The sequence below is a fragment of the Gossypium arboreum genome, chromosome 1 (genome assembly GCF_025698485.1).
Source record: "Gossypium arboreum isolate Shixiya-1 chromosome 1, ASM2569848v2, whole genome shotgun sequence".
Lineage (NCBI taxonomy): Eukaryota > Viridiplantae > Streptophyta > Magnoliopsida > Malvales > Malvaceae > Gossypium > Gossypium arboreum.
In genome coordinates, this window is record NC_069070.1 from 99,610,470 (window position 1) to 99,682,558 (window position 72,089).

Consider the following 72,089-nt stretch of genomic DNA (forward strand, 5'->3'; position numbering starts at 1 on the left):
TTGTTACCTCACGTAGTCTTTCATAAGATCTTTAGATTTTATTAATCGTTTGAATTAACATAGGGATATGCAAGAGATTAGTTCAATTTAATGAGTATGTATGTGGCATAACATGTTTGCTTATTAAAATCTGTTTAATCGTTTGAATTAACATAGGGATATGTTAAGAGATGAATGGATTTGTGTAGGTGAATATGTTCATAAGTTAGCAAATTTCCGAGTTGCCGTGAAGTTATTCGTAACAAAATAAGCATGAGCTTAATAATTCTAAGTTAAAGAAATGTAATTAAATCAACACAATTATGTCATCTTGATTAAATCATATTCTGAAATCGTGCATTTGAGGTTTATTTCTTTAGTTACTTAGTTTAAAATCTTATTTTTCTTAATCATCCTTTTTAAAACAAAATATTTTTCTTCACCAAAGTGTTTTAAATTGTATTCATAAATAATCCTTTTCACAGTCCCTGTGGGTAGAATAACTCGACATTTACTTGTCACTTTATTACTTGTTGCGATTGTGTACACTTGCACATTTTCGTCATTCCAGTTCACAATTCATCGGACTGTATGAGATTACTGAGCAAGTTGGCCCTGTGGCATATCGACTATCTTTACGTCTGATTTAGAGAAAATACATAATGTCTTTCATGTGTCGATGCTTTGATGATACCGATCCGACCCTTCACATGTCATTTCCCCAACCGAGGTTGAAATTCACTCTAATATGTCATATGCTGAAGAACTGATTCGAATTTTAGCTTGTGAGAGTAAAGAGCTGAGAAATAAGAGAATCGCATTAGTGAAAGTATTATGGCATCGACACGGGGTTCAGGAAACTACATGGGAACCCGAGGATGCTATGAGAAAACATTACCCAAACCTATTCACTGGTAAGGTTTTCGGGGATGAAAATCCCTAAAGGGGTGAGTTGTAACAACCCGGTTTTAGCTAAATCAGAACAGTAGTTTCAGAACAATAAATCTAATGTCAAAAAATTATTTTCATATTATTTTCGGTATTTACAACATGTTGTTTGATATGTGTGAAAATTTCATGAGCTAATTTTATCGATTGGTTGGTTAATTTCATAAAAATGATTAAATTGCGAAAAATGCAAAAGTTGCATTATACTTGTTAAAGGTATTTAATTGCTATGATTTAATCAATCAAAGGTCCTTATAATGTTATTAGTCCATGATTAGTGTAGGTGGACAATTATGACCATCCATTATATGTTTTTATATGTTTATAACAAAGGTTATTATGATAAATTAGTAATTAAGTTATAATTTAATAAAACAAAGCCAAAATTCATTTTCATTCATCTTTTTAGCAACCGAAAATAGAAAAGAAAGAAAGGGTTTGAAGCTTTCTAAGGTTCGGCACACTCCTAGCTTGATTAAGGTACGGTTTTAACTTGATTTTTGATGATTTCTATGTTTTTGTAATCATTGCAGCTCAATCTAGCTGGGCCATACCTTTAATTTTGACATTATTAAAAATTTTAAAAATTTCCATTGTTGAACCTACGTGTTCCTTGATGTTTAATGTTGAAATATGAAAGCTTGATAACAGTTTTACATGTTTTGTTAAGTGATTTTTGATGAAAATGCATATAGGGATTAAATTGTGAAATATGCAAATTGTGTGGTTCAAATGTGAAATAAATGAAAGTTTTGGGCTACTAGGGACTATATATAATTCGGCCAAGCATGGGTTTTGTTGAATTGTGTGAATTTTTTGTATTTGCAAAATAGGGACTAAATTAATTAAATGCAAAACTTTAAGGGCTAATGTGTAAAAATACCCAAATTTGTATTTTTGGATTAATTGAATGAGTAGATGAATAAATAAGTTAATTTTGAATTTGTATAGGTCAAGAAAGAAATATTCAGATTTAGAACAGGGGAAAAGTAAGGTTATCGAGTAGTCGCCATGATCTATCAATTCTGAATACGAGGTAAGTTCGTATGTGATGATTACATTATAAATGTATGTTAAAATGCTTTAATATTGCATAAATTGTTAAAACGGGATTATGGATAATGTATGAATTGTGAAAATGACTCTATGAATGCATTTGATGATAGAAATGAAAAGTGTGAAAGCTCAGTTAAACCTTAAGAATATTTTTGGATACTATTGACATGTCAGTAAGTGATGTGTTGAGTTGGCTTCGGCCCCTGATATTAGCACTTTGGGTGTGTATTTTAACGATTTGGCTTCTAGCCATGCATATCGGATGATTTGGCTTCAGGCCATGATAATAGTTCTTTGGATATGGTTTTGTCATGTGTAATTGGTTGATTTGCATTTATTCGATGAATTAAGTTATTCACATACGAGCTTACTAAGCTATGAAGCTTACTTCGTGTTATTTTTCTATGTTTTATAATGAATCAAGGCTAGCTCAGATCTGGGTGTTGTCGAGAACATCATTGCACTATTAAACATCTAAGTTGGTACTTTTGAATTATACATTTATGGTATATGGCATGTATAGGCTAGATGTGGTATTTTGGTTGTGATTATAGCCATGAGATTTGGCTTGTAAATGATGTTAATATTGATATTTGTTTGGCTATTAGAAATGGTTGTTAATGACTTTTGTAAGATGTTTATAATGCCTTGTGAGATGGTTTGTTTTGGCATGGTTGTAACCAAGACATTATGGAAGTTAAAATGGTTATATGAATTAAGGTTAAAGATCATGTTGTTTTGGTATATATTTGAGTAAGTGAAATGGTTGTATTTGTATAGCATGAATTGTGCATGAATTAGGATTGATTTGGCTTCCTTTTGAGTATGGAAATTGTACATTTTGCCTTGTGTAGTACATTAAAGTTGGGGTGGCAAATTTGCCTTGCAAATGGCCTATTTTTGTCCACACGGGCAAAGACACGAGCATGTGTCTCAACCGTGTGTGACACACGGTCATGGTATACGGCCGTGTGTCCCTTGATGATGCTTAGAAATCAAGTTAGTGAGTTACACAGCCTAGACACACGGGCATGTGGTCGGCCGCGTGGCCAAGTCAGTATACCCTCCAGTTTTCACATGGCCTGGCACACAAGCGTGTCCTCGACTGTGTGATACAAGTCAAAATGTATGCCTTGTTTCCACACGGCCTAAGACACGAGTGTGTCTAGAGTCGTGTGAGACACACGGCCTATTCACACGTGCGTGTGGTCTCTATATGGTTGAAATTTTTCTAAGCTTCCAAAATTTTCATATGTTATCAGTTTTGTCCCGAATCACTTCTAAAGCATGTTTAAGGCCTTGTAGGCCTTATAAGGGACAATGTTTGTGATTAAATGGTATTTGAGTATGAATGCATATATATATATATGAGTTATGTATGTTAAATGATGTGTATTGATCAGTAATACCTTGTAACCCTACTCCAGCGACGGATACAGGTTAGGGGCGTTCATAGGTTCTACACACTCTTATGTAACTAGTTCTGTTTCCAAAAACTTGGGGATTTTTGTTGAGTGTACTTCTGGTGAGATTACTGTACTGATCCTGTTGGGACAGTCTGTTTGAGTAAATAATTTTCTGTTGGAAGTATAAAGGGTTGTGTTTCTGGCAGATCTGATGGAGCAACTATTTGGGGAGTTTGACTGAATTCTGGGTATGGACTGCTTAGTTGAGCACCGAGTTGTTTGGACTGCACGGCTAAGTGGGTTGTTCTGAGGACCGAGGATGATAAGGAGGTGGTTGTGATTGGTAAGTGTGGAGATTACCTGTCTAATGAAATATTCACTCTAGTGGCTGAGAAATTGTTTCGGAAAGGGTGTGAGGCGTATTTAGCCTACATCAGTGTTTCAGTTTCTGGGGACTCTTTTTTCGGGGATACTAGAACAGTGAGGGAATTACTAAAAGCTTTTCCTAAAGAGTTGCTGGGTTTACTTTCGAACCGGGAAGTTGAATTCGACATTGAGCTTCTACCAGGTATAGTTCCGATGTCCATCACTCCATTCCATATGGCGCTGAAGGAGCTTACAGAGCTTAAGGCTCATGTAACACCTCAAACCTCGACTAGACGTTATGGCCGAATCTGGCGTGTCACATCGAAGTGCTTTTCAAAATATAGTACTTATCGTTAAATATCCACTTCTAAATTAAAGACCCTTCCATTACCATTATCAAATTATCTCGTCATGTGACACCCCTAATGTGACCCTAGTCGGAGAGTGGTTTCGGGACCACGAAACCGAGTCACAAGAATAATTAGGTGTTATATTCTGTGCTTATTGTATGTGGAATTTGTATGCGTAAATATTTCGTGTCTTGATTTTTATTAATTAGGTGCAAATTTATAAGAAAGGACCCATGTGCTAGGACTTGAAAATGTGATAGGTGTATTTTTAAGTGGCATAATAATGCATGAAGTGAAATAAATGGAGTTGCATGTCAATTATCCCATTTCCTAAGGTGGATGGCCGGCCATGACAAATTATGGGCAAGGGAAAACATGTTTCCAACATGTTTGGCTAGTGAGTTATGTAGGAAGTATTATAATAAAATAAGCATAAAAATGAAAAAAAAAGAGAAAGATGAGCTTGGATGCCCTTGTTGCCGTGAGTAGAGGAAAAGAGAGGAGAAATTTTGTCCATCCATTTTCACTTCTTGGCGAAAATACTAAGGAAAAAGGGGAGGATTTTTGCTTCATGCTTGGTTTAGAAGAGATCTAGAAGGAGATTTGGCTAAATTGCATCAAGATTAAGCTCAAGAGCTTAGAGGGCCACAATTGGACAAGGGAAGGAGAAAGTGATCGAATAGCCGTAAAAGCCGCTCGACAACATCCGAGGTAAGTCCTCAAGAAGTGACCCTACTTGAATTATGTGAAATGATGTATGGATGTGTATTGATTATTGATTATGTGTGTATGAGTATTTGAATGATACCGGGCTAAGTCCCGGCGATTATGCTAGTGATCATAATTGTGTTTGTGCCTTAGTAACGAAAATGAAATATGTATGTCCAATGATTATTGATGTATGTGCATGAGAAATTGAATGATATCCGGCTAAGCCCGGAGACATTAATGCTGAAATTATATCCGGTTAAGACCAAGGCAATTGTGCTAGTGGCTACATCCGGCTAAGACCAAGGCATTCGTATGAAGTCATTCTATCCGGCTAAGACCAAGGCATTTGTGCACGTGGTTATATCCGGTTATATTCAAGAATCTTGGGCTGGAGGTGAGTGTTGGTTGCTGTAATGAATTCAATTAGTACGCTCGAAAAGCCCAAAGAATAAGGTACGTTTATATGTGCATTGGAAAGTCGACATGTTTGAGCAACATTCGCTCAATCGCCTAACAATTTCAGCTATTGAATTGATCGATACTTTGTGAAAGTATATAATGATGAAGTGTGAAGTAAGAATGACTATGTGAATGTGTATTAATGGAATGATGCATTTGGTTATGTGAATGTATTGCTTTAATTAAAGCTGATTATATTCCTTGAGGCTTACTAAGCATAAAATGCTTACCCGTTGCTTTGGCTCTCTGTTTTATAGATTTCGCCGATAGCAATCGGATTCGGGATCAATAAAGTCAAGTCATCCACACTATCAACGCCTCTATTTTGGTATAAATTTTGTTTGAACTTTGAAATGGCATGTATAGGACTACCCCTTGTTGGTTTAAAATGTGGTGATGTATATGTATACGGCCATGCTAAAATGGCTCGTAAAAGGAAGCATGAACTTAGACTATTTTTGGTTTGTATGTATATATATGGTGTCATGATGTGATTATGGATTGGAAATGGGAATGTTGGTCACATGATCAGCCATTGGTATGGTTAAAATGATCATATATGAACCTATGTATGGCAAGACTAGTTGGTTCATGGAGACTACAAAATAGGTAAGACCTACCTTAAAAACAGAAGCTGCCAGCTGCAGTGACGTGAATGTGAAAAATCACCAAAATTTGTAGGAATGGTATTAAATAGTGAATAAGCTATGTAAATGAACCTTGATGAGTCTATTTTCATATGGAAGAAACGAAATGGTCATAGGAGTTACAGGTTAAGAGATATGAAAGCTATTGTGAGACAGGGCCAGAACGGTTTCTGGGTCCCCTGTCGCAACTTTAAAAATTTACTATAAATTATCAAGAAAGAATTAGGAGTCATGCATTATATGTACAGATTCCATTTTGAGTCTAGTTTCATTAGAAACAAACGACACCAGTATTAAAGCCCTGTACAGATAGATATTCAAGTTATAGCGCGCGAAGGTCAGAGCAGTTGATCCCTGTAACATGGGCGACTTTAACTAATAAACTGTACCAATTGGCCCAACCAAAAATTCTAGAAATAAATTCATGGATGGATATATGAGTCTAAATTCAGGGAAAATTTACGAAACCAGTTTCCGAGTTTTGAAACTCGAGATATGATTTTTAAGGCGACGGTGACGCAGTTTTCCAGCCTGACTGGAAATGTCAAATTGGTGGCAAAACATGTGAACTTGGCTTGTTAACCCCTCGTGTCCGACACCGGCGATGGTCTCGGGTTCGGGGTGTTACACGTCACAAACGTTTGCCAGATTATTTGCCTTTGGTATATCAACTTATCTTAAACCGCGAAAGCATTTTGAAAACTTTGAAGTTTCAAACGCGTGTTTTGGAAAATAATAATTGTTTTAAAAACTCGCCTTTACCTAAACTAGCAGTTTTAAATAAAATATATAAACCAAAGCCCAATTAAAAATTGAAATCACAAATGAGCTTATTACAGAATTAAAAACCCAAAAGTGAAATTTAAAATTAAACAAATTCGAACGCAAGACACTGTAGTCGTGTGACCACCACCAAGTCCCTCGCAGCACCAAATCGTTTGAGGCTGAGGATTACCTGAGCAGTTAAAAAGGTAAGGGTGAGTTTACGAAAACTCAGTGTGTAATCCCCTAACAGACAACAGAAAACATAATATGCAAAGTAGTCTAGGCCGTAGCCTTATTCAGTAACAGAGCAGTCTGGGCTTTTGCGCTATACAGTAGTAGAGTGGCCTCAAGCCCAAAATAGAATCAATATAGAGCAAACAAGTATCCCAACCCAATCCAACCAACACACCACCCGTACCAGCCAACACACTATGTGGGGATTCGATCGACCCACCCAGCCAACACACCGATAATGCAGCGAAGCTGCTAATAACAGAAAATATGGCGGAGCCACTAGAATCAGAATACATGGCAAAACCACTAGTACAGAACTTCCTCCAAATCAAACCCCAACCCCATGCAATATGTTATATCATAAATATTATGTGTATGCAAAGTCATACTCAGTACAATCATATATGTAAATCATAAGCACATCAGTCATACGGAGCATAAGGGCATAATCGTCATTCTAACACACAGGAGTATTATGGTCATTTTACCTATTTTAGGGTTTCGCCTCTAAACAATTTGTCTACCTTAACTGACTTTCCCAGTGGACTTATCACAGTCATTTCACTAGCCGTATTCTCAAACTAGATACCCAACATCTCAAACACAGTGCATGCAACATATGAATGCGTAGACCCAATATCAATTTAAGCAATGTATGGCATGTTATAAATTAAAAACGTATCAGCTATAACATTAGGGGTGTCACTATCCTCTCGGCGACGAGCAGCATAAACCATAGCTGGCTGTCTCGCCTGAGTATTACTAGCACCTCTGCCCGGTGCTCTTCGACCACGTTCATTACTGTTTCCATCCCTGGCCTTACCACGGCCTCTCAGTGGCTGCTGACCACCTCTCATTGGCTGAACAAACCTCTGTTCTGCAGCTTGCATCTGAATAGGCCTCTAAGGATAATTCTTGACCTGACGATCCATGGACCCATATCTGAAGCATGCCCCAATTCGTCTCCAACACTCACCCTGGTGAAACATCCTACAATTTGCACAAGTCTGCGGTCTAACCATAGTAACAAGGACTGCTTGAACTGGCCCCTCAAATCTGGCCTTATTTACAGGCTTTCCAGAAGAACCTGAGGGCCTCTTAAATTTTCCCCTATCTTTCTCACGATTCTACCGCTCTAAGCACTTCAGATCCTCAGCAATTTTTTCTTTCTTGACCAAGGCAGCAAAGTCTCACTCCCTCTACGGAGCTATCAGCACACGCAACTCATCCCGGAGTCCAACCTCAAAATGCACATAGTGTTCATAGTCAGTTGCGACAATCCCACGGGCATATCAACTTAGGTTACATTCAGAAATTCCTTCCTTCGGGCATCCACAGAACTCATCCCAATGTATTTCCCTTGAAAGGCCGCCTTAAAGAAGTCCCATGTCAAACGGTCGGCCAGCGTACCATTTCTCACGATGAGCCACCATTGGTAGGCCTTATCTCGCAGTAAAGACACTTCTTTTTTAATTTTTGCTCCACATTGCAATCAAGGTCGTCCATTATCCGCTCAGTGGCCTCTAACCAATACTCTGCAACATTTGGGGCTACACTAGAAACACCCCTGAAAAGTTTTGCTCCATTAGCCTGAAGTCGCTCAGAAATTGACCCCCGGCCCACTGATCTTAGTACTAGCTCCAGCAACCCTCTCTAGAACATGAAGCATCGCTTGGGATAGAGCATTATCCCAGTCCTAGCGCTTCCTCAGCCTCTACTGCGACTTCGTGTACCCCTTCCACAAGTACCTCTTCTGCTCATATCATTATAGTGTATTATCTGGTTTAAGAGTCTCATGAATCAGTTCATAATTCTAGTAATTATTAACGGATATCTTATGATCAAGTAGCAGTTAAAGTTTTTTTTTGTAGAGTGGAGTCTCACTATCGTTTTCAGCCTTCTACAGTCTCAGTTAACTCAGACTCTAGGGTTTCTAGTGTAGTACCACTACCTACAGTATAACATTTCAGTCTATAATAGTAAACAGTGTCAGAGAACTTACAGTGCCACACCTTCAGTGTCAATATTTTCAAACAATCCAAATTCTTTAAAATCATCCCTCTCAAAAACCAAGGTTTAGAAAAACTTTTGAAAACCCAATTTTGAGGAAAATTTTCAAAAACCCATTCCATAGCCGAGTTTTTCAATTTGGACCTGATACCACTAAATGTAACACCCCAAACCCAGCCTAAATATTATGGTCGAATCTAGTGTGTCACATTGAAGTGCTTTTCGAAAAACAGGACTTACCGTTAAATATCCACTTTTAAATTAAAGACCCCTTCCATTATTATTATCAAATTATATCACCACAAACATTTTCCAAATTATTTTCCTTTGGTATATCAACTCATCTTAAACCGCGAAAGCATTTTGAAAACTTTGAAGTTTAAAAACGCGGGTTTTGGAAAACAGTTACTATTTTAAAAACTCGCATTTACTTAGACTAGCAGTTTTAAATAAAACATATAATCCAAAGCCCAATTAAAAATTGAAACAAAAAATGGCCTTATTACAGAATTAAAAACCCAAAAGTGAAATTTAAAATTAAACAAAGTCGAATGCAAGACACAGCAGTCGTGTGGCCACTTCCAAGTCCTTCGCAGCACCAAATCGTCTAAGGCTGAGGATTACCTGAACAGTTAAAAAGGGAAGGGTGAGTTTACGAAAACTCAGTGTTTACTCCCCTAACAAACAATAGAAAACGAAATATGCAAAACAGTCTGGGCCGTAGCCTTATTCAGTAACAGAGCAATTTGGGCCTTAGCCCTATATAGTAATAAAGTGGACTCAAGCCCAAAACAGAATCAATACGGAGCAAACAAGTATCCCAACCCAATCCAACCAACACACCAGCTGTACCAGCCAACACACCATGTGGGGATTCGATCGACCCATCCAGCCAACACACCGATAACACAACGAAGCTGCTAATAACAGAAAATGTGGTGGAGCCACTAAAATCAGAATACGTGGCAAAACCACTAGTACGGAACTTCCTCCAGATCAGACCTGAACCCCATGTAGTATGTCATATCATAAATATTATGTGTATGCAAAGTCATACTCAGTACAATCATATACGTAAATCATAAGCACGTCAGTCGTACGGAGCACACGGGCATAATCATCATTCTATCACACAGGAGTATTATGGTCATTTTGCCTATTTTAGGGTTTCGGCTCAGACCCATTTCGGCTCAATGTGGCCCATAACGGCCCAAGTCCATCGAAATGCTCGTAGTGGCCTTTACAGCCTATCACCCATGATTTGTGGGCTCGGTCTACCCCACGAACGATCACACGATCGTGAGGCCTCAAGTGCCGAAGTTTCGGCACTTCAACTTTTCGAATTTTGCTGATCTACAGCAAGGAAGGGTATGGTTACACATCTTTTTCGGCTTTTTGACAGTAATAGATTTTGGTACACAGTTACACACCTAATTACAAGCACTTGTGAAAAACCCTAGAGCACCGACCTACATTCATTCCAAGTATTCAAACAGTTTCCCTAATTATTAACACTCACAAGCACTTAATCCACGATTAAGCAATCATCACCTACCACGACCAGATGATTTATGATATATCCCTCTTAAAACGCCAGCCAAAATTAATCACTCGCACCTTGGTGATTAACTGCACTAAAGGTAGATCCTGTTAGATAGAATAAACTAAAGATATGGCTTATATCCCAAATATTACCCTATAGAACATTTGGGTGACTGGCCTATACATCAAAAACAAGGTATCAAAATTACCTTAATCGAATACTGGGAGACAGGGTTTCAAAAACTTGAGGACTCTTACACTTTTCACTCCTCGACAATACCTATAATCCAATGAACACACATCATGAGGAAGGAGTCACCATTCGACAATCACAGAACACTTAAAGATGAAGTATTCGACCTTTAGAGGGAGGCAGAAGCAACAGATTTGAGCCCATATAGCAATAATAGAGTAACAACAGAGAGAACCTATGAGTACTTATCGATTCGATAGAACCATTGCAAGCTGAAATAACAGAGAAGAATAGTAATCGGCCAAACCAAAATACAAGGTAACCCGAAAGAAGATTAAGAGAAGAACAACAACAATCGGCTTAAAGAAGAAACCCGTAACTACAGAATCCGAAACAAAAAGATGAGGAAAAGTAGAAGGTGTTTGGCTAGAAATAGAAAAGAGACACTTGAAGGGAATGAAAGAATGGAGATGGGAAGAGAAAAGAATATTCGGCTACTACTCAAAGAAGATAAAAGAAATGAGCACGTTAAAAAGAATAAGAAAAATTGGAAAACAATGCCAAAGTATGAATAATACCCGAATGGTTAAAACGCAACATGGCTACTCCAAAACAGGCTTGAACCCGAAAGGGAGAAAAACAAAAGAAGAATAGCTATTGAAACAAAAAGCCAAACCTAGACCATTTCAGCACTAAGTGCCTATGACCAAATTGGTACCCAAAGAATCCCATTTTCGGCCAACAACAACCACTTCCCCATCTCAATAATCCACTCCCCCAATCTGTCCTAGATTTCCTCCTTGATCTACTCCAACATCCCGTTCAAACTCTCTTCAAACTCCCCTTAGCTATGTTTCAGTCCAACTCCACTACCTACACAGCTCAGGACTCGAACTCAAGTCCCCCAACAAAAGCAACATGCCATATTGCCACTGGACCACACGCTCTCTTTGTGTCACCATACAAGCACTATTATTTATAAGGCCTACAAGCTAAAGCCAAGGTTCAACTAAGGGAAAAAAACTAAAATTTTTGCAAGAGCCCAGACTTGAACCCAGGCTTCTTAAAAACTTCCAAACACACCCAAATCACTTATCCAATAAAGCAAACATGATATTTACATCAAAGTTTGCAAAAACAAAAACCCTAAAATTTTGGGGCGTTACGGCTCAACTTTAAGAGCTTCTGGATAATGGTTTCATTCATCCTAGTGTGTCTCCATGGGGCACCAGTTCTATTTGTGTAGAAAAGGATGGTACAATGAGGATGTGCATCGACTACTGACATTTGAATAAACTAATTGTAAAGAAAAAGTACCCACTTCTGAGGATCGATGATCTATTTGATCCGTTCTGAGGGGCTTTAGTATTCTCGAAAATAGATCTCCGTTCTAGGTATAATTAGCTTAGAGATAAGAAAGTTAATATTCATAAAACTACATTTAGGACTCGTTATGGGCAATACGAGTTCCTAGTTATGCCCTTTGGTTTGACGAATGCTCCGGTTGCATTCATGGATCTAATGAACTGAGTTTTTTAGCCGTATCTGAATCAGTTCGTCGTAGTCTTCATTGACAATATTCTGGTGTACTCTAAGACTGGGGATGAGTATGATGAACATCTTAGAGTAGTGCTTTAGATACTTCGAGAGAAACAACTCTATGCAAAGTTGAGTAAATGTGAGTTCTGGTTGCGAGAGGTAACATTTCTGGGGCATTTGGTTTCTACTGAAGGAATCCGAGATGATCTTAGAAAGTTTGAGGCTATGCTTGATTGGAAATAGCTTAGGAACGTCTCTGAGATTCACAATGTTTTGAGTCTTGCGGGTTACTATCAAAGGTTTCTTGTGGGGTTCTCACTGAGTGCAGCTCCTCTGGCTAAGCTTCTACACAAGAATATTCCTTTCGTCTGGACTGATGCTTAACAGTCGAGCTTCGAGAAGCTCAAGTCTATTCTGACTTAGGCTCCTATTCTGATATGGCCTGAATCTGGTAAGGAGTTTGTAGTGTGTAATACAATTATAAAGTTTTATTAGTAAACCTTATGAACCCATTAATATTCAATAATATAACTTAATAATTTGATCAGACTTTAAAAAAAATAATAATCATACCTTAAAAACAAATTTTGAAACTCCTTACCAATTTAAATAGTGCTCTATAAATCCAAAATCCATACTAAGATCAAAAAATCTTTCTCACCATCTAAAGCAACGGACTCCAGTGTCCATCTTGGTGTTGAGCCTATTAGTGTATACTCAAACCCTCCATTTGGAGTAATACTCTTTTACCAACTTTAATAAGAAGTAAAAATAGTTAATTAAAATAATATCAAATTAATTTAACTTCGTTGAAAATTAATCTAGATATAAAACACTAAATAGATAAAAGCTTCCTTCAAAGGGTTGAAAATAGTAGCAAGTAATAGAGAATCTGGGAAGAAAACGCTCAATTCAAATAGCAACCAATAGTAATAAGTAGCCATTTGAAGAAACAAATGAGCCAATAGAACAAAAAAATAAGAGTAATTTTAGTGTTCAGAGGTTGAATTTTGATATTATGGATGAGGCTTAATGGTTTGCAAAGTTGCCACTGATTTAATCCACAACTAAGATAATTAAAAGAGAATTGTGCTGATAACGTTTTATAAAATAAATAGATAAAGAGTAAAGAACAAAGAGAATGAGAGAGCAAAGAGAAAGCGTAGTTTATTGATCAATAGGAATATTTACAAAGTGTATTTATAGGCATAACAAGTATAAATGAAGTAGAGATCTACTTCTAATCACTATTAGGATTTAAAGTACATTAAAACTTATCTTGACCTTGATGGATATCCATTTAAGAAGATATTCATAAAAATATGCATTTAATCATTTTATTCCTCTATCTCATCTTTATTTTGGTTTAATTATTCTATGGCCTTTAGTTTAATTTCTAACTAGGTCATTTTTCATTTCTTAATTTAAAATTTAATAGCAATTATACTTTTACTATTTAATTCCTGTACTATTTTTATCCAACAAAATAAGTAATTGAAAGTGAATTATAGTAGCACAAATCGCAATATCTTTTGACGTTCGTCTTCTCTTTTCATTTCGCTTTTTACATTCCAGTATCTTCCTTAACTACGTACGATAATACAATCATAAAATCAAAATCAGTTCATAATCAATTACGAGAATTATTAACAATCAAATATGAATGCTCTTTATTCTATTAGGTCCCTTAAAATCCTAATATCTGGAATTCCTAGAATTCACTATCTACCCGATTGAATCTAAATCTGACTTCCTCTTTATATTCTAGAGATATTAAGCTATCAAGATAACACATTTTCTTTCAAAGTTCTAATACCTTTTCTCTCTCTATACCTAGTATTCATCATGGTTCCTCATCAAAACTTTATTGATTTAACATTCTAACAAGTGATTTTCTAATATCAACCATCCTTTACCCAAATTTCCAAAAACAAAAACACCTTACTAATTCTTATTATAGGCCACAACAATTGGTTTAACATTCTTTTCTTTATTTTGTTTCATGTGATGTACGAGATAAACTCAATTAAACAATGAACAAAGTGAAGAAAATAAGAATCGAAAAGATCAAAAACAAAAATTTTACATGGAAAAACTCCTCAAAAGAGGATAAAAAACCATGAGCAAAACTCGAAGCCCCATAAGAACCCTTCGAAACAAAGAACAAAATTCTCTCAATCCAATTTTTTTTTGTGTAAAACCTAGAGTAACTAAGGCCTATTTATAGGCTGAAATCTGTAGCATATATGACTACAACAACTCTAGGTCAATTAGAGTTTAAGTGGGAAACTAAAAATAGAGTTTACCTAGGAGAAGAAAAGCCAAAATCAACTTTGGTCAAAATAAGAGGCATTCTCCCATAAATGTAACACCCTTAACCCATATCCGTCGCCGGAATAGGGTTACAAAGCAACACCTGCATTTACAATTCAAACGAAAATAATTTTCAAACATTTCAAATCATATCAATAATCATTTTAAAAGTAATCCAAATCATACATATTGTTCCCTAGACAGGCCCTCGATACTCTAAAAACATATTAGAAGTAAGTCGGGACTAAATAGGAAACTTAGAAAATTTTTCAAGAAATAAGGAAAATTTTCTAAACTACAAGGGTCACAAGGCCAAGAGACATGCCCATTTCTCAAGCTATGTGGGCATTCGAAATAGGGACATGTGTCCATGCCACAGCCCATGTCTGTGCCCGTGTAACTCACTAACTTGGGTCACTGGAACGACGGAAATGTGCAAGTGTACACTATTGCAACAAGTAATAAAATGACAAGTAAATGTCGAGTTATCATACCCACAGGGACTGTGAAAAGAATTATTTATGAGTGCAATCTAAAGCACTTTCGTGAAAAAAAATATTTTGATTTGAAGGGGTGATAAAAAACTAAAATTTTAACAAAGTAAATAAAATAAAATAAAGTTCCAATGCACGATCTCAAAAGATGATTTTAATCAAAATGACATAATTGTGTTAGATTAATTACATTTCTTAACATAGAATGATTAAACTCATGTTTATGTTCTTACGAATAAATTCACGGCAACTCGGTAATTTGCTAACTGATGAACATACTTACCTACCAAAACCCATTTATCGTTTGACTATATCTCTATGTCAATTCAACCGATTAAACAGAGTTTAATAAACAAATGTGTTAATGCACATACATACTTATGAAATTAAAATAATCTCTTGTACATATCTCTATGCTAATTCAAACGATTAATTCAATCTGATAAGCACATAAAAGATTACATGAGGTAACAATGTATTTCTACCTTGAAACAGTTTAATCACAATAATTTTACAAGTTATGCAAGGTAAATGTATCGTTAGATACCGTTACTAATTTAACCCTCAGCTACCTTAGATGATTAAACATGCACTGATTAAGTATCGTGTCAATTAATTACAATTTTAATCCGTTTAAATAATTAACTCATTAGTTACCTTACAATTGTAATGCAAGAATAACTTAGTCATGATTTTACTTAATCAAACATCTTACCGAGGCCTATAACAACACAAACACAATTTTAATGAATTAAGTAGACGAAATGCAATCAACCTAACACCAATTAAATTTAAGAAACATTATTTAAATTAAACATTTCAACATTATAAATATTCATAGACATGTTCATCATAACAACAACAAAAATTAAAAGGATAGGGAACAATAATCAAATCTAGTGTTTCTCTGTGGCTAGACTGGTTTGCTCCACTCTTCCTTCTCCGTTTGTTCTTGTTGAACTTAGGCTGCTACGAACACTTTAATGCTCTCCAAATGGTGGATGAATGAATCTTTTACAAGAGGTAAAATCAGCCAGAGGATAAAGAAAAATGGATGGGAAATGAAGAGAGAAAATTGAGAGAGAAGGGAAGAGATGAGAAAGTTGAGGTGTGTTTGAAGTGAGCAGCCAAGGGGGTATTTATAGGTTGAGAGGGCTGATAAAAATAGCCAAAATCAGCAGCCAAATACTCCCCTCATGGCTGGCCACTCATGTAGCATGTTTGAATATTTCAAACATGCTATTTTTAGGTAAGGGTAAATCTTGAAAGGCATGAAAAGTGGAGGGGTTTGAATGCAAATTGAAGGAGTCTTCAAGGGACATTTTACAAGCCAAATAACCAGCCAAAAAATATGATTGGGTTAGCATGTGGAACGGTTTTGGGCTTCCCAGTTCCTGGTTGGATCGGTTTTCTCGGTTCAGCTCAACTGGGCCATTTTTCATAATTAATTAACAATAATTTATTTAACCCAAATTAAATTGGATTAAAATTAAAATTAATTATATTATAAATTGATACACATAATTTGGACCGTCTTAGGCTGAAAAACTAACTCTCCTTGATGCTTCAAAATTACTTCTCCGTTTTGCGCTTCTAGCAGTGTTTGTCGAGCTCTTTTTCACCCTTTGTACGAATCTGTCTAAAATGATCAAAATTAATCAAAATCTATTATCAAGTTAAGTAAAATTTAACATTTTAATAATTTAAGTAGAATTTAATTATTTTATAATAATTATATATTTTTCGACAAGAATTTTAACGAAACTGCATGAATTTGAGTCAAAAAGGGCATGAAAAAGTTTGTATATTTTTGTGTTTCCACATGCCCGTGTGCCAGGCCGTGTACCCTTCATAATAACGCCACACGCCCGTGTGTCAGGCCGTGTGCTAGACTGTGTAATAGCCTGACTTGCAACTTCTTTAAAAAACTATAGAGGATACATGGTCGTGTCACCGGGCCGTGTGTCACACACAATTGAGACACACACCTGTGTCTCTACTCCTATGGACAAAAATAGGCCATTTTACAATCCATTTTTCTCACCCATTTTGGCATGTACCTACAACAAAAATTTCACATATATATAGGGTAATATAAGGCACTGAAATCATGCATATTCTAGCTAATCAATCATGGTATAAGGACATACAACTAATATGCCCTTAGGCACCTCAAATCGCAACATGTAATATGCATAATCATGTATTAAATTTGGCCAAAATATTCACTAACTTCTAAACATATTTTCATCAATACTTATTATTGAAGTTCCTTACCAAACCATATCGAATGGTGCAAATCATGCCATTCAACTACTAACATTAATATTCATAAATATCATTCACAACCAAATACCAATTTACCATTTTACTCAAACATACTAAGCACTTATAAAAAATTAGGCATCATAACTATAACTACTTATAACCAAGCTAATTCACTTAGCATACTTGAAGTATTCAATCATCATCATTTGACACCAAAAGATTTATACAATTCCTTCATATATATATATTCCAAAAAGGTCTACCTAATTAAGCACACAAGTTCAACTATTTTTACTAAAAACAAGTATAGTAAATTATTTCCCATATTTACATCCATACAAGATATTCAAGTACTATAGACCCTTTCCTAATACTTGCCACTTATACCAACATTAAGAACCAAAATGACTAACGAGATGTTGATGATAGTGTGCTAGCTTCTGAGTCGATCCAATCAAAGCAAAGATTCCAAAAGTCCTACAAGAATAAGTCAAACTAATAAGCATCAACAAGCTTAGTAAGTTCGATATAAATTTCCTTTAATAATTCTCCAAAAAATATTCAAATAAATGCAACTTCCAATACATCGGCACACAGGCTGCTAGGCACAAAACCCGAATAGTCACCGGCACAAAGCCTGCTAGGCACTTAGCCCAAATAATCACCAGCACAGATCCTGCTGGACACTTAGCCTGAATAATCACCGGCAAAAAGCTTGCTATGCACTTAGTCTGAATAATCACCGGCACAAAGTCTGCTAGGCACTTAGCCCAAATAATCACCGTATTTCTATTTCGGTACGCATAACTCAATAAAATCCATAATTCAAACAACAATGAATAGTATGGAACATTCAATAAAATTTATAGTAACTATGTAACAAACTTACCTGACTGGATCGCAGAAATTGTGAAAGTTCAAGGACTACTCTGCTAGTTTTCCTTTTCCCTAAGGATCTACGGATTCTTGATATGAAACAAAAATGAAGAAACTGACTTAGAGCTCCCTCCTATGGTGGTTTCGGACAAATTTTGAAGAAAAATACATATGAAGCTTTAAAATTTGAATTTGTTTTGTTTTAATTTCATGTAATTTACAATTTTTCCATTCTAATTACCTTATTTTATTATTTTGCATTAACATACCATCCCACTATATTAATTTAGGCATAATTATTACCTAAGTCCTTCCTTCAATACTAATTAAACCATTTCATCACCTATTTGCTTTAATTTGCAAGTTTTGCACCTTTTCAATTTAGCCCCTTTTTTTAATTAACTACCTAATCGTTAATATTTCTAAACTAAATTTTAATACGACTCTAATGACTCTATAAATATTCTAACAATAATATTTACGAATCTACACTTCAAAAATTTGTGGTCTTGAACCATTTTTTGTCTCCACTAAAAATTAGGTTGTTGTAATAAATCTCCACATTGACATGTATTTAGACCAACTCCCATGTCAAGCCCTATTACGGGCTTAATGGATTCTTTGTCAGATATTTACCAAGTCCAAGCAATGCTCGAACTTTGAAACTGGAAAGCACTTTGTCAATATGTCGACTCGATTATGTTCTATGCCAATTTTAAGAATCTGAATACCCTCTTGAATGATCTTCTCTCGAACAAAATGATAACGAATGTATATGTGCTTCATTCTCTCATGATGCATTTGATCTTTGGTGAGATATATGACCCTTTGGCCATCACAATATACAATAGTTGCCCCTTTCTCACTTACCAATTCATTGAACAACCTCCTTAACCAAATTTCCTCTTTTATTGCTTTTGTAATTGCCATGTATTCTACTTCATTAGTCGAGAAAGCCATCGTAGCTTGAAGTGTCCCTTTCTAACTAATGACACAATTCCCAAAAGCAAATAGGTAACCTATGAGAGACCTTTTTCGATCTAAGTCTCTAGGATTTTCCATGTATCGGCTAACAATATAACACCCCTAACCCATGACCGCCACGGAATAGTTAAGAGGCATTACCGGACTCAAAACCCAGATCCAAACAATCACATAACAAAAATCTTCCCAATTCAATAAAATATAGATCACTCATATCTAACACAAACTTTAAAAAATCATACAAGGTCTAATCATACATTCAAGTCTAATTCGAAAACATAAGGAAGTTTCAAAACTTAGAAAAATTTTCAACTTTTAAAAGATCACACGCCCGTGTGAACAGGACGTATGCCTCATCGGCCTTAGACACGCCCGTGTCTCTAAGCCGTGGCAAAACAGGGCATACATACTAACTTGACCACATGGCTACAAGACACACCTGTGTGCCTTGGCCGTGGTCGAGCCTGACTTGGGCCGCACAGTTAGCCACACACCTGTGTGCCTCGGCCGTGCTTAGGCCTGACTTACAATTGTAAGGTACCCCAAGGGACATACAACCGTGCAACATAGCCATGTGTCGCACACGGATGAGACACATGTTTCTTCCCGTGTGGACAAAAATAGGCCATTTGAATAACCAAATTGCCACCCCAATTTGGGTCAACCTACAAGCAAAGAAATAAGCCAATTTGTACAACCAATTCACCCAATTTTTATGCCAAAACACACATCATTCATGCAATAACATTATCAACCATTTTCATACTTATCAACCTTACTAATTAATACCAAAACATAAGATATGATCATATCAAAATGTCATTCAATCTCAAGCCATGAACTTACTATACTTGCCATCTCTTTTAACCAACAAAAGCATACAAAAATTTAACATTGTCATCACATATTATGCATCATTATCAATTATAAGTTCAAACATAAGCTAGCAAAATCACATGGCTAAGTATATATATACATCACAAAACATATCTTACAACTACTAGCCTATACATGCCATACTTCAAAACATACATTTTCAAAATACCAAAATGAGGTTCAACCATTCCTGTATTCATTCGTTTTCATTCTCACCTCTTGTTCGGATATTTTAAGACTTTCTGAAGATCACCAATGCTTTAAACATCCGCACTTAGTGCTTTAAAGATTAGTCGAAGCTATAATAATCTGCACACTTGGTGTCATCTCAATTAACCGAAGCTATTTCGGTATCCCACACTTAGTGCCTCATATAGCCGAAGCTAGTTTAAATCGCACACTTTGTGCCAAATACCATTGATTTATCATCGAATTCATCCAAACCAAATATATATACAATCTATGCATAATAAAAATAGTAAAATATACTTATAACATCATGTTTTACGTACGAACTTACCTCGTACTCGGAATTGTCAACTCGGACTGTTTACTCTACAATCTTCGACTTCCTTCGGTCTAAGTCTGAATTCCTTTTTTCTTGATCTATATGTATTCAAAATTAACCCTTTTATGCACTAAATCATTGAAAACAATCCATAGACACATATTTAGGGCATTTTGCAAACTAGCCCTCACATTTTCATATTTTGACACTTTAGTCTCTAAATCACAAAATCGTAAAATACACATAATTTGCTTATACTCATGCTTGGCTGAATTCTCCTATCTCTCATAATAGTGCATACATTTCATTTATTCACATTTTAGTCCCTAAAAATAACATTTTTACAATTTAGCCCAAAATGCTTAATTTCATCAAAAATTCAAAGACAAAACATGAAAACCCAACATCAAGCTTTCATAATTCATCAACTAACATTATAAATCTCATAGTTTCATCAATGAAACATTTTAAAATCATCATCAAAATTAGAAATTGAGGCATGGGCTTGATAGTATAGGAAGCAACGATCACAAAAATGTAGAAATTATCAAAAACCAAACAAAATCCATACCTTAATCACCAATCAAAGTGCCGAAACCCTAGAACCAAATTTTCCTTCTTCTTTTTCTAATATTCGGTTGATGAATCAAAGAAATAAAAATGAATTTGATAGTTTTTCTTTTAATTAATATGACTTTAATAACAAATTTCCTATTTTCCCTTTTTAACCAATTATAAAACCATTAAATCGATGGTTGTTTTAGTCCATTAACATTTTCAATGGACAAATAACAACATAAGGACCCTTGCTTTAGAAAGCCAACTCAGATAGCCACTTTAACATCTAGCATACAGCTTTTACACTTTACGCGATTAGGTCCTTTTTGCAAATTAATCACACATACGATTAAATTTTCAGACGAAACTTTCACACATGCTAATTCACACATCATAAACATGGAAAATAATATTAAAACATTTTTCTCACTTGAATTTATGGTCCCGAAATCACTATTCCGACTAGGCTCAAAACTGGACTGTTACAATTCTCCCCCTTAGGCATTTTCGTCCCCGAAAATCTTACCATTAAACAAGTTCGGATATTTCTGTCTCATAGAATCTTCAGGCTCCCATATGGCCTCTTCAATACCGTGTCGATGCCACATCACTTTAACTAACGGAATTTTCTTATTTCGCAGCTCTTCAACATTGCGGGCTAAAATACGGATTGGCCTTTGTTCGTAAGTCATATCAGACTGAATCTCTATCTCAGACGGATGAATCACATGTGAAGGATTGGATCTGTATCGTCGAAACATTGACACGTGAAACACATTATGAATCTTTTCTAACTCTGGTGGCAATAGTAATCTATAAGCTATCGACCTAATATGCTCAATAATCTCATATAGCCCGATGAACCTCGGACTTAGTTTGCCTTTTCTACCAAACCAAAGCACTTTCTTCCATGGAGATACCTTCAAAAACACTTTGTCGCCGATCTCAAACTCAATGTCTTTTCTTTTTAAATTCACGTAAGATTTCTGACGATTGAAAACTGCTTTCAAACTATCTCGAATCTCTTTTACTTTCTATTTAGTTTCTTTTATCAAATCAATCCCATGAATCTTATTTTCACTAAGCTCCATCTAGTATAAAGGTGTACGGAATTTGCGACCATATAAAGCTTCATAGGGTGCCATTTTAATGCTCGACTAAAAAATGTTAGTATATGCGCATTCAATTAAAGTAGATATTGTTCCCACGTACCTTCAAACTCAAGAATGCAACATCTCAACATATCTTCGAGTATCTGAATAATCCGCTCAGATTGACCATCTATTTGCGGATGGAAAGCAGTACTAAAGTGCGATTTAGTACCCAGAGCATCTTGCAATTTCTTCCAGAACCGTGATGTAAATCTTGGATCTTTGCCTAACACTATAGACAATGGCACACTATGAACCTCACAATATCTGAAATGTATAACTCAGCTAATTTATCAAGTGAGTAATCGGTTCGAATGGAAATAAAGTGAGCTAATTTCATCAATCGATCAACTACAACCCAGACAACATCTTTCTTTGTCAGAGACAGGGGTTTACCTGAAACAAAGTCCATTGTCACTCGATCTCATTTCCACTCTAGAATCGTAATCGGTTGTAACAACCCCAATGGCACCTGATGTTCCGCTTTAACTTGCTGATAGATCAAACATTTAGAAACAAATTCAGAGATATCTCTTTCATTCCGGACCACCAATAATGCTATTTCAGATCATTATACATTTTTGTACTACCCAGATGCACAGATAAACAACCACTGTGAGCTTCACTCAGAATCATCTGAATTAACTTTGGATTTCTCGGGACACAATTTTGATCTCGAAATCTCAAAAAATCATCTTTATCAACTCTGAATTTTGAATTAGACTCTACATCACACTAAGTTCGTTTAGCTAAAATCTCATTATCAATCTTCTGAGCTTCGATAATCTGCTATAAAAACAAGGGTCTTGCTTTCAATTCAGCTAAAACTGAACCATCATCAGGCAGAACCAAATGAGCATTCATCGCACGCAAAGAAAACAATGATTTTTGACTCAAAGCATCAGCAACAACATTTGCTTTTCCTAGATGATAATCAATCAGAAGTTCGTAGTCTTTTAGCAGTTATAACCATATGCTCTGCCGCAGATTCATATCTTTCTGAGTCATCAAATACTTTCAAACTCTTATGATCAGAATACCCGTGACATTTCTCACTGAACAAGTAATGGCGCCAAATCTTTAGAGTAAACACAATCGTAGCTAACTTAAGATCGTGCGTCAGATAGTTCTTTTCGTATGGCTTCAATTGTCTCGAAGCATGAGCAATGACTTTGCTTTCTTGCATCAAAACACATCCCAAACCAATCAATGAAGCATCAATGTAGATTACAAATTCTTTACCAGATTCAGGTTGAACCAATATCGAGCTTCAGTCAACAAGGTTTTCAACTGATCAAAGTTGTTCTGACACTTTTCGGACCACTCAAACTTGACATCTTTCTATAGCAATTTTTTCAACGGAGTCACAATTATCGAAAATATTTTTACGAATCTTCTATAATAACCAGCAAGTCCCAAAAACTATGGACTTCAGAGACATTCCTTGGAGGTTTCTAATCTAGAATAGCTGAAATTTTACTCGAATCAACTCGGATACCAGATGCTGATACAATATGACCCAGGAAACCAAATTCTCGTAACCAAAACTCACATTTACTAAATTTTACATACAACTGTTTATCTCGCAGAGTCTATAACACTACTCTCATATGCTCGGCATGTTTGGATTCATCACGTGAATAAATCAATATGTCGCCAATGAATACAACAACAAATTGAAATAAATACGGTCTGAAAACTCTATTCATCAAATCCATAAAGATAGCAGGTGTGTTAGTCAATCTGAAAGGCATAACTAGGAATTCATAATGGCCATACCTCGTTCTGAAAGCAGTTTTCGGAATACCTGAATCTTTCACTGAAACTGATAATAACCTGATCTCAAATTTATTTTCGAAAACACAGCAGTTCCTTTCAACTGATCAAACAAATCATCAATTCGAGGTAGAGGATACTTATTCTTGATTGTCACTTTATTCAACTGACGATAATCAATACAAATTCTCATCGTACCGTCTTTCTTTTTCACAAATAGAACCGGAGCACCCCAAGGTGAGAAACTCGATCTAGCAAACCCTCTATCGTCAACTTTTGCAATTGAGACTTTAATTCTTTTAACTCGGTTGGAGCCATTCTATATGGAGCTATTAAAATCAGAGTAGTACCAGGTACCACTTCAATGCCAAATTCTACTTCTCTAACTGGAGGTAATCCCAAAAGTTCTTCAGGAAATACATCAGGGAACTCACACACAACAGGTACTGATTCCACTTTCTTTTCTGACACTCTCGAATCAATCACATATGCAACATAAGCTTTACAACCGTTTCTCACAATACTTAAAGCTTTCATCGAAGATATAATAGTAGAAAACCACTCAAATCACTCGATTCAATTCTGACTATTTCATCATTTTTGCATCTCAAATCAATAGTTTTACTTTTACAATTCACAACAGCATCATGCAAAGTTAACCACTCTATACCCAGAATTATATCAAATTCATCAAAAGGTAACAACATTAGATTAGCCAAAAAACCAGCGTCTCAAAACATTAACGGACAATTCCTGCAGACTTTATCCACTAGAACACATTTGCCTAGGGGGTTTGAAACTCTAATTACAAATTCAGTAGACTCTACAGGCAAAGTCTTACTGTTCACTAAGGTCATGCATATATACAAATGTGTCAATCCAGGATCTATCAAAGCAATCACAAAAGTATCATAGAGAGTAAATGCACCCGTAATCACGTCTGGCGATGAAGCTTCCTTGCAAGCTTGGATAGCATAAGCTCTAGCAGGTGCACGAGCCTCAGATCTAACAGCTTTATCTTTTGTCCCTCTTTGACTACCGCTTACATTTTCCGTATTTCAGGGAGGTCTACCACGAGAAGTGTTACCACTCTGCCTCAGATTCTGAACATTATCTTTTTCAGCTAAATCTGGGCAATCTTTTATAAAATGATTTCTTGAACCACAACTATAATGTCGTCTTCCACATTGATCACACTCAGGCTTTTCATTCATTGCATTATTAACACTGGCAACAGACGTAGCTGAAGATTTGAAATTTGATTGCAATCTAGCATGATCCCTGTTCGAATGTCCCACACTAGTCTTTGAACGACTACTATCATCTCTAAACTTCTTGGATCCAGATTGAAATGATTTTCCCGATGATCTCTTTCGTATCTTTCTAGCTTCAAAACTAGCTTTTCTTTTCTCTTTCCCCAGATCTTTAGCTTTACATGCTCGTTCAACAAGCACAACAAATTCATTGATTTTTAGAATCCCGACTAACAAACAAATATCCTCGTTCAACCCATCTTCAAATCTTTTGTACATTATTGCTTCTGTAGATACACATTCACAAGCATATTGACTCAGCCTTACAAATTCCTACTCGTATTTGGTGACAAACATACAACCTTTTTTAAGCTCGAGAAACTCTTTGCACTTCTGATCAATGAATTTTTTACTAATATATTTCTTTCAAAATTCAGTTTGAAAGAAATCCCAAGTAACCCGTTCACTCAGAACCACAGATGTCAAAGTTTTCCACCAATGATACGGCGTATCTTGCAGAAGGGAAACAGCACATTTTATGTATTCTTCAAGATTTAATGATAATTCGTCAAACACTCTTATTGTGTTCTCTAACTAGAATTTGGCTTTTTCAGCATCATCCTCATTATAGGTCGGAACTCTTCAGCCCCATATTTCTAATCTTATCGACTGGTGGTCTACTTAACTGAACTGAATTCACTGGTGGCATAATAAAAGCTTGAGGAGGATTAACTAGGGGTGGATGTTGTTGTACAGCTGGATTGGTTCTAATATATTGGGTGAACCAATCATTCATCACCTAATAGAAGGCTTGTTTAGCCTCACCATCACGACTACTTGTAACCGGTCGAGAATTAGCTTGCACCGTCCCTTATGCGTGAATAGGCGCATTGCTTTCAACATCATCTACTACGGCTCTTTCGAGATCCATTTACTATATAAAAGCACATTTCAATGTCAAGATTCATCACATTATCGCAATAAATATGGCATGTCTAGCTAGACTCACAAACGCTATGGTAGTCCTAGAACCAACTAAACCATAGCTCTGATACCAATAAAATGTAACACCACTAAATTGTGACCGCCGCCGAAATAGGTTAAGCGGCATTATCGACCTCACAACTCAGATCCGAACAATCATATAACAAAAATCTTCTCAATTCAATGAAATATAGATCATTCATAGTTAACACAAACTTTAATCAATCATACAAGGTCTAAATCATACATTCAAGACTAATTCCAAAACATAAGGAAGTTTCAGAACTTAGAAAAATTTTCAACTTTTAAAAGGTCACACGTTGGTGTGAACAGGTCGTGTGCCTCACACGGCCTTAGACACGCCCGTGTGTCTAAGCCGTGGCAAAGCAGGGCATACATACTGACTTGACCAGAAGGCCACAAGACAACCAGTGTGCCTTGGCCGTGGTCGAGCCTGACTTGGGCCACACGGCTAGCCACATGCCTGTGTGCCTCGGCCATGATCGGGCCTAACTTACAATTATAGGGTACCCCAAGGGATACACGGCCGTGCAACATAGACATGTGTCGTACACGACTGAGACACACGCTCGTGTCTCTACCCATGTGGTCAAAAATAGGCCATTTGGATAGCCAAATTGCCACCTCAATTTGGGTCAACCTACAAGCAAAGAAACAAGCCAATTTGCACAACCAATTCATCCAATTTTTATGCCAAAACACACATCATTAATACTATAACATTATCAACCATTTACATACTTATCAACCTTACTAATTAATACCAAAACATAAGATATGATCATATCAAAATGTCATTCAATCTCAAGCCATGAACTTAGTATACTTACCATCTTTTTTAACCAACCAAAACATACCAAAATTTAACACTGTCATCACATATTATGTACCATTATCAACTATAAGTTCAAACATAAGCGAGCCAAATCACATGGCTAAGTATATATATATACATCACAAAACATATCTTACAACTACTAGCCTATACATGCCATACTTCAAAATATACATTTTCAAAATACCAAAATGAGGTTCGATAGTGCGGTGACAATCCTCTACGATCCTCGAGCTCATAGTAGCTTCGATATCTATAAAACAATGCAAACACACACAAAGTAAGCTTTCAAATGCTTAGTAAGCTCCTACCAAAAACATCAATAGCATATAAAATATGAAACATCAACACATAAGTACTTATAAATTCTCAACTCATCCATCAAGTCCATGCCCACACCAACCATATGTTTATACCAATTCAATAACTTTTATGCACTATACCATCTACCACATAAGTATTATACTTACCTGAACATTCCCTTATTCATTTGTTTTCATTCTCACCTCTTGTTTGAATATTTTAAGACTTTCCGAAGATCACCAATGCTTTAAACATCTGCACACTTAGTGCCATCTCAATTAACCTAAGTTATTTCAGTATCGCACACTTAGTGCCTCATATAGCCGAAGCTAGTTTAAATCGCACACTTAGTGCCAAATACCATTGATTTATCGTCGAATTCATCCAAACCAAATATATATATACAATCTACGCATAATAAAAATAATAAAATATACTTATAACATTATCTTTTACGTACGAACTTACTTCGTACTCGGAATTGTCAACTCAGACTGTTTACTCTACAATCTTCGACTTTCCTCGATCTATGACTGAATTCCTCTTTTCTTGATGTATATGTACTCACAATTAACCCTTTTATTCACTAAATCATTGAAAACAATCCATAGACACATATTTAGGGCATTTTGCAAACTAGCCCTCACATTTTCACATTTTGACACTTTAGACTTTAAGTCACAAAATTGCAAAATACACATAATTTGCTTATATTCATGCTTGGCCGAATTCTCCTATCTCTCATACTAGTCCATACATTTCAGTTATTTCAAATTTTAGTCCCTAAAAATAACATTTTTATGATTTAGCTTAACATGCTGAATTTCAACAAAACTTCAAAGACAAAACATGTAAACCCAACATCAAGCTTTCATAATTCATCAACTAACATCACAAAGCTCATAGTTTCATCAGTGGCACATTTCAAAATCATCATCAAAATTAGAAATTGAGGCATGGGTTTGATAGTATAGGAAGCAATGATCACAAAAATGTAGAAATTATCAAAAACCGAACAAAATCCATACCTTAATTACCAATCAAAGTACCGAAACCCTAGAACCAAATTTTCCTTCTTCTTTTTCTAATAGTCGGCTGATGAATCAAAGAAATAAATATGAATTTGATAGTTTTTCTTTTAATTAATATGACTTTAATAACAAATTTTCTATTTTGCCCTTTTTAACCAATTATAAAACCATTTAATAGAAGGTTGTTTTAGTCCATTAACATTTTCAATGGACAAATAACAGCATAAGGACCCTTGCTTTAGAAAGCCAACTCAAATAGGCACTTTAACATCTATTACACAGCTTTTACACTTTACGCAATTAGGTCTTTTTGCAAATTAATCACACATACGATTAAATTTTCAGACTAAACTTTCACACATGCTAATTCACACATCATAAACATGGAAAATAATATTACAACATTTTTCTCACTTAGATTTGTACTCCTAAAACCACTATTCTGACAAGGGTCAAAACTAGACTATTAGAAACAACACTAACAATATCTGAAATATCGAGAAGAGTGCATACTATTTCATACATCAAGCTTCCAAATATGGGTGAATAAGGTACTTTTGACATGTACCTTTCATCTTCTTCATTCTGTGGGGAATCTAAAATTGCATGTTTAAAGTGTGCAACTGAAAGAGTACTTACCGATTTTGCATTTTGCATCTCAAATTGCTCAAGGATCTTATTGATGTACTTATGTTGTGATAAAAACAATTTCCCGGATTGTCTATCTTTTAAAATTTCCATCCTCAAAAATTTTCTTTGCTACACCTAAATCCTTCAACTCAAACTTAAAGTTAAGCATGGTTTTAAGGTGATCAATTTCAGACAGATTCTTAGCCGCAATTAACATATCATCAACATAAAGCAACAAGTATATTAAAAAACCACCATCAAGACATTGTAGATAAACATAACTATCATATTAATTTCGAGAAAAACCAATACTCAACATGAAGGGATCAAACCTTCTATACCATTGTCGAGGAGACTGCTTCAAACCCTACAAAGACTTTTGTAAGAGACAAACATGACTTTTTTACCTTCAATTTTAAAGCCTTCTAGTTGTTGCATGTAGATGTCCTCCTTAAGGTCACCAGAAGGAAAGTAGGCTCTACATCTAACCGCTCTAAGTCAAGATTATTTGATACAAAAAAGACCAAAAGCACCTGAATGGATGTATGTTTCACAACGGGAGAGAAAACATCATGAAAATCAACTCCTTCCACTTGACTATATCCCTTTGGAACTAGTCTTGTCTTGTACCTAGAATCATTAAGACTTAAACCTTTCTTCTTTTTAAACACCCATTTGCAACCAATGATTCTTTTACCGTTGGAAGGTTTAACTAGCCTCCAATTTGTTAACTGAGATGGTGAGGGTATTTAAGGGTCATTTGGAACCCAAAAAAGATTTAAAACAACTTTAAACTTGCACGAATCATAATTTTTTGCTTGTTGTTGTGACGTCATAAAACGTTTCATCAGGACAAGACCTTTGTTTGTAACGTCATTCTGACATTAGGCATTTTCTCGTTGTGACGTCACCCATTATTTTGGTTTTTGACTTCACCTTGCTTGAGACACTATAATTTGTCGTGTCTTTAAAAGTAAAAGTCTTATTTTTTGATCAAAACATGACAGATTCATCAAAAGTAATATTTCTACTAACAATTATCTTATCGAATTTCAAACACCATAATTTAAAACCTTTTGTACCGACAGAGTATCCCAAAAAGATGCATTTAATGACCCTTGGTTCAAGCTTTCCCTGGCTAACTTTAGCATAAGCAGGACAATCAAAAATTCAAATATTTGAATAATTGGGAAGATTACCTAACCATATCTCCTCTTGAATTTCATCATTCAATGCTCGATAAGGACATCAATTTACCAAATAACTTACCAATTTTATGGGTTAAGCCCAAAATTCCTTCTCTAAACCTGCATTAGAAAGTATACATTGAGCCTTTTCCAGCCAGGTTTTGCTCATTCTTTCTACAACTCCATTTTATTGTTGAGTACCAACAATGGTTTGATGTCTTTTAATTCTTTCCCATTTGCAGAAATCATTAAACTCTAATGAACAGAAGTCAATACCATAATCTGTTTTCAATTGCTTTATGGATTGTTTTAATTTTTTCTAACAGTGCCTTCCACTGTTTAAAGATTTTGAAGACTTAGCTTTTCTGTTTTAAGAAATAAACCCAAAGTTTTCGAGACTAATCATCAATAAAAGTTAGGAAATTTTTATTACCTCCTTTTGAGATGTCATAGGAGGACCCCATAAATTGGATTTAATGTAATCTAGAGTCCCTTCTGTTTTGTGCACTACTAAATTGAAACTGACTCAGGTTTGTTACCGATAATGCAATACTCGCAGAAGCCTAGCTTACCAACTTCAGTGTCTTTGAGAAGATCTCAATTGCAAAAGACTGTAATACCTTTGTCACTTCATTTGGTTGAATCAGAATCGGTGGAGAAGACTTCTATGTACCGAAGTTTGGTAGAGAAAGAGTCACTTCGTGTCATCATGACGTCAAGTTTATTATCATCAACGTGGTGCTAATTTTGGCTTTTATTCTATAATAGTAATCGCACCAGTGACCGTTGACCCTTATAGAATGTATAGACTAGCTATTTTTTTTTGTTCTCTAATCACAACAAGAGCCCTATATGAAAAATTTAAGCCATTTGACTTAATGACTATCCTGCAATAGTTAGAATCTAAAATTCGCAATGAGATAAGATTTTTCTTTAAATCTGGAACATACTTGACATCTGACAGTTTCTGAATAATTATGTCATGCATCCTAACTTGTATTGTTCCAATTTTGGATATTTTACATAGAGAGTTATTCCCGATTTGCACAACTCTACCTTCAACTAAATGGTATATGGAGAACTGGTCCTTGTTAGGACATATGTGATAAGAGCATCTTGAACCTAAGATCTATTCGGAAGTAAAATGAAAGCTTTCGCTCGTTGACGCCAACAAGAAATCATTACCTCTGTCTTCGACTACACTAACGTCAGTAACTTTAACTTTCTGCTTATCTTTCTCGTCATTTTCAGCATCCCATTTGATTTCATTTTTAAGTTTCCAACATTCTACCTTAACATGGCTGACCTTTTTACAATAGCCACAATATTTTTCACAGATTCTAGATTTGGACCTTACTTTAGACTTATTTCGATCTATATTTCTTGTTTGTTGTCTGCCTCTTGCAACTAGAATTGAGGCTTGCCCGTCTAATTTTTTGTTTGAGCCTCACTCGTTGTCGAGTTTATCCTTACTTAGAAGATTCCCTTCACATCCTTGAATGAGAAATGATCTTTCCCATAAATCAGAGTTTCCTTAAAAGTTTAATAAGAATAGGGAAAAGAGTATAACAACAACATAGCTTGATCCTTGTCACTAATCTCTGCTTTGAGATTCTTTAAGTCATTAAGAAGGAGAACAAACTCACTAATATGAGTTCTAATGGACTCACATTCAGTCATTCTAAACTTGTAGAGATGTTGTTTTAATACTAACATGTTGGCCAGAAATTTCGTCGTATATAAGGCTTCTAAGTTCTTGTAACACATTATTCGTGATGCATAATTGAATACTAGATAGAGCATTTTCATTGAGATCTTCCCATTCTGACTGATCTATATCTACGGGCCTCTTTCCTGTAACAACCTTTTTCAGACCAATTTGAACCAGTATTATCATTATCCGAACTTGCCATAAACTAAAATTTTCAATTCTATCGAACTTCACAATATCAAACATTGATACTACCATCTTTGAAAGGGTTGACTGGGAAAATCAAACTAGCTTTGATACCAGTTTGTAGGGGATAACCCGATTAAAGAATGAACAAAGTGAAGAAAATAAGAATCGAAAAGATTGAACTCGCAAATTTTACGTGGAAAAACTTCTTAAAAGAGGATAAAAACCACACAAAAAAAGAGATTTTACTATATTAAAGGATAATACAAAATATAGATTGAATTAAAAGAAAAACCTGAAGCCCCACAAAAAAAACCCTTTGGAACAAAAAACAAAATTCATTCGATTTAAATATTTTTGTTGTGTAAAACCTAGAGTAACTAAGGCCTATTTTTAGGCTAAAATACATAGCATAATTGACTACAACAACTCTAGGTTAAATAGAGTTTAAATAGGAAAGTAAAAAAGGAGTTTAACTAAAAGAAGAAAATCCAAAATCAACTTTGGTCAAAATAAGAGGTATTCTCCCATACGTGAGAAGAAGATGAATAGCTAAGTGATAATGTTTATTTTTGCTCACCAACTAATATGTATGTATATTAAGTAATTGTTTTATAAAGAGTTTAATTGTTTTATGATCATTAGTTTAATTGTTTAATTGCACATTAATGCCTTGTTCAAAGTTTTATCAAATCTTTTCATTTTACTCACCTTGTAATTTAGTCTTTGTACTACTTAATCCCATATTTAATTCACGTATTTGTAGTTTCAACTTTTTGGACGACTTGTCTTTAACAATTTTAGTCTTGAAATTGACTTTTCTGACAGTAACAAAAATCAGGTCGATACACATTTGATTCACTGAATCTTAAATTACATTTCGTAATAGGATTAAGATAATGTACGATTACAAGTGGAATATAAGATTACATTGTTTGGTTGGAATGTAAAATTCATGTGTTTGGTGACAAAATATAAGATTACCTAAAAGTAAATTCTATTAAATTCTCCTTATTATAGAATTTTTATTTTTATAAGTTTAGCATTTTTTATAATTAATTTTTAATAAAATTATAATCACTTAATAAATTTATTTTTATTACCCATTGATTTTATCAAATGGATTAAATTTAACAACCATTGAACCTAATCATGATAGTTTATTTATATGGTTTATAATTTTTTATTTTAGTTTAATTTAGAGAATTTGGTTTACTTTTAATATGAAAAGAAAATTGAAACTAAAATTCATTATATATGTAACACCTCAAAATTGGGTTTAGGAGTTTTAAGGGTGTTTTAGGGATTTCAGCTGTGGTGAGCTTGGGAATTTTGTTAGCATGGTATTCAAAAATGTTTTTGTCTATGGCATGTTGAAAATTAAACCAAATTTTGAAAAAGATACTGAAAAGGCTTTTAATTTAAAAAAAAAAGGACTGATTTGTAAATCTATGAAGCAGTTTTACCAAATTTTAAAATTCAACCTATTTCTCATTTCTTCTACATCAAACTCATGTTAGCTTTTTCTTTTGATTAGTTTGTATCGTCCCTTGTTCTCCCTTGCTTTCCCATTTGAATTTGAATTCTGAAACTATATTCCTTTGATTTCTATCAACATCCAAGCCTTAAACCTCCATAAATTTCAAGAAAATCTCTAAAAATACCAAAGATTTCTCTATTGTCAAGTTTGAGGATTTTTTGGGTTTTCAACGAATAGTTTGTTTTTCTCCCATCGAAGGTAACCATTCTTCTACCCATTACTTTTTAATGTTATTTAGCATTTAAAACTACGTTTTTAGCCATTAAATTGCATGTTTTTAAATAAAAGCTGAAAATTGTGTCGTTAATGGCGGAATTCAGGATTTTGGGTAAAAACATGGTTTCAAAGTGTTTTTCAATTATTTTTATGAGGTTAGAATGTAACACCCCGAACCCGAGACCATCGCCGGTGTCGGACACGAGGGGTTAACGAGACAAATCCTCTTAAAGTACCGACCAATTTAGCATTTCCAGACAGGCTGGAAAACTGCGTCACTGTCGCCTTAAAAATCATATCTTGAGTTTCAAAACTCGGAAACTGATTCCGTAAATTTTCCCTGAATTTAGACTCATATATCCATCCATGGATTTATTTCTAGAATTTTTAGTTGGGCCAATTGGTACAGTTTATTAGTTAAAGTCACCCATGTTACAGGGGTCGACTACACTGACCTTCGTGCGTTACAACTTGAATATCTCTCTGTACAGGGCTTTAATACTGGTGCCGTTTGTTTCTAATGAAACTAGACTCAAAATGGAATCTGCACATATAAGGCATGACTTCTAATTCTTTCTGGATAATTTATAGTAAATTTTCAAAGTCGCGTCAGGGGACCCAGAAACCGTTCTGGCCCTGTCTCACGAGAACTTTAATATCTCTCGGTATACTGTTCATATGATCGTTTCGTTACTAAGGCTCAAACACAAATATAATCACTAGCGTAATTGCCTTCGGGACTTAGCCCGGGTACCATTCAAATACTCATACACACGTATATTAGTAATCATTACACATCCATAATTTCATTTCACATAATTCAAGTAGGGTCATTACTTGAAGACTTACCTCGGATGTTGTCGAACGGCTTCAACGGCTATTCGATCACTTTTTCCTTCCCCTTATCCAATTGTGGCCCTCTAAGCTCTTGAGCTAATTCAAACAAATTCAATTTATTAAAGTCTCGCTTGCTAGCCTTGGCGAATACACACATCATTGACTCAACATCACATAACTAAGCACTTTAGTCAATTTTCTTTAATTACGCACACATTCGGCCTTAGCTCACAACAAGGTAGCTGATTACCTAAGTCAAGAATAGGCACCATTAAGCTTGCCTCTAACCGAATGCATGCACAATAATTCCCCTCATGTGGCCGATTATACTTAGTCATACTTGCACAAAATCAACAATAAATTGCAAGATTTTCACATCATATGTGTACTAGGCTGAATGTACTTGCAATTTCACAAACATTCTTCAACACTTTCTTCTTTAAACAAACATATTTATCACTTACTTCATAACCAAAACATCATGTGCAAACATATATACACATATAGGTGCAAGGCCGAATTTCAAGGTGTCCATAACCATCCAAAACACAAATTTTAACTAACATGCAAGAAGCATAAACCATGCTCATGAGCATACCATGGCCGAATACATCACACACCATACCCCTTTTAATTTTTTTGGTCATGGTTAAACAAAGGATTCAATGTCTTACTCAAGAATGCTAAAAAAAATTTCAAGAGTAGTCAATCCATCATTGCATGCATCATCAACAAGCTTCACATTTAGCATGCAATGGCTTTAACACAATATCAACCTTGGCCAAATACCATTTCCATGGCACAACAAGGATTTGGACCATGGGCTAACATGAACATCAAGTTAGCAACTAAAACATGCATGAATCTCATGACACAACCTCAAACATACCTTAATCTTGATGCAACTATAGCCAAATCTCCTTCTAGATCTCTTCTAAACCAAAATGGAGCAAAAATCCCTCCTTCTTCCTTAGTTTTGGCTCAAAGAAAGGATGAACAAATTTTTTTCTTTCTTTCTCTACAACTCACGGCAATGGGGGGGAATACCACACTCACACACATTTTTTTTCATTCTTTTCTTACCCATACTCCTTTGTTTATTATTTCTCCTAATGCACCAACAAAACATGTTTATGACATGTTGTGCCCATCCTCTCTTGCCATGGCCGCCACCACCTATAAAAGGGGTATTTGACATGCAAGTCCATTGTTTTGCATGCATGCTTTAATTAGTCATCACACATTTCCTATCATACTTTCAAAGTTTACTACTAGGCCCTTTCTAGTGAAATTCACATTTATAACACTAAATCAAATCATCAAAAATGTCACACACAATTTAACACATATCATAGGCATCAAAATAAATTTTAAATTATTTTTATGCCTCGGTTTTGTGGTCCCGAAACCACATCCCGACTAGGGTCAATTTTGGGCTGTCACATAGAAGGTTTCTAAACTTCTTTGAAGTTTTGTTAAACATTTCTTGAGTTTTAGTGAAGTTCGTGAAAATGGTCATAAACATGATAAAAATTTTGATACCATGAATTGAGTAGTTTTGTGTAGTTTAAAGGTTGAGAATCAGTCGTAGGTGAATAATTAGATGAAAGGAATCAGTTTTAGGCAAAATGATTGAGTATAGATCGAGATATTTGGAATTCAAGTTTGTTATGTTGAAGGTTTCGGTTACGTGAGAATTTAGCTTAGGCTTGTGCTTTTTATTGTTTAAGGTGAATCCTTACTGATTTTTTATTGTGTTATTGTGTGAATTATTGTTTTGAAGCTTCGGATTAATTAAGACCTTCTAAGAGCTAAGTAAATGCTAGTTTGAGCTTTTAGCATTTCAGCGAAAGCGTTTTGGTGAGTGTTTAGAATAGTTGCTTGTGGACACGATTTAATGCATTAATTAGGAATTTAGAAGTAGCCTAAACCCCTACTATAAATTTCGAGTGTAAACTTTCACATATGCTTAATTTAATATGTGAATATGTGTTGTGAAATTGTGCATTAAGTTGTAATATTATGACATGTGATATAAGCTTATGATCGTTATTATGAAAGAGTTGATTGTGGGCATGTTATACGTGCCATATGATAGCCATTATGTCGTGAATATAGTGTGATTGTGCAATGAAAAAGTGTAGAAACGGTAAGTAAAATATGTGTTTAATAAAAAATATTTTGGGCTTGTGAACCTTGAGACCATTGGATCTAGTTGGCATGCTATAGGATTCTGAGTACTCACCTATGTTTGTTATGTGATTTGGGCATTGAGGCCCTAGGACAAGTTAGAGAGATAAGGGAATGTGAGCTAAGCTCCATTCAACGAGACATGTTTGGTGTAATGGGAAGTATTAACTATATGCTTCACTTTTTGGGATATGTTTAACTCTATGAGTGATTTAGTGTGTTAGAGATCTGTGTATTCGATGAGTGGTGATAGAGCTCAATTTTACGTTTCATAGCTCAAGTGTCAAATTATCTATAAATATGTTTATGAGTATTATGATATATTCTTAAATGTGAATGTGATTACCATGTAAATGAACTAGTAATAATGCATGAGTGAGTATAATATGACACTAGAGTTGGAATTGTTGAGGTGTGCTATACGGTTATTTCATTAATATTTTATTAATTGTTTGCATAGTAGTTGTTCTAGGCATTCACTGAGCTCATAAAGCTCACCCACTCCTTTTTAAACCATTGCAGATTAGTAGCGTTCCAGTGTCAGCGGTTTGGTTCTAAGGGATTGATCCAAGCGAGAATCTAGTAATACTTCATAGATGATTTATTATTTGGGAAATAAAGGCAATGTAATAGGCTTTTTACTATTATTTTCCATGGTATTTTGGATATTTCCAAAGCTTATTTGTTCTCAGAATTTAAACATTTGAATCATGATGATAAATCGTAATTTATACATTTTTTACCCCATGTTTAACGCATTTTATAGATGATTACCCATTAGAATTGGTGAATTCGATGCTCCTAATGCTTTAATTTCATATTTTATACTTAGGAAAGCATAGGAGAGCAAAAGGAACGAGAAATGGGCCAAAAAAAGAGAAAAATGGGCTAAAGTACGAATTCAATACGGCTTGGACCTCCTCACACGGACAGACCACACGACCGTGTCAATTTGGCAGATTCGAAGCACGACTCACACAGGCGTGTCACACGGGTGTGTCCCTGCCGAGCCCAAGTTGAGTCCAATTCAGAAAAGGCCAATTTTGAGGGTTTTAGGCATTCTAAAGCCTATAAATACACCTTAGAGGAGGAAAGTAAATGGGACACACAGGGAGGGAGTAAGAAATTACTCCAAGGAAGCCGATTGATCCATCTCAGAAGCCAGATTCACCATCAAGACTGAAGATCTCCCTTCAATTTCCCTTCAGGAGGTTTGAGTTTTCTTTATGTTTTGTATTCTTTATTATTCTGAGATGTTTTCTTATTTAGTTATGAACTAAAACCCCTAAATACCTAAGGGGAATGAAACCTAAGATGAATCTTGTTATTATTTTCTGAATTGTATGATAAATATTTAACTTGTTCTTAATTATGTGTTCTTAATTCTTGTTTTGATATCCCAGGATACTGATTCAAGATAAGCTCTTATTCAGAGGAGGAATAGACCCTGGCTAAGAGTACATTTGTCATAATTAAGCGGAGTTGTTTGTATGCCTAGACATAGGGTGACAAGATTTTGCCGAATTAGGGTGAAACCTAATAAGGGGATCCATAGATCGAGTTAATGCAACCCTAGGGTGTTAATTAGAGAAAAGTCTCAATTATTCAATCTAGGGATTAGACGTTATTAGTCTTGAATAGGGATAATAACATAACTTAGGGATCTCCACGGAATAAGTTAAATGAATAAATCATCCGATTCGGAGCCAGAATAACAAGTACAGTCTAGGTGGATTTTTCCTTAGGTATTGTCTTAATTCAATCGGTTTCTAAAAGTAATCCCCCAATTCCATTCTCTGTGAGTTCTTAATTTAGATAATTAGTTAGTCAAAACAAAACCTTTTTATTCTTAAACTAGATAATAAAAAGACAGTCATTACTAGTACTTTTAGTTCCTTTGGGTTCGACAATTCAGTCTTGCTAAAACTATACTACTGTTCGATAGGTACACTTTCCTACATTGCGATAATAGTTAGTTTCAAGAATGATTAATTATAAATATTTAAAACCTATCACGAAATCCCGCGATCAAGTTTTTGGCGCCGTTGTCGGGGAACTAAGCTATTAGGAACACTCAATTTTTATTACTTTAGCCATTTATTTTTCTTGCAATTTAATTTTTATTTTATTATTATTATTATTTATTTATTTAATTTTTCCTTCTCTTTGCAGGTTTTTATAGTTTATGACTAGAAGAAACCCATTAGGACCACTACTTTTTGAAGAAGAAATCAATCGCACGGTTCGCAGAAACCAAAGAGAAATAAGGCGAAGCTTAAGATACATAGAGAACGAGCAAGAGGACGATACTCAACCCCCACTCGAAGAGATGGCTAAAAACTAAGACAATCAGCTACCTCCTGCAATTGCGGTTAATCAAATCCTGCTCCATGCACTATGTATGATTATGCTAAACGTTCTTTAACAGGAACTGAATCAAGCATAGTTAGACCTGTTGTGGCTGCAAATACTTTTGAACTGAAACCTAACACAATTCAAATGATACAACAGTTTGTTTAGTTTGATGGTTTGCAGGATGAAGATCCCAATGCTCACTTAGCAAACTTTTTGGAACTATGCAATACATTTAAAATCAATGGCATTTCTAATGATGCCATACGTCTTCGGTTGTTTCCCCTTTTATTGAGGAACAAAGCTAAACAGTGGTTGAACTCGTTACTACGAGGGTCAATCACTACTTAGGAACAAATGACCAAAAAATTTCTATTAAAATATTTTTCGCCGACTAAAACGGCCAAATTACGTAATGATATCTCTTCGTTTGTGCAGATGGACTTCGAAACTCTTTACGATGCATTGGAGAGATACAAGGACCTTTTGAGAAGGTGCACTCACCATGGGTTACCGCTTTGGCTACAGGTTCTGACATTCCATAATGGCCTGAATCCTTCGACTCGGTAAATGGTTGACGCAGCTGCTGGTGGAACCATAAATAATAAAATACCTGAAGATGCATATGAGTTTATAGAGGAGATATCACTGAATAACTATCAGTGGCAAGTCATGAGGACAAAACCAACAAAAATAGCTGGTGTTTATAACGTCGATTCAGTCATCATGCTTTTTAATTAGGTAGAACTCTTAAATAAGAAAGTTGATGGTTTTCTTAGTTCTTCACAGGTTCACCCAGTAATGCAGTGTGAAGCAAGTAGAGGTGGATCAAGCAATTTGGAATACCAACCTTATGGCCACAACATGGATAACGAGCAGTTAAATTACATGGGTAATAATTATCGATCTCAAAACAATCCATATAGTAGCACTTACAATGTAGGTTGGAGGAACCACCTAAATTTCTCATAGGGAGGCCAAAGAAATCAGAGACCACCTCCAGGCTACCAACAACCACCCTACCAACAGGAAAAGAAGCTGAACCTTGAAGAGATGCTCTCAAAGTTTATATCAATGTCATAAACCCGTTTTCAGAACACCGAAACAGCACTTAAAAATCAACAAGCGTCAATCCAAGGGCTCGAAACTCAGATAGGCTAGCTTTCTAAACTAATCTCCGAACGACCACAAGGTAGCTTGCCAAGTAATACTGAACCCAACCCAAGGGAACAACTCAACGCAATTAATATTCAAGATGACAAAGGAGTCGTTGAGCCTGAACTAGAACTGAAGCAAGAAACTGTAGTAAGCAAAGGTCAAGGTGAGGTAGGTCATAATAAAAACAAATCAGTGAATGTCAAATATAAACCTCGTGTGTCATACCCTAACACGACAAGGAAAGACCGCTCAGATGAACAATTTGGTAAATTCCTTAAACTCTTAAAAAAATTACATATTAACTTACCGTTTATTAAAGCCTTATCGCAGATGCCAAACGCAATGAAAATTTTAAAGGAGCTTTTAGCAAATAAGCGGAAGTTGGACGAGGCGTCGCATGTGGAGCTAAACGCAGTGTGCTCAGCTATTCTAAAAAATAAGCTACCGAACAAATTAAAAGATCCAGAGAGTTTTACAATTCCTTGCTTAATTGGTAGTTTAGATGTTAATAATGCATTAGCTGATTTAGGGGCTAGTATTGACGTCATGCCCTACAAAATGTTCAAAAAAATAGGTCTTGGGAAACCCAAATAGACTAGGATGAGCATTCAATTAGTAGATAAAACTATAAGATTTCCTAGGGGTATTATTGAAGATGTGCTAGTTAAAATCGATAAATTTATATTTCCCATTGACTTGATTGTTTTAGACATAGAGGAAGATAGCAACACTCCTTTGATCTTAGGAAGGCCCTTTTTAGCAACTGCTAAAACGATTATTGATGTTGGCACAGGTGAACTCACACTCCGTGTGGGAGAAGAAACAATCACTCTTCAAGCTCGCAATTCTGGCAACACACCGGAAATTGAAGGTGATCGTTTAACCCATTCTACTAAAACTGACAATATGGTACAACCTACTTTGCAGGAAATGAGTCTGAAGGAAGCACATGAGTCATTCTCAAGCAATAGTAAAGGACCTACTTATGAAGAACGAAGGCTGCAAATATTTAAAACCTATCACGAAATCACGCGATCACATGATATGTTGATTGTTGCTCTTACTTATTCTTGATGCTTGAAACTGATACTATAGTTTTTTTGACATTAATTTGATATGGTAAAAGATGCATATTGAATAGACTTATGTTGGAATGGTTTGTATGCTTAAATTTGCTGAATTTTTATTATCTGAAGTAGAGGTATCGATATTTGAGATTTAAAAATGATACCTCTGTGATTTTAAAATGTGCAAGAAGTCAGAATCGTAAATTAGTATCGATACCATATCCCGAGTATAGATACTCAGGGTAAAATTACCAATACTTTATTGAAAGGTACTGATAATTTCTGGTGTTTCATTTTTAGGCGAGAAACAGAATGTTGTTTTGGTATCGATTTTCCAATCTGCACCAATACCATGTAAGGAAAATATCGATACCCATGTTCCAGTATCGGTACCTACTTAGTCAATTTTGAAATTTTCTAAAGTGGCTCTCATGTATGTACAACAGTTATTAATTGATCAATTAAAATGTGTGTAGCAACTCTTATTGATAATTAGGAGTATACTTGACTTAAAACTCCTGTAAATGCTGAAATGGAAGACATTTCTTTAATAATGAGCTCATTTGTACTGTGTGTGATGTGAGACGGTGGTGTTGTATCCTGGTATTCGGCCTAAGTGGTCAGGCCGAGTATAAAGTGTTACAATATAAACCTCTAAATTTTATATTCTATTTAATATAGCTTGGGGTTCCCAACAAGTTTACTAAGAAGACTATTGTTTTAATAATTTGCTTTCTTTTTTAAAAAATTGTTAATGTCGTTTGGAAATTTGGGTTTTATTTGTTAACATAAGCTATTATAACTTTATATGTAAATTTTATGTAAGACAAAAAATGATAAAAGATTTTATTTTCAAAACGTAAATCCATATAAAGAAATTCATCCCTACATCAAAATTAAAATTTATATAAAAAATTCATTTTCCTAGAGCATTCAACAATTTTTTTAAAAAAAATAAAAGATCCTTAACAATCAATGTAATAAACCACAAAGTAATATAAAGACAATGGGTAACTGATATGTCATAATTCAATGTACCAGATTAAACTAGTTTTCGCACTTAAGGAGCTTTCATTATGTTTTAGTTAAGTTTTTATAGTTTAGTTTAAATCAAATAAAAAATGTATTTTGAGTCTTTTGTTGACCTTAGGGGCTGAATGAGGCCTAAAGGTGCACTAATGTATTTAGTGAGTGTGCAAGAGACCATCAGAGGGCGTACAAACTTAATTCTGGTCGTTGTGTTGCAACACGGGAAGTTCGATGTCGTAACATAGGAAACTGATAAGCTATAAAAGTAACATATTTTAATCACATTCTTAATGCGTTTTTGGATATTAATTACGACAATTAGTGAATTTTATGCTCTTAATCCTTTAAATTCACGTTTCTATACTTAGAAGAGTATTTAGGAGTGAAAGGATAGAAAAACGAGCCAAAATCGAACAAATATAGTTGTTTTCAAGAGCCACACAGACTGGACACACGCCCATGTGCCAACCCGTGTCGATTTTACACCCTGCTTCCCAAATATGCGAAAAAACCTAACTTTTAGGCTTTTTGAGCATTCTAAAATCTATAAATACCCACTAGAAGAAGACATAAGGGGAAATCAGAGAAGATGGAAGAAAACACTCGAAGAACACCATTGGAATCAACTTGGAAGTGGTTCTCCATCAAGATCGAAGATCTTCTTTCAATTTCGTACGAAGTTTTATTGAGTTTCTTTATGTCTTGTGTTATTCTGACTTTGAGATGTTTCTATTCAAGATTATGAACTAATTCCCTAGATACCTAGGGAGGATGAAACCTATGATGAATCCTTTTATTTAATTTATATTTTTACGCGATAAATACTTTAATCTTGTTCTCAATTATGTATGTTTATTTCTTGTTTTAATATTTTCAGGATATTAATTTATGTTTAATATGCATAATTCATTGGAGAAAAAGTCCTTGTTTAAGAGTAGATCTAGCATAATTGAGTGGAGTTGCATGCAATCCTAGAAATAGGATGACATAAAGCTACCAGATTAGAGTCAATCTAATAAGGGAAACTATAGATCGAGTTAATGCGATGATAGGGGTTTTAATTAGGAAGAGATTTCAATTAATCAACCTAGAATCAGTTGTTCTTACTCTCGAAAGAGATATTAACATGATTTAAGGATTTTTACGAATCAAGACACAAGTGAATAAATCATTTAATTCAGATTCATAATAATAGGTGAAGTCTAGATGGATTCTTTCCTGGGTATTTTCTATCTTATTGGTTAATATTTGACTATTTCTTTGATTCATTCTCTGTTGCATTCTTAGTTAAATTGGTTTAGTAGATTTAGATTAAAGCACATCACCCTAAATTGTCAGCTAAATAGTAGAAAGAAGGTAATTACTAATACTTTTAGTCCCTATGGATACAATATTCTCTACTCACCATAGCTATACTATTATTCAATAGGTATGCTTACCTTTGTCGTATTTATAGTTAGTTTTGTGACCATCAAGAGCATAATGCAAGAATCTCGAGACTGCTTTCTGTGTCATGACATAGCCATTGGATGTCACGAAACACCTCACAAAATTGTTTGTTAAGTTCGATGGTTTCCAAGACCAATATCCAAATACTGATTTGGCCAATTTTCTGGAAATCTACTATACTTTCAAGATTAATGGCATTACTGACGACGCCATTCGTTTACGGTTATTCCTTTTTTGGTTAACAAACAAAGCTAAGCTATGGTTGAACTCTTTACCACGAGGTTCTGTCACCACATGGGCTCAAATGACCGAAAAGTTCCTTCTGAAGTACTTCCCATCAACTAAGACAGCCAAGTTAAGGAATGGCATCTCTTTCTTTGTGCAAATCGATTTAGAAACGTTATATGATGAATGGGAGAGGTATAAAGACTTACTGAGATAGTGCCCTCACCATGGGTTACCTCTATAGCTACAGTTTCAAACATTTTACAACGGTTTGAACCCCTCAACTAGACAGTTGATCGATGCAGTGGTCAGTGGTATAGTTAAAAATAAAACACCCAAAGCAGCTTATGAATTTATAGAAGAGATAACACTGAATAATTATCAGTGGCAAGTTATGAGGATTAATCCGATGAAAACACCCGATGTTTTCAACTTAGATGCAGTCACCACGTTACCGAATTAGGTAGAACAATTAAATAAGAAAATTGATGGTTTATATGTTTCTACGCAGGTACATCCAATGATGCAATGCAATACAAATGGAGGTGGAACGAACAATCCAGAATGTTTACCCTTCGCTCATAGCACAGAGAATAAACAAATCAATAATATGGGTAATAATTCTAGGCCTTAAAATGACCTTTATAGTAACAACTATAATGCAGGTTGGAGGAACCATACTAATTTCTCTTGGGATAGTTAAGGAAATTAGAAAGCACAACCCCTCCGGGCTTCCAACAACAACCTTACCAGCAAGAGAAAAAGTTGAACCTTAAGAAAATATTGATGAAGTTTATCTCATTGTCAGAAATGCATTTTCAAAACACTGAGGCAGCACTAAAGAATCAACAAGCATCAATTCAAGGACTCGAGAACCAAATAGGTAGCTTGCTAAGTTAATTTCAGAATGAACACAAGGTAATTTGCCTAGCAATATTGAAACTAACCTAAGGGAGCAGTTTCGTGCAATTACTGTGTGAGATGAATAAGGGTTAGTTGAATTTGAACCAGAACCAAGGCAAGAAATTATGGTAAATAACGATAAGGTTGAGGTAAGCCAGAAAGAGCAAAAGCCGATTGTTAAGGAATATAAACCTCAAGTGCTATATCCTAATGCGACAAAAAGAGACCACACTAACGAACAATTCAGTAAAATTCTTAAACTTTTAAAGATATTACATATTAACTTACTATTTGATGAAGCTCTTTCACAGATGCCCAATTATGTCAAATTTTTAAAGGAGCTTTTGACAAACAAAAAGAAGTTAGATGATTCGTCAACTGTGGAGCTCAATGTAATTTGCTCTGCCATATTGCAAAATAAACTACCCAACAAATTGAAAGATCCAGGGAGTTTTACTATTCCTTGTTTAATTGGTAGTTTGAATATTGATAATGCTTTGGCTGATTTAGGTGCTAGTATTAATGTTATGCCCAATAAAATGTTTAAACAATTAGGTCTTGAGAAGCCCAAACAAACTAGGATGGGTATTCAATTCCCAGATAGAACCATTAGATATCCTAGGGGTGTTATTGAAGATGTGCTTGTTAAAATCGATAAATTTATATTTCCCATTGACTTTGTTGTATTAGACATGGATGAGGGTAGTGAGGTACCTTTAATTTTAGGGAGACCCATTTTAGCAACTGGTAGAACCACTATTGATGTTGGTACGGATGAGTTAGTACTTCGTGTAGGTGATGAATCGATTACTCTTCAAGCTCTTGATTCTGTTAGAACATCTAGTGATCAAGATGATTACAAATCTTCTGTTAATGTTAGTGACCATGTGGCTCAACTTTCTTTGTAGGAAACCCTCGAAAAAATGTAATGGAGCCATGTTCTAGTCAATGCGATAGAAACAGAATGATTTATGATGAACTAGATAAATGGCGAACACATGTTAATGAGAAACTGAAAAGCACAATGAAAAGCCAAAGAAACACCATGATGAGCATATGAATGGAATGAACAAATTTAAGTTTGGGGACAAGGTACTACTAGACAAAACGGATCCACGAATGGAGCTTGATGCAAACAAATCAAACCCTTTTATGGTACTAAACGTTTTCTCATAAATACAGTCAAGGTAACTCATTCTGAATTTGGAACAGTTAAGGTAAATGGTACTCAAATCAAACCTTACTTTGATAATAGAATTGACAGCGAGAAAGTGGAGTATTGGCTCTATGAACCACCGTAACCGTGCGTGCAAGGTAAGTCGAGCTTAGACTCTAAATAAGCGCTTCTTGGGTGGCAACCTGAGTGTTAACACTCTGCTAATTATTTTATTTTATTTCATGTTATTTTTAAAACTAATTAATTTTCAGAATTAAAGAAAAATGTTTTTTTGACCCACACGGCCTAGACACACAAGTGTGTCCAAGGCCGTGTGCACAATGGGGCAGTCGACAGTGAGTTACACGGCCTAATGACATAGTCATGTGATCTACACGCCTGGACAAACGGGCATGTCCTTTGCTCTGTGGATCTTGTGATTTATTTTTTCACAAATTTAAAGGTTGCACAACCTAAAATAGTCCACACGGCCTTGTGGCAAGCACAGTCTGGACACACGGGTGTGTCCTAAGCCGTGTGTGCCCTGGAGCTAATTTTTTCAATTTTATTCCAAGTCAAAGAGTTACACGAGTAAGAGACAGCCGTGTGCGAGACACGATCGCAACACATGGGTATGTGGGCTCTCACACGGGCATGGGAGAAGCGAAGGATATCACAAACGGCCTGGCATACAGCCGTGTAAAGACTGGGTTGAAATTTTTATCGCACATGGGCTGAAGAGGAACCACACGGGCATATGTCACGGGTGTGTGGCCCAACACGGGCCTCACACAACAGTCTCACCCTTTTATCCCTAAAACCCTAAAATTTTGTTTTACTTTATCTTTTTTTTTTTTGCTTATTCAGCCCCCGCTGCAGTTCTCCCTACCTCACATTTTTCGACCACCTCGTCGCACTCTCCCCCTCGCCTGAACTACCAACCCCCGCGACCACTGCAACCACCCCAATCTCCAACCGATTCGGCCTAGTCGTGCCCCTACATGCCTATCCATGCACGTCCCTCTCCCATGCCCTAGCTCCCCTTTTCCTTTACCTTCCGAGCTACCATCCACAACTAGCTTCTCCCATCCATTGACCACCCATACATGTACCAATTAACCCACCTAGTTGCACCCTCATCACCCACCTCAACTATTTTCTCCCCATAGTTGACCAACTCTGCCCCCATCCACACAAGACACCGCCTCCCACACGCAACCCCCATCATAACTCCGACCACCATCTTCTGTCGGTCTTCCCCTTTTACCCTTTTCTTTATTTTATTTTTATTTGTTATTATTTTTGTATTATTTATTTTTATTTTACTTAATCTGTTTTCTTTTTATTTTTATGTATTTGTTTTATTATTCTTATGCTTAGATTTTAATTTTGTTTTAATTTACGTCTTCTTTTAGTTCTATTTCTATTGTTTTTAGTTTTATTTTTACTATTACCTTTAATTTTATTGGTATCGGTGAGTTTATTTCTTTTTCATTTTCATTTTCTTTTTCTTTTAGTTGTTTTTATTGTTATTTTCTTAAACCTATTATGTTTCTTAACTTTTGAACTATATTTTTGTTTTTATAGTTGTTTCTAATTGAGTTGTAACCTTTTAATCTTCTTCACAATTTGTGTTTATTTTCTTATTAGTTTTCTCAGAGTCATGCACTACATTTAGATTTGCCTACAATTCTGCTTTTCACCATTTTAGCGGTTTCATCCAATATTCAGGGCAGTTTCAATTTTCTCCCTCTCTTATGATATTTTGCTTATATTGTGATTATATATGTTTTTACATTGAAGACAATGTACATCTTAGGTGTGGGGAGGTTATTTATATAATTATTAGAAAATCCCTGAATTATGTCTTGTATTTAAGTAATTTTCTCATATTTCCATTAGAATGAATTTTTGTCAATATGGTATTTTTTTGTTGATGTATTTTGGATTAAATTGTAAATAGTTGTGTATTGGTTGATTTAAACTTTAAGACATGATAGAATCAAGCATGATAAGTTTATTTTAGAGTTAAAAAATTTTAGGTTGTTTCCTTGAATTGAGATATTATCTTGAAGTTTTAAATTTATAATTTGACATTAAAAACCATGATTTTTTGTAAGATTTTGAGCCTTTAGAGCATACATTTTTCTTACTCATTTTATTATTGGTTATGAGTGTGTCAATTTGATTTTTCATTCTATACGTTGCTTTGATTATACATGTTTAGACTACACCTTTGATTTGATATATTGAGATGATAAAGGCTCTTAGGTTTTAACCCACTTATGCCATAAAAGCCTACCTTTTTAATTAACCTTTTAGTGAACCCCGTTGAGCCTAGTACATCGTTTCTTGAATTACCCATTAATGTTAACCCATAACTCAGTTTTTCATTGAGACTTTTTCTCGTTTTATTGACTCCCTTTTTTTCGAGATTTGATTTTGTAACACCCCTTACCCGTATTCAACACTAGAACAGGATACGAGGCATTATCGGACTTACATCACAAGCGAACATACAAATCAAGTCATAAATTTACATCCAAATTAAAAACCATTTGGTATTCAATCATAAAGTCCCTAATATGAGCCTACGAGACCCAAAACATGCTTTGGAAATATTTCGAGAACATACTGAGAACCTTGTAGATCTTTACAAATCTTAGGAAATTTTTACATAAATAGGGGTCACACGCCCGTGTGGTTTGGGACACGCCCGTGTGGTGTGGGCAGGCCGTTTGGTCACCCATATTCGTGTCCCTAACTCGTGTAACTATTTTTTTTGTAAGGCATGAACAAATTGAAGTCACACGGCCAAGTCACACGCCTGTGTGCTAGGTCGTGTGGTTAATTTAATTTTCATAAAATAGGTGTAGACTTCACACGGTCAGGACACACGCTCGTGCTTGAGGCTATTTCCCTGACACGGCTGAGACACACTCCCGTGTCTCTGCCTGTGTGCTCAATTCTATGCATTTTGTTTCTTAAAAATCTAGGTGCAGGGGACACACGGCCAAAACACATGCCCATGGGGCAGGCCATGTGTCACACACGGCCTAGACACACGCCCGTGTGTCTACCCGTTTGGACAAAATAAAGGCTATTTACCAAGCCATTTTTCACCCTCATTTACACACATATATTCACAACCTTAATGGCACAAATCATAGCATATTTAGGAAACCAAGACATCTACAATCAAGGCTAATTATGTCGTTTTATTATCAACACTTAACATACTTACAACATCATATTTTACCAAATCCAATCATACCAAACTCACATTCTACAAGCTTCAATATGGTTACCATTATCATGCATTGTATCATTTAGATTTTATAGGATAACAACAAACTAAATCATTTAACTACAAGCTATTTAATCATAAATGTAACACCCCGAATTTTGGGCCTAGAAGTTCTGGGTTTTGGGTGTAGTGACAGCGAGGAGGTTGCACACATAAGCTAAGTTGTGCATTTAAGTGACAAAATGGGCATGTTGGTCTGGGGGTTGTGTTTGTGTAATTTGTTTCCGGGTTCAGGGCTCGAGTCATATGAGTGAATTTTAGAAACATTTTATTTTGCATGGCTTAAAGAAAGTATTCTAGCTATTTATTTTTTTAATATATATGATTTTTATTTTTTTATTTATTTTTAAATTGCTATTTTTCTTTACACATTCTTTTCCTCTGCCTTTTCTAGGTTTTCCTTCTTTTGGCTCGTCTCTATTTTGGGAATACGGTTTTCACTGCGTATTCTAGAACTTCGCTCCTCAGTCATCTTCTTCACCTTCAAAATAGGTGTGGGAATCAATTCAGTCTATTTTACTTTTTCTTTTAATTTTGCAAGAAAATGTGCTGGTTTTCTCGAGTGTGTGATAACCCATTAGTTTTGGGTTTTTAGACAATGGAAGTGAAGGGAAATTGCTATTTTCTGATGTAATTTGATAGGGCAAAGGTTAGGGACTATTATGGTGGCTTAAACGGCAGTTTCGGGCTGTTTTGGGGGTGGTTTCGTGACTTTTTCGATGACCACACAAGCATGTACCGAGGATTTAGGAACTAGGGTTTCCGGGCCAAGTCAGGTGCCACATGGCCTGGCCACACGACCGTGTGGCCGATTTGGGGATTTTGTCAAAATTCACACGGCCATGTCCCTCGAGCACATAGGTGTGTGAGATTGGGAATTAGAGATTTGAAATTTGGATTCACACGGCCGTGTCTGGTGGGCACACAGGTGTGTGAGACCCTCACACGGCCATGTTTTCCCTGCACCTTATTTTAACGATTTTGGACAGCGAGTTACACGGCCTATTCACAATATTGTGCCCCTGCTTCACATGGGCGTGTACCTCTAACAAATAGCCGTGTGCAACCCAGCACACGGGCGTTTGGACCCCCACATGGCCTAAATTGCTCCACATGGCTGGATCACACGGGCATGTTGCCCTATCTCGCCAAACTTTGATTATAGGTCAAATTCAAGTGTAATCGCAACTCCACGTGCTCCAACCCTCAACTAAGCTTTACTGAGGGTATTTATGACTCTGATCTGGGCTTGATATGTGTGTTATTTGTGATTGGTTGTGTGATAAGCTTGATACTGAATTCGAGTTATGAGTGTGCACATGTATGCTTCTGTAACTGAATGATTAGATGTGAATATCTACTTCTAAGGGCCAGTTCTTCATTGCTTTTGAAAAGTGCTGTGGAAAAGTGCTCTTGAGAAGTACTTTTGAGAAGTGTTTTGGAAAAATTTAAGTGTTTGATATTGCTGTCAAAAAGTGCTTTTGAAAAGTAAAATGGCCATTTTAGACATGATATTATAAAGTAACAAATATGTATTTAAATAATGTTCAAATTAGTTAATATTATGATATTTTAGTAAAATATAAAAAATAATTTATTATAACTTATTGTTAATATTTTAATATATAATATTAATTTTAAATATTTCTTAGTAATTAATATTAATTATTTATTAAATTTAATTAGAATATATAAACTATATTTAAATATTTACATATAATAATTAAATATTTGTAATTAGATATTGACACAATTGTATTATTTTAAAAATATTTTTATTTTTAATTAATGCTTTTAACACATTTGTAAAACTCATATTAAATAACCAAGAAAGAGAACACAAAATAATAGCATCAAACACATTTTAAGTCAAAAAGTAAGGTTAAAAAGGTAAAATAACAGCCAAAAGTGCTTTTTGGCTGAAAAATCTAAAATTTACTGCTTTTTCATCTCTAAAAAAGCTCATCCCAAAAGTTAAAAAAGTTGCCCCAATGATATGTGTTCTTCATTGCTTTTAAGAGAAAATCACTTTTTTTAGAAAAAGTTCATCCCAAAAGCAATGGAGAACACACCCTAATTGACTGTCTGAAACTGGTATTCTGATTGTGTACTTCTGACTACATACATACATATGCATATACTATTTTTAGGTGGGATTTTGAAGAGAAGGGCGATTGAGATTGACTGAACTGGTAGCTGATCTCCTAGTTGTGAGCCTCTAATACCCAAAGGGTCATGGGCAGTCCCAATACCCTGAAGGTCGTGGACAATGCGGATGGTTATCGTTGTCGGGCAACCCTGGATGACATCAAATCGGGTATAGTGGATTACCGCATTGCACTATACCGCATGTATGTTAGCTACTCTATGTACCAATGACTGAATTGGCAGTTTTATTGCAATCTATCGGTATAGCAGATTACCGCATTACACTGTATTGCATGTATGTTAACTACGCTACGTACCACTATCTAACCTGGCAGTTCATACTGAATGTCTATACCGCGATTCACCGCATTGCACAGTACAACCTATACGCTAGCTTTGCTACATAATTTACATGATTGGTAGTTTATCTGCATACTATTAGCCCAAATTCCCAGAGGGTCGAGCGCAGTCCCAATACCCTGATGGTCGTGGACAATGCTGATTGTCATCATTGTCGGGCAACCCAAGATGACATCATACGGAGTGTAGGGTTGGATGGGCTGTGCAAGGTCCTGTATGGAGTGTTTGGTAGGATGAGCTCAAAGCTCTTATGAGGAGTGATGGGGGACGGAGAGGTGTGTTGGCTAGATGGGTGGGTATTTTTTTTTAGAACTCATTTGCACTTATATGCATCTGATTAATCTATTTAACTAAATTGGAACTTGTGAATGGTTGAGAGTTGCTGTTACTATGACTGAATGTGATACTGGTCAACTGAGAGGCACTTGTGCCTATGTGAATTTTGTAGACTTTGACTGAGACTCTCTGGCTGGATTGTTACTTTGACTTATTGAGATTTGTTGCTTCTTTGTCTGAGTGGTACTTGTGACTGAGTGTATCTAATTGATTGAGTTCACTGTGTTTGTGTAGCTGAATGTAATTTTTAATATGCTTTAACAAATATCTGTCTGCTAGTACGTCCGTTTCGAACGTACCCTTTGGTTCTGAATAGCTCTGTAAGTATGTTTTGTTTCTGAACTGCTTTAGTTCCCTATTTGTCCCTATAGTTTAACTGGTTTGATCTCACATTGAGCTCGAGTAGCTCACCCCCTCTTCCATTTCCCTTTTCAGGCACAGTTCTAGATTTTGTGGATGGACTCGGAACGCAGAGGTCTCGGACAGTCTCGCAAACAAATAAATTATCAATTTTGTTTTTCGTTACGATTTTGTTATTTTGTTAACTTTGAACTGTAAGACTTTATAATACTATGGTACAATTTCTGTTTTAGATTCTCATGCATACATTTATTTTGGGTTTTATATTGAGTCTTACTATAAATTTTATTGACTGATTATTAAATGGTTTTAAATACTTTTGGTTCACTAAGATGAGTTGTTTTGTAAAATTTTCCTACGATCACTTCGGTAATCAATGTAGCATTCTGAATTTGATCTAGACTTCTAGGCCAGGTTTAGGGTGTTACAATAAATAAGTATATAGCAACCCATTACAAAACACAGAAACAAAAGGCCTTGGCATATATACTTATATAAATAAGCTTACAACCATTTAGCCAAAATAAGCCAATTACATGGCTAATTACCAAATCACCTTAAACAAATATAAGCCAACACATTTGGCCAAATTCATTATGACACATATATCAAAATGACCAAGTCCTTATACATGTCATATACTCAAAATGTTTAAAATCATCGATACCCAAAATGACGGTTTGATAGTGTGATGCAATCTCCGACGATCTCCAACCCGAGCTAGCTTGGTAACAATATATAACATGGAAAAATAAAATGGAGTAAGCTATATAGCTCAGTAAGCTCGTACGAAAGAAATAACCAAATCTTACCATACATTTAACATTCAAATAATGTAATATAAGATAACGTAATTTACCATAATCTCATGACCATAATTCAATCCATCACAAACTTACCTTGAAATCATAATTTCACGAATTTAATAATCATAAGTTTTATGTACCTGTACCATCTTATAATAATTTCATACTTATTCTCATAGCTGACATACCTAATGAACCACTCGAAATAATAATATCGGATACCTAGGAAATCTTGCACACAAGGTGCCACATATGTAGCCATTGCTGCCTCTATCTCATAACACATATATACTTGCTCTTGAGCCATCAACGGGCTTGCTCACACAAGTTGTCAATCAAGACATAGCTACACGGTGCTGCTCACACAAGCTGTCAAGTAACCGCAACATATGCCGGTATACTCAGCCACCGTTAGGACGTATAGGACCAGCACCCAGATCACATAACATAATACCCTTGATAAACCGTAAATTATACATATTTTTATCCCATGATTTGCACATTTATGGATGATTTCTACTTAGATTTGGTGAATTTGATGCTCCTAATCCTTTAATTTCATGTTTTATACTTAGGTGAGCATAGGAGAGTAAAAAGAACGAGAAACGGGTCGAAAATGGAGAAAATGGACCCACGTGGGAAATCAACATGGCCTAGACTTTCTCACATGGGGGTGTCACACGTCCGTGTCCCTTTGGCAGGATTGAAGCACGACTTACACTGGTAGACAACACGCCCGTGCCTATTCAACAGCCTTGACCACGGGCGTGAGTAATCACACATGGGCCTGTCACACAGGCGCGTCCCTGCTGAGCCCAAGTATAACCCTATCCGAAAAAGGCCAATTTTGGGGGCTCTTAGCCATTCTAAAGCCTATTTAAACACCTGAGGAGGCACTTAGAAGAGAGATGCGGAGTAGGAAGCAAGGAATTACTCAAGGAAAGCAGATTGATCCATCTCAGAAGCTGGATTCATCATCAAGACTGAATATCTCATTTCAAGTTCTTTCAGGAGTTTTGGGTTTTCTTATGTTTTGATATCTTTATGCTTTTGAGATGTTTCTTTCATCAGTGTGAACTAAACCCCCTAAATACCTAAGTGGAATGAAACCTAAGACGATTCTTGTTATTATTATCTAAATTGTATGATAAATATTAGACTTGTCCTTAATTATGTGTTCTTAATTCTTGTTTTGATATTCCATGATATTGATTCAAGTTAAGCTCTTATTCAGAGGAGGAATAGACCCTGTCTAAGAGTGAATTTGTCATAATTAAGCGAAGTTGATTGCACGCCTAGAGATAGGGTGATAAGATTTTTCCAGATTAGGGTGAAACCTATTAAGGGAATCCATAGATCGAGTTAATGCAATTCTAGGGTGTTAATTAGAAAGAGATTTCAATTATTCAACCTATGGTTAGACGTTATTAGTCTCGAGAGAGATAATAATATAACTTAGGGATTTCTACGGATCAAGTCAAATGAATAAATCGTCTGATTCAGAGTCAAATAACAAGTGAAGTGTAGGTGGATTTTTCCTTAAGTATTGTCTCGATCAATCGAATTTTCCCAAAAGTATTTTCCCAAGTTTTCTTTCTATGCATTCTTAGTTATAATTAGTTTAGATAATCAAACCTCTTAATTTTTAGGCTAGATAATAAAAAGAAAGTAAATACTAGTACTCGTAGTTCTTTTGGGTTTGACAATCTGGTCTTGCTGAACTATACTACTATTCAATAGGTACACTTGCCTTAATTGTGATAATAAGTTAGACTCAAGAACGATTCATTTATAAATTTTTAACACCCGTTATGAATATCACGCATCAAGTTTTTGGCGCCGTTACCGGGGAACTAGGATATTAGGAACACTCGATTTTTATTACTATAGTCATTTTACTTTTACTGCAATTTAAATTTTTATTTATTTTTTCTTTTCTAATTCTTCATTTATTTTCTTCAGACAGGTTTTTCTAGTTTATGAACAGAAGAAACCCATCATGACCATTACTTTTTTACGGTGAGATCTACCGCACAGTTTGCAAAAATAGAAGAGAAATAAGGCAAAGCCTAAGATACACAGAGGAAGAGCAAAAGGACGATACTTCAACCACAACCAATGAGATGGCTGAAAACCAAGAAAATCCGCTATCTCCTGCGATTGCTGCTGATCCAGTAAACCAGAATCCTGCTCCACACACTATGTATGATTATGCTAAACCTAATTTAACTAGAACTGAGTCAAGTATAGTTAGACCTGCTATTGCTGCAAATAATTTTGAACTGAAACTTAACACCATTCAAATGATCCAACAGTTTGTTCAATTTGATGGTTTGTAGGACGAGGATCCCAACGCTCACTTGGTGAATTTCTTAGAATTTTGCGACACTATTAAAATTAATGGCATTTTTTATGACGCCATTCACCTTCATTTGTTTCCTTTTTTGTTGAGGAATAAGGCTAAACACTGGTTAAACTCGTTGCCACGAGGAACAATCATTACTTGGGAACAAATGACCGAAAAGTTTTTATTAAAATATTTTTCGCTAGCTAAAATAGCCAAATTACATAATGTTATCTCCTCTTTTGTGCAGATGGATTTAGAAACACTCTACGATGCATAGGAGAGATACAAAGACCTTTTACGAAGATGCCCTCACCATGGGTTACCACTCTGGCTACAGGTCCAAACGTTTCACAATGGCCTGAACCCTTCGACTGCAAATGATTGACGCAGCCGCTGGTGTAACTATCAAGAATAAGACACCTGAGGTGGCTTATGAATTTATTGAGGAGATGTCACTGAATAACTATCAGTGGCAAGTTATGAGGACAAAGCCGACGAAAGCAGCTGGTGTTTTCAACCTCGACGCGGTTACTATGCTATCTAACCAAGTAGAACTCTTAAATAAAAAGATTGATGGTTTGTGTGGTTCTACTCAGGTACATCCAGTGATGGGGTGAGATTCAAATGGAGGATGAGCATACACAGAATATCAACCCTTCAACCCTAGCATTGAGGAAGAACAAGTCCAATATATGGGTAACGATAACTCTAGACCCCAAAATAACTCGTATAGTAACACTTATAATGCAGGTTGGAAGAATCATCTCAATTTCTCGTGGGGCGGTCAAAGAAATCAAAGGCCACAACATCCTCCAGGTTTTCAACAACCACCTTACCAGCAAGAAAAGAAGCCGAACCTTGAGGAGATGTTAACAAAATTCATCTTGGTGTTAGAAACTCGTTTCTAGAATACCGAGACAGCCCTTAAGAATCAACAAGCGTCAATCCAAGGGCTCAAAACTTAGATAGGCCAACTCGTCAAACTGATTTCTGAACGACCACAAGGTAGTTTGCTAAGTAACACTAAATCTAACCCAAGGGAGCAAATCAATGCAATTACCATTCAAGATGCGGAAGGGTTAGTTGCACCTGAACCAGAACCGAAGCAAGAAACTGTGGTAAGTAAAGGTAAGGGTGAGGTGGACCACAATGACTAGAAACCGGTAAGCAAAGAATACAAACCTCGTGTGCCATACCCAAATGCGACAAGGAAAGACCACACAGAAGAACAATTCGGTAAATTCCTTAAATTATTAAAAAAGTTACATATTAACTTATCGTTTATTGAAGCTCTTTCGCAGATGCCAAACGCAGTCAAATTCTTAAAGGAGCTTTTAACAAATAAATGAAAGTTGGATGAGGTGTTGCATGTGGAGTTGAATGCAGTTTACTCAACCATTCTACAGAATAAGCTACCCAACAAATTGAAAGATCCAAGGAGTTTTACGATTCCTTGTTTAATTGGTAGTTTAGATGTTCATAATGCATTGGCTGACTTAGGGGCAAGCATTAATGTTATGCCTTATAAAATGTTTAAACAGCTAGGTCTTGGGAAACCCAAACAAACTAGGATGAGCATTGAATTGGCTGATAAAACCATTAGATTTCCTAAGGGTATCATTGAAGATGTTATTGTTAAGATCGATAAATTTATATACCTAGTAGACTTTGTTGTTTTAGACATGGAAAAGGATAGTGACGCACCTTTAATTTAGGATGACCCTTTTTAGCAACTACTAGAACCATTATTGATGTTGGTATAGGTGAACTCACACTTCGTGTGGGAGACGAAACAATCACCCTTCAAGCTCGTAATTCGAGTAAGACAACAAAAATTAAAGGTGGTTGTATAAATCATTCTACTAGTATTGATCATGTGGTGAAACCCTCTGTGCAGGAAAGAGTTACGAAGAACGCATATGAGCCGTGTTCAAACAACAACAAAGGACCTATCTATGAAGAACGAACGCTACAAATTGATGGGCTAGATGAATGGCGGACACAGAAATCGAGAACACCCAATAAACTGAAACCGAGCCAAGACAAGCTCAATACCTCACCAAATCAACTTAAGGTTGGAGACAAAGTACTACTAGATGCAGCAGATCCTCGTATTGCCACTTCTGAACCTAATGAAGAACTTCCTCTTATGGTACTCAGTATTTTCGATATGGTACAATTGAGGTAATTCATCCCAAATTTGGGACATTTAAGGTAAACAATACTCATCTTAAACCTTATGTTGATAAAGTTGATAGCAGGGATGAGGAGTGCAAACTCCTCGCACCACCTTGACCATGCAGAAGAGAGGTAAGTCGAGCTTAGACTATAAATAAGCGCTTCTCGAGAGGCAACCCGAGCACTAACAGTGTTAATTTCTTTAAATTTTAGTTTTTAACATCTAACATACTAACCGAATCATGGAACGCAGGCTTTCTAAAGACCACACGGTCAGGCACACAGGCGTGCATTAGGCCGTGTGAAAACAGGGCAAGATTTTTTCCCCAACACGGGATGTGATAAGTTGCCACGGCCGTGCGACATGGCCGTGGGTGAAACTGCCACAACAACACGGGCGTGAGACACGCCCGTGCTTTGAAACTGTGGTTGAAACTGAGAATGTAACACAGGCGTGCGACACACCCGTGCCGTCCACTCGTGGTCGACACTGTCAAAATAAACACGGGCATAGACCTATGTACACGGGCGTGGGAGAAGTGAACGAAGCAAGACACGGTCGTGCAACACGACTGTATGCACCCACACGCCCAAGCAACACGGGCGTGGGCAGACACGCCCAATTTTAAAAATCGCAAAACAAACAGGCAAAAATTAGGGCACACGGGCATGTCCCACGGCCGTGTACTCCAAAATCTATATAAACCCCTCACTATTCATCATTTCCCTCCTTAAAAATCCCTAACCCTAGCTGCTACAACTCCACACGCCCTACCTCCCATGCCCGTGCGCCGCCTATAACACCGATTCCGACGCCCCAAGCTCCTTCCTTTTGCGTTTGTTTACTCTTTTCTCTCTATTTTCTTTAAATATGTTGCTTATTTCATTATTTCTCTACTCTATTGAACTATTTTGAATGAATATTCATAATTAGAATATTAAAAACTCTTACTTGTTTTATAAAAATTTTGTCATTTTAGTTACTATATTATGCTATACTCTTTCATTTTTCCTTGTTTCCATGAAATTTATGCTTACCCACATGCATTCATTCATTATTCCCATAATCCTATAACTTGATATATTTAGTTGTTTTAGTTCGTATCATCTAGTATGTAAATCTCATGAAATATTCATATTTAGTCTTGATTTTCCATACTATTCTTGGGGCATATTGGTTGAACTTCAATTTTTCAATGCAGGTACAAAGTCGTCTTCACGTTGTAAGAAGACCATTGTTCTCGCCTCAAAGAAGAGGAAAGAAGCAGCGTCATCCTCAGGTCCTGCCATGAAGATTAGGCACCCATTCCTCCAGGTTCCCTTGGGACCCTAGAAGGAATTATATGAGATATTACGGGCCCGACCCCTAGGTGTGGGTCGTTGTATTGACTGGGCAGCACTCGAACAGATTCACTTGGCTGACGTGGTCCGAGCCCTCCTGACGACTGACTCGTGGGGGCTCTTCTTTGAGATCATCAAGTCAACATATCTTGAGTTCACATTAGAACTCTGCTCGACGTTCCATCTTCAGACCGTCATGACCAACTTCGACGATCCTAGAACTGTCCAGTTTCGCCTTGGTGGTCTAGTACATCAGTTGAGCGTACCCGAGTTCGGGATTGCACAAGGGCTATACACGGAGGAGTTCATGGACAATAATAAACTCAACACCCTCCACCGCCACATCCACTACTCCCCTTTAAAATGCTGGAGGGACCTCGTCCCTGCCTCGGCCACCTATGATCCTAGCTGCTCCAAGGCATCGGCTCTCCCTCCATCCTTAAGGTATCTACACGCCATCTTGGCTCACACTCTGACAGGAAGACACAAGAGCACCAGCTTCGTAACCACCTACTACACATATTTCTTATGGAGCATAGCGGATGGGCACGTCCTCGACCTTGCTTACTTCATCGCCCTCGCCATCCGCCATCAGACGGAGCGGCACAGGAGAGGGGTCATCTCTATCGGGCCCTATGTGACTCGATTGGCTCAGCACTTTGGGCTCCTCAACAAAGCAGCACAGTCATCCTCCCTCACTCTCATCAGCTAGATGTCCCCACGGGGCATCTCGAGCATGCTAAGTATGAGGATGATCGAGAAACGACTTAGCACATACCCTCCTCAATACTGCCTCGCCCAGTCCACGAAGGAGGAGGACCCAGAGGACATTACTGATGATGTCCTTCCACGTCACAAGGATCCACCGACTCAGCCACCATCTCCTCATCGTCCAGTTCATGCGGCGGCTTCATATTCTGAGATCTCTGAGCGCCTTACACGATTTGAGTAGCAGTGTTTTCAGCGTTTTGATCACATTGATACTACACTTCACCAGATTTGTCAGCACCTTCACAACTCATCGCCACCCCCACCTCGCGAACCATCTAGCGATGAAGATGTTTAAAAACTTTTATTTCTTATTTTATGTTTTTACTTTTATTCTATTTTAAGACTACTTTTTATTTTTCTTTAAGCTTATTTTTATTAGGTTTTATAATTATTATTTTACAATTTTTAATTTCGGCTATTTCATTACAAGTAATTATGCTTCTTTATATTCCCTAAAAAGTTCCTGATTCTATCACAGTTATAGAGAACTCTAAAGCGCATCATCACATAGGAACTAAAAACTCCACCGGGAAAGGTTCTTCACGACTACCATGTCCTGCTCTACCACGACCATAGCTACCACTAGATATAATATTCTTTTGGCACAGGATTTATGAATTAATGAACCTCTACCACCATTGGAGTATCCTCCTCCACTCTCATCATTGCTTTGGCCGATTACTCTCCATCACTTCAATTTAAGGAGTTCATTCATCATTCAGTAAGTTTCACTTCTCTTCCTATCTTATGATTATTATTTTTTTCAATATATCTATCTTTATACATTGAGGGCAATGTACATCTTAAGTGTGGGGGGGTCTTTCATATCATCATTAGAAATCCCTGAATTTTGTCTTATTCTCACGTGAATCACTCATATTACTATTAGAATAAATTTTAATTAATTTATGATTTTTATTGATATGCCTTGAATTAAAACATAGGCATTTATGCATTGATTGTTTAAACTTTAAGACATTAGGGAATCAAGCATGATAAGTTGATTTTTGAAGAATTAAAAAAAATTTAGGTTGTTTCCCTAAGTTTAAGTATTATATTGAGTTGGAATTCACAAGTTTGAACATCAAAAAGCCATAATTTTTGTGAGATCTTAAGCCTTTAGAGCATATTTTACTCCTTTCATGCTCACTTTAATTATGAGTGCGTCAGTATTGATTTGTTATTCTAAAACTTGCTTGATTATGCAAGTCAAGACCACACCATTTGATTTGATATGTTAAGATGATAAAGGCACTTAGGTTTAACCCACTCACTCCACAAAAGCCTACCTTCATAATTAACCCTTAGTGAACCCCTTTGAGTCTTACAAGCCATTAATTGATTTACCCTCAATATTAACTCATAACCCATTATTGTTGAAATCCTCTAATTTGATCCCTATTTTTGTTAAGATTTGATTTGAACTAATTGCTTAGCTATGTTTTTCTCTTCTAAATATTTGACTTGTTCTTAAAAAAAAAAAGTGTACTTCAATACATATTAGTTGTAATTTGTCGTTTTTGAGCTTAAGTGTCAATTCCATATATTGAGAAGAAGCTCACTTGTATTCAATTGATGACTATTCATTTTTCTAGTTAGGTAATTTTTCAATTCAATCTTGATTCTAGCCTTTTCTTTCATCTTGTGACCACACCCCCAACCAAAGCCACGTTACACCCCTCTAAAAAGACCTTTTTGATTGATGTATCAGCTCAATGTATAGTGGTGGAGATTTGATTTTCAAGCAAGCCTATGGTAATAACTTTTCATATTGACTAATGAGTACCTTTATTGATGTCCTTAAACACCTTGAGTGATTTGAGTAAATCTTTAGTGAGGATGTTAAACTCTGTGATATTTTGATCAAAGGTAATCACTTAGATAAGGGGAGACACCTATGTTTTCATGATAAAATGCTCAACTTGGAATGTTTGAAACTCTGATGTACTTTTAGTTGAATTTTCGATCTATGAATACTTATGGGTTATTTTGTGATATTATTGATAGGGATTATAAATTGGGAAGAATTTATTTTAATTGTGAGCCGAGAATTTTGCTTGAGGACAAGAAAATGCTTAAGTGTTGGGGTATTTGATAAACCGTAAATTATACATATTTTTATCCCATGCTTAGCACATTTATGGATGATTTCTCCTTAGATTTGGTGATTCGATGCTCCTAATCCTTTAATTTTATGTTTTATACTTAGGTGAGCATAGGAGAGTAAAAAGAGTGAGAAACGGGCCGAAAACAGAGAAAATGGACCTACATGGGAAATCAACACGGCCTGGACTTTCTCACACGGGCGTGTCACACTCCCGTGTCCCTTTGGCAGGATCGAAGCACGACTTGCATGGGTAGACTACACGTCCGTGCCTGTTCAACAACCTTGACCACAAGCTAGAGTAATTGCACACAGGCGTGTCACACGGGCGTGTCCCTGCCGAGCCCAAGTATAACCCTATTCAGAAAAGGCCAATTTTAAGGGCTCTTAGGCATTCTAAAGCCTATTTAAACACCAGAAGAGGCACTTAGAAGAGAGACGCAGAGTAGGAAGCAAGGAATTACTCAAGGAAAGCAGATTGATCCATCACATAAGTCGAATTCGTCATCAAGACTGAAGATCTCCCTTCAAGTTCCTTCAAGAGTTTTAGGTTTTCTTATGTTTTGATATACTTATGCTTTTGAGATGTTTCTTTCATAAGTATGAACTAAACCCCCTAAATACCTAAGGGGAATGAAACCTAAGACGAATCTTGTTATTATTATCTGAATTGTATGATAAATATTGGACTTGTTCTTAATTATGTGTTCTTAATTCTTGTTTTGATATTCTAGGTTATTGATTCAAGTTAAGCTCTTATTCAGAGGAGGAATAGACCCTGTCTAAGAGTGAATTTGTCATAATTAAGCGGAGTTGATTGCACGCCTAGAGATAGGGTGATAAGATTTTGCCAAATTAGGGTGAAACCTAATAAGGGAATTCATAGATCGAGTTAATGCAATTCTAGGGTGTTAATTAGAAAGAGATTTCAATTATTCAACCTAGGGCTAGACGTTATTAGTCTCGAGAGAGATAATAATATAACTTAGGGATTTCTACGGATCAAGTCAAATGAATAAATCGTCTGATTCAGAGTCAAATAACAAGTGAAGTGTAGGTGGATTTTTCCTTAGGTATTGTCTAGATCAATCGAATTTTCCCAAAAGTATTTTCCCAAGTTTTCTTATTGTGCATTCTTAGTTAGTAATTAGTTTAGATAACCAAGCCTCTTAATTTTTACGCTAGATAATAAAAAGGAAGTAAATACTAGTACTCGTAGTTCCTTTGGGTTCGACAATCCGGTCTTGCTGAACTATACTAATGTTCGATAGCTAAATTTTCCTTAATCATGTTAATAAGTTAGACTCAAGAATGATTTATTTATAAATTTTTAAAACCTGTTACAAATATCACGCATCAACCCTAGTGACATGTCACTTGTATCCTAATCTATTCCTAAGGTTCGATCGGGATTTCTCGCTTACCAAAATGTTGTCGAACGTGTCTGTAGAGTCATTTACACAATTCATGGAAAAATTAAAGCATTTAAACTTACAAGTATAATAAAGCTTATTTATATACGAACTTACCTCAGATGCAAAAATGGCAAAAGGGATCTATTCATCAATTATTTTGTTTTTCCCCCGATCTAGATCCAAACTTCATTTTTCTTGATCTATAATGTCAAATTTAGCTTATTTATTCATCACATTATTTAATATAATCCAAAAACACATTATGGCAAAAATTACATTTTTGCCCTTAACATTTCATCATTTTACAATTTAGTCCTTAGGCTCGTAAAATGAATTTCTTTCAATTTCTTCACAACCCAAGCCTAGCCGAATATCATTTGTACTCATAATAGCCCACATTTTTCATTTATTAAAACTTTTCTACACATTTTATTATCTTTTACAAATAAGTCCCTGTTTGATGTTTTTATCAAAAATCACTTTACAAATGTTGTTTAACTAACAACAAACATGCATTTTCTACAATCAAATATCAAAATACAAACATATTCAACATGGGTAAAATTTTAGACCTTAACTTTCTTTCAAATTAGTCCTTGAAATAGCTAGATCAAGTTACAACGATCCCAAAAATATAAAAATCATTAAAAACAGGATAAAAACAGACTTACAATTGAGCTTGAAAGCTTGGCCAAAACCCTAGCTATTTCTTCTCCTAATTTTCGGCTATGGAGGAAGAAGATGGACAACATTTTGGCCTTATTTTACTTATTAATCCATTTAATGACCAATTTACTAAAATACCCTTAATGAAAAACATTAAAAACATACTTAACCATGCCCATATTTGTCCACCAATTTAAAAAATGGTCTAATTACCATTTAAGGACCTTCAATTTAAAAATTCATAACAATTAAATACCTTTAGCTAGGGACCTCAAGTTTGGCACCTATCGTAATTTAGTCCTTTTAGTTAAATTGAGCACTCAATTAATAAAATTTCTTAACGAAATTTTCACACAATTATTCTATCATGCTGTAGAACTTAAAGAAATAACAAAATAAATATTTCTACTTCAGATTTATGGCCCCAAAACCACTGTTCAGATTTGACCTAAAAACGGGCTATTATAGATTTGGTTAGTGCCTAGCTATGCTCTTCTAGTTCATCTGCTGAATTGATTATTATTGTTCTTGTAAAAAAAAAAAGAAGAAAAAATAAAATAAAATAAAATATATATTGATTATTATTTAGTTTTATGTTGGTTGAGCCTGAACAGTTAAATTCATAGTTTAAAAAGAAGATCGTTTTTATTCTTAAATAAATCTTGATTTATGCACTTGTTTTTAATTCAGCTGTAAAAGTCCGGTTTAGACCCTAGTCAGAATAGTGGTTTTGGAACCAAAAATTTGAGTCAGAAAAATATTTAAATATTATTTTTCGCGTTTAGAGTACGTGGTTAAGCATGTATGAAAGTTTTGTATGAAAATCTGATCATTTGTATGCTTAATTTGATAAAAAGATCTAATCACGTAAAATGTAAAAGTTGCATGCTATTTGTTAAAGTGCTTAATTGGTTTGTCTTATTAAAGGAGAGGTCCTTATGATGCTATTAGACCATTTAAAGCAAGAATGGATAATTATGGCCTTAATATAAATGTGTTTGTAATGGTTTAATAAAAGGGAAATTGGTATTTAGTATATTATGTTAATTAAATTAAACAAAACATGATATTTGTTTCATTATTTTATCATATGGCCGAATATATCAAAGAAAATAGGAGAGAAAACACAAGTTAGGGTTTTGGCACTTTGATTGGTGATTAAGGTATGGATTTTGTTCGGTTTTTGATAATTTCTACGTTTTTATAATCGTTTCTTAGTACTCTATCAAGCCCATGTCTCAATTATTGATTTTTTTTTATGATTTTGAGTTATGCCATTGATAAAACTATGAGCTTTATGAAGTTTTATGATAGTATATTAAAGATATGTGTTAGATTACTAAGTTTTGTCTTTGAATTTTTGATGAATTTGAGTAATTTGGGCTAAATTGTGAAATTTGTAAATTGAGGGACTAAAATGTGAAATAAATGAAATATGTGGACTTTTATGAGTGCTATGAATATTCAGCTAAGCATAAGTATATGCAAATTTTGTGTATTTTGTGATTTTTGTGATTAGGGACTAAATTTTCAAAATATGAAAATATGGCTAATTTTTAAAATGCCCTAAATATGTGTTTGTGGATTGATTTGAATGGTTTGGTACGTAAAAGAGTTAAATTTGAATTTATATAGATCAAGAACTAGAGAAAACGGAATTAGATCGAGGAAAGTCAAAAGTTGTCGAGTAGCCGATTCCGTCTATCTGAATCCGTATGAGGTAAGTCTATATACAAACAATGTGTTTTGAATTGAATTACTATCAATTATATGCTATTGATCTATGATGAATGAATATATGAGTTGAGAAAAATGAGACATCCGAGAAAGTATTGACAAAGCTCCGACGTCCGAAAGGCCCCGTTCGAACCTTAGGGATAGTTAGGATACATATGTATTGACAAAGCTCCAACGTCCGAAAGGCGTCGTCCGAAAGACCATGTCTGGGACGTTGGCATCGAATTATGATTTACGTATAAGACCACGTCTGGGATGTTGGTGTAACACCGCAAACCCAGCCTAGAAATTAGGCCCAAATCTGACGTGTCACATTGAAGTGTTTTTCAAAAATAATGTTTTCATTGAAAACCCTTCTTATTTGAAAACTTGAGTAAAATCCCAGTTACGTTAGTTTATTTTATAGAGTGGTACATTGAAAAGTTATTAATTCTATTCCCAAAATTTCTTTTAAGTTGCGGAAGCAAATTTTAAAAGTAACTGATTTACAAAAACGTGATGTTAAAAACTAAGTTACGAAACCATTCCGAGAATGTTTCGGAAACGTAGTGTTGTTTAAAAACAGTTATAAATCAAAGTAAATAAAACCCAAAGTTAAAATCTAGAAACTTTAAGAGGCCTTATTACAAAAGTTGAAAACCCAAAACGAAATCTAAAATATAAATAAAGTCCAAAGGGAGTTGTGTGGCCATCTCTGAGTCCCTCGTAGCACCGATCCTCCTAATGTTGGGGATTACCTGCACAGTTAATAAATAGGGTGAGTTTATGAAAACTTAGTGTGTAATCCCCTTACTAGAATAACAGTTAGTGTACTGAAATAGAAATAGAAACAGTCTGGGCCAAAGCCCTTTAACAGTAACAGTATAGTCCAGTTCAGAGCATGCGTGGGCCAAAGCCCATTAATATCCTTTGGGTCATAGCCCATAACAGAATAAATTGGGCCTAGCCCAAACCAATAACAGAACAAGTGGGCCTAACCCAATACAATGACAGAGCTCATAAACAGATATGCAACAGTATGAGGATGCATCCCACCACGATCCAGCCAACACACCACCCGTACCAACCCTACATTTATGTGGGGATAAAATCGACCCACCTAGCCAGCACATCAATGTTAGCACCAGTTGCGGCACTAACCGAAATCACAATAAAGCTGCTAGTATATATGCAACTCTAAGCCTTCAGTAGCGGTATTATAATTGGTACAAAGCCATCGGTAACTATATTATGTTTGGCACATAGCCATCAGCGACGGTAATATAATCGGCACACAGCCTTGGGTAAATATGATTGACACAGAGTCATCAATAAGTATGTTAGGCACATAGCCACGGGTAAATACATTTGACACAAAGCCATAGTCAAGATGGCACAGAACCATTTTTAGGTTGGCACAGAACCAGAATCAGATTAAGCTGCACTAAGCCGTTCATCGGTACATAGTCATCTCGTGCAACCCGTGTGACCTTAACAGATCAATACTGGATCCACAGTCGTCTCGTGTGACCCGTGCTATCCTATCAGAACTTCCTCCGTATCAAAGTCCCAACCCCATGCAATATGTCGCGTATGTCATGCTCAATCATCACACGTGTTTGCCAAATGGCCATGCTCAGTAACAATCATTTAAACATATATTAAAAGCATATCAGTCGTACAACCACCGTCAACTTAGTTAAAACACAGTCATACGATCACAGTCAAATTAGTCAAATTCATAGTCTAAGTCAGTCATTTACCCACAAGGGCAAAACAGTCGTTTTACCCTACAAGGTTATTTCGATAGTTTTACACTACAAGGGTATTTCGATAATTTTACAAACCAAGGGTATTTCAGTAATTTTACAAGTTAAGGGTATTTCGGTAATTTCACAAATTGAGGGTATTTCGATAATTTTACAAATCGGGGGTTTTAACGACCCAACCGATGGTTTATTATCGCCTCGAGCAACTGAAGTAACCTAAACAGACATAACAGTGCAAGTGGGCCTAAGGCCCAATACTCGGCCCAAGTGGGCTCACACGCTCGTGTGGCTCATTTAGCCTAAATTTAGATACGGCTATGTGTACACCATAGCCCGGTTCATTAATAGTCACTTACCACAGATTTTATCCGTGTGGGCCCACGAGCCTATTAGGCCCACACGACCCATTTCAGCCCATCGAGGCCTAAAACAACCTAAGTCATATGCGCGACATGACAACTCCATCTACTTCCCGCTTAACAACGAAATTTACCCACGCAGGCCCACAGGCCCATTAGGCCCATACAGCCCATTTAACCCAGAACTATTCACGATTGTAAAAACGATGTAGCCCAGTCCAAAACTTACCACATAACATACATTTTATCCGTATGGGCCTACAATTACATTGGGCCAACATGGCCGAGTCTGACCCAACGTGGCCCAGAATGGCCTATGCCATGTATGCAACATGACAAGCCCAACCATATTCCACCTAGCAGTTGATTTGACACAAGCGGGCCCATGGCCAATTTCGTGGCTCAAGTGGCCCACTACGGCCTAAGCCCATGAATTCGCTCATTGTGGCCTTCTTCGTTGTACGCTCACGTTCCATGAGCTCGATTCATCACACGAGCGATCGCATGCTCGTGTGGCATCATACGCCATATTTCTGGCTTTTCAGCATTTTGCCGATCTACAATCATAGCAGAGTAAACAACACACACATTTTCGACTTTTCAGTCGATTATCAAAACAAGGCATACGGTTACATACATATTTACGGCCTTACGCCTATTACTGCTTACAGAGTACAGATACACACCTGTTTGTGATAAGTGAGCAAATCCCACGACGTTAAACCTTGAATAGCAACTGATTCCTCTGTTTAACCACCGATCAAAGCCGCCTTCCAAAACTTGACAAAATCACTACTTAGGAGTATTCGGTCTCCTAAGGTACACTCTAGGATTTGAGTCCCACGAAAAATAGTCACACTCCTATCAAAAACGGTGGATGAAGATAGTGTTAAGGAGGAAACTTATATCGACAAAGAGAGAAAGAGGGAGAATAGTAGCCGTGAACCAAAACAAAATCAATTCCCTTACTCAAGTGTAGAGGGATATGGCTCTAAAAAGAAAGACAATCGGCTAGCCAAGAAAAATCGAATGAGTGGCGAGAGAGAGAAGGCAAGTGCTATTCAGCTAAACCACAAATAAGGAAAACGCAATTGAGAGAAGGAAGAAAAGAGGAGAAGAGGCCAAAAGCTATTCGGTCACGCAAAACAAATAAGAGAGGGAGAGGGTGGAGAAGTTCGGTTTAGAAATGAAAGAAAAGAATAGCCACAAACACGTAAGAACAACTCCTATATTTGGCCTCTCAATTCTATACTAAAATGGAAAAGAGTTAGAAAGGTTGCACGAACGGTAAAATTCCAGAATATGCACGGCAATACAGAGAAAAGAGGAAAAAAACTGGAAACAAAGAAAACCCAAAATGGCACAAAAGAATTCAGCACTCTGTAAAAAAAAAAAGGTCCTATGACTGAATTTTCACAATGGGGAGTTCAAATTTCGGCAACCAACCCTTCCCATTTCAAATTCCCTGATTTTCTCCTTGAATTAAGCCACCAACCGAGTTTGAATTACAAACAAACTCCTTCATCCAAATCTTTTCCCTTGAAACATTCCCTTAAATCACTCAAATTTCAATTCAAATTTCTTTGAAATGCTCATGACCAAGTCATGCACAGAGTCTCAGTCCAACTCCACCTCCTTCCATGGCCATCAGTAAAAATAATCTCTATTTGCACAAGTGGGGATTCGAACCTCAGACCACTAGCTCACTTGTAATGCCACTTCCACTAGACCACACACTTTCTTGTGATATAAATTCATCAAAAATATTCTTAAAGCCTACCCACTAACATCAAGGCTCATTTAAGAGAAAAACATAAATTTTTGCTAAAGCCTAGGTTTGAACACAGGACTTCTCCAACACTCCCAAACACTCCTAATTACTTAACCACTATAGCAGACAATCAATTGTGATATTTCTTCCACAAATAAACTTTTATGTTCAGCCTCCTAGCGGTTCCCACGCACAAGGCCCAATACTTCTAGGCCCAGAAATTTGAGGCGTTACAGCTGGCATCGTATTTGATTTTGTGTAAGACCCTGTTTGGGCCAGTGGCATCGATATTTGATTACATGTAAGACCACGTCTGGGACGTTGGCATTGTACGAGCTTTCCGAGCTATCCGCATATCCTTATGATTCTGAACGGTTTAACGGGCATTTCGAGAAAATGAATGATTATATGAGATGTGTATCCGATTCAGGTACGTATGAAATGCATACTATGTTTGAGAATAAAAGGTAAGTATATGTATAAGTGATGATATGTGATATAAGTATGAGAAAGTATGCTATATGTGCAAATGAATTGAGTATATGAGAAATGTATATGAACTATGTGGTTTGTGATAGTATTTGACAATGAAGTATATGTAATTGGATGATGCTTATATGCTTTATTTGATAAGTTTATTTGTATATGGCTTACTAAGCTTTTGAAAGCTTACTCCGTATGTATTTGTATTGTTTTATAGATATCGTAGCTATCAGGAGCTCGTGAATCGTCGAGGATCGTCACCACACTATCGAATCTTATTTTGGTACCTTTTGACATTGTGAATATAAAAGTATAGCATGTATAGGCTAGAAGTATTTGGATATGTTTTGTAATGGGTATATTTAGCCATGTCATTTGGCTTGGTTTTGGTAATCAATATGAATGAGTTTTGGTATGAATTATGTGATGTAATTATGCTATTATGATATGTTCTTGAATGGCCAAGAGAATAGGTCATTTTGGATAAGTTTTTGGTAAGTGTTTATTTTGGATTTTTGGTAAGTTTTGGCATGAGATTGAATGAACCAGAATGGGATTATGAAACAAATGTTTAGATATGATTTTGTCTTATGTTTTGGCATGATTTGGTATGGTTATTAAGCATGAAATTGGTTGATAATGTTATGGCTTCATTGGTGTATGTATTGGTTGTGAAATGGTTGAACATTTGGTATGCAATTGATGTTTATTTGTTGCTTGTAGGGAGGACCCTTAATGGGTGGCATTTTGGCCTTGTAAATGGCCTATTTTTGCCACACGGGTAGGGACATAGGCGTGTGACTCAATCGTGTTGCTAGAGGGCCATTTCGAAATGAGCCTGATCAGACCACAAGGTTGCACACACGGGCGTGTGCTAGGCCGTGTGGCCAAGTCAGTTTCGAGCACGAGCTAGACACATGGGCGTGTGACTGGCCATGTAACACAAGTTAGTAGCCTCCCTAATTTTCACACGGCCTGGCACACGGGCGTGTCTAAAGCCATGTGAGGCATATGGCTTGTTCACACGGGCGTGTGACCTATATAACTTTGAAAATGTTTAAATTTAGAGAAATTTTGTATACATCCAGTTTAGTCCCGACCCCTTTTTAATGCATGCTTAAGGTCTTGATGACCTATATAAGGGACTCTATGATAATGTTTGATTATGATTGTGGATGATGTTTATGAATCATTTGTAAAATGTTCCGATTTTCAGGTAACACCTGTAACCCTAGTCTAGCGATGGATACGGGTTAGACATCAGCATTTGTTTATTTTTTCTAGTTTGGTAATTTATCAATTCGATCTCGATAATAACCAAATTTTTTGGCCTTTCTCCACACCCTTAACCTAAGCCCCATTACAACCTCTTAAAGACCTTTTGATTTCTGTATCATATCATTTTATAGTGGTGGAGATTTGATTTTCATGCAACCTATGGTAATGACATTTCTTGTTTGACTTTTAAATGCATATTAGTGAGTCTTAAACACTTTGAGTACTTAAGTGAATATTTAGTGAGGATGTCAATTCTTATTGATTTTTAATGAAAGGTAACTACTTAAATAAGGGGAGACACC

General features: G+C 35.9%; 3 non-coding genes across 3 annotated transcripts; all 3 read right to left on the minus strand.

Moving 5' to 3' along the window:
* Positions 1-39,690: 39,690 nt before the first annotated feature.
* On the minus strand, positions 39,691-39,797 carry LOC128281727 (small nucleolar RNA R71). Its single transcript, XR_008271990.1, has one exon. It is a non-coding gene; the product is annotated as a small nucleolar RNA R71 (small nucleolar RNA).
* A 4,543-nt stretch (positions 39,798-44,340) lies between these two features.
* On the minus strand, positions 44,341-44,447 carry LOC128282370 (small nucleolar RNA R71). Its single transcript, XR_008272629.1, has one exon. It is a non-coding gene; the product is annotated as a small nucleolar RNA R71 (small nucleolar RNA).
* Positions 44,448-56,151: 11,704 nt separating this feature from the next.
* LOC128281510 (small nucleolar RNA R71) lies at positions 56,152-56,257 on the minus strand. Its single transcript, XR_008271730.1, has one exon. It is a non-coding gene; the product is annotated as a small nucleolar RNA R71 (small nucleolar RNA).
* Positions 56,258-72,089: the final 15,832 nt, after the last annotated feature.